At 44.5% G+C, this 72089-nt stretch overlaps 2 protein-coding genes, 1 long non-coding RNA gene and 2 pseudogenes across 4 annotated transcripts; 2 read left to right on the top strand and 3 right to left on the bottom strand.

The window, feature by feature from the left end:
• Positions 1–16108: 16108 nt before the first annotated feature.
• LOC131898598 (olfactory receptor 2AE1-like) lies at positions 16109–17041 on the bottom strand. The gene has a single exon (XM_059249786.1). The coding sequence runs from the start codon at positions 17039–17041 to the stop codon at positions 16109–16111; it is 933 nt and encodes a 310-aa protein (XP_059105769.1).
• A 10468-nt stretch (positions 17042–27509) lies between these two features.
• On the bottom strand, positions 27510–28284 carry LOC131898116 (gap junction gamma-3 protein-like; annotated as a pseudogene).
• Positions 28285–47736: 19452 nt separating this feature from the next.
• Positions 47737–55186, top strand: LOC131898350 (zinc-alpha-2-glycoprotein-like; annotated as a pseudogene).
• On the bottom strand, positions 49959–62336 carry LOC131898349 (small ubiquitin-related modifier 2-like). Of its 2 annotated transcripts, XR_009375906.1 has the most exons (4): positions 60474–62336; positions 59848–59980; positions 50637–50690; positions 49959–50395 (listed from the first exon to the last, which is right to left on the bottom strand). XR_009375906.1 is itself a non-coding variant. In XM_059249481.1 (3 exons), the coding sequence occupies exon 3, from the start codon at positions 58752–58754 to the stop codon at positions 58425–58427; it is 330 nt and encodes a 109-aa protein (XP_059105464.1). In that variant the 5' UTR covers positions 58755–58779; positions 59848–59980; positions 60474–62333; the 3' UTR covers positions 58082–58424. The 2 variants fall into 2 exon arrangements, 1 of the variants encoding a protein (XP_059105464.1); XM_059249481.1 differs by lacking the exons at positions 49959–50395; positions 50637–50690 and adding an exon at positions 58082–58779 and having other exon boundaries at positions 60474–62333.
• Positions 62337–65588: 3252 nt separating this feature from the next.
• Positions 65589–71767, top strand: LOC131898089 (uncharacterized). Its single transcript, XR_009375843.1, has 3 exons — positions 65589–65660; positions 66177–66272; positions 71519–71767. It is a non-coding gene; the product is annotated as an uncharacterized LOC131898089 (long non-coding RNA).
• Positions 71768–72089: the final 322 nt, after the last annotated feature.

Below are 72089 nucleotides of genomic sequence, written 5' to 3'. Positions count from 1 at the left end.
TATGTGTGCATAATGGTGTGAAAAGAGATCAGAAGCGTGTTGGAAGCCTTGGAACCAGAGTTACGGATGTTTGTGAGCCATGCCATAGGTGCTGGGAACTGAACCTCTACAACAATGCTCTGAACTGTTCAGCCAGCTTTCCAGCCCCCTGACTCCCGTTTCTGGCCGTGGAAGGCACAGGCATGCACTCGGTATACATGTGTACATGTGTGCAGACAAAAAAATCCATGTACATTTAAAATGCTTTCTGGAATACTGAGATAGGCACAGTATAGGTAAAGGTGCTTGCCACCAAGCTGAGGACCTGAGTTCAATTCCTGGGACTCCCATAATTTGGCCTCTGACCTTCACAGGTGACTTCTCTCTCAGCCATTTCATTTTGTTGTTTGTTAGTTTTTTTTGAAGGGGGGCTTTTTTATTTTTAGATACAAGGGTTCACGTAGCTAAAGCTGGGTTTGATTTTATTAATAAGAACTTTTAAGATTCATGCTACAAACCACTGTGCATCTCTACAGCCCAATATCTGGTCAGTTTGAAATACTTTCTCCGGATGGGCAGTAGTGATGCACACCTTTAATCCTAGCAGAGGGAGAGGCAGGCAGATAGATCTCTGAGTTTGAGGCCAGCCTGGTCTACAGAGTTTTAGGACAGTCAGGGATACATAGAGAAACCCTGTCTCAAAAAGCAAAACAAAAACAAACAAAAATAAACAAGAACAACAACAAAAACCCCACACCTCTTCCCACTGATTGTTTCAAAGCTGCCTCTTCAGCTCTTAGTACACAGAGCAGATCTCAGGTCTTCTCTACGTGTCATATTCCCTACTGGGTAATACTTCTTGATGGAACCTTCCTAGCTGGGCCTCAGAGTAGAAAACCCTGAAGGGAGTGCCTGGAGACATACAATCCTTGCAGTCAAGCACACCTGAGATGTTCATCACCAGTCACCTCCACCACAAGGCTCCCTTCCAGACCTGCACACGACTTCCCTTTACTCCTTACTGCCTTTTATTTTATTTTTGAGACAGGGTCTCTTGTAGTTTATTCTGGCCTGAAGTTCACTGTGTAGCTGTGGTTGGCCTTGAATTCCTCTGCCTCTACTTCCCAAGAGCTAGGACTACCTGTATGCACCAGCAGGCCTTGGTCTCCTGGGGTTTTGACCTGTCTACTGGGATCCAGGTCTCAGTTTCCAGGCAGGAAGATAAAGCAGCACTCTGGATGGATTTGCAGGGACAGCGGGGTCTGGACGGCACTTTGCCGCCCTCTGGAGGCAGTGTGTATTAGTCTAGGTCCAAATCTTGTGAGGAGAACACAGAGGTGAAGAATAGGCGGACTCCACCAAGGATCAGAACCTCAGATCTGGCTTCAGCCTTGAGGAGACACCACGTAAACAGCCCTACGAGGATCTCATCCCATCCACCATGAGTCCTGTCACGACTCAGGCCCTCAAAGATCAAGAGACAGGCCACTGGATTTGTGTCTGTGTGACACTGAGCATTAGTTCTTGCTCTGTTTAATCAGCGTGATAGAAGGAGAGGAGGAGGAAGAGGAGCTGGGTGTGGTGGTGTGCGCCTTTAATCCCAGCACTCGGGAGGCAGAGGCAGGCGGATCTCTGTGAGTTCGAGGTTAGCCTGGTCTACAAATCAAGTTCCAGGACAGCCAGGACTGTTACACGGAGAAACCTTGTCTCGAAAAACCAAAATAAATAATTAAGTAAGTAAGTAAGTAAATGAATGAATGAATGAATGAATGAATGAATAAACAATAAAAATAAAAGAAAGAAAGAGAGAGAAAAAGAAAGAAACCTAACAGCTGCAAAGACCACCCAGTGCACATCCCACAGCCATGGTTGAGCATTGGGATTATGGCTGTTTTCAGGAAGAGGGTGTCAGGAAGGATTGTTAAGGGGTTTAGGCTTCTGGATAGTGATTTGGGGAGGATTTTTTTTTTTTTTTTTTTTGGTTTTTCAAGACAGGGTTTCTCTGTGCAGCTTTGCGCCTTTTCCTGGAACTCACTTGGTAGCCCAGGCTGGCCTCGAACTCACAGAGATCCGCCTGGCTCTGCCTCCCAAGTGCTGGGATTAAAGGCGTGCGCCACCACCGCCCGGCGAGGATTTAAGTAGGGGTGTAAGGGTGCTTTTCTTAGGACTAGATGTTATTAGGGAGTGGGGTCAGTTTGCTGATTATATTCTCCCCGCACCCCCCTACACACAGGGTTTCTCTGTGTAGCCATGGCTGTCCTGGAACTCACTCTGTAGCCCAGGCTGGCCTCAAACTCACAGAGATTTTCCTGCCTCTGCCTCCCAAATGCTGGGATTAAAGGCATGTGGGCCACCACCCGGGCCCTGGTTACATTTTTAAAATAATAATATTTACAGTACAGAAATTAGACCCTGGGACTTGCACATGCTAGGCAAGCATGCTCACTCTAAGTGACGCACCCAGCCCCCACTGATGGATTCTAGGCAAGTGCTCAGCCACTGAGCTTGACATGTAGAGATGGCTGGCCTTGAACATGGCTTGATATGGAACTTGATATGTAGACCAGGCTGGCCTTGAACTCATAAAGATCTGCTTGCCTCTGCCACCCGAGTGATGGGATTAAAGGTGTCTGCTATCACAACCGATGTCCTTAATTTTTTGAGACAAGGTCTTGCTATGTAGCCCTTGCTGACCTTAAATTTTCTATCCTCCTGCCTCTGCCTCCTAAATACTAAGATTACAGGTATGTGCTACTGTACTCAGCTGGATATTTGGATTTTTGGCTTTTGTTTCTTATGGTACTGGGGAGTATTAGAATATAGGCCTGGGCCTTTATGCCATACCTTAGAGCCTGAGTCAGGCATGCCTCCAGCAGCTCTCTCTGGGGCAGAGTTCACAATTAGTCCATGCTGCGACTTGGCAGCTCCCGATTTACAGTACCTTGCTCCTTTGCATTTTTTGTCACGTTCACCGTGCTGAGCTAGATCACATGATGCTAACCTTTCTGCTGCCCCAAAAAGGTTATAAAAAAGATCTTTTCTTTGTTCTAGGGATTTGGTCACTCCTCAGGGGGCGTTGCTTGGAAAAGTTATTCTGAATGCTATTTTCTAAAGAGGCCCCTGTGCACCCCTACACACACACACACATACACACACACACACACACACCCCTCCTCATGACCTCCCTCCCTCTTCCTATCTTTCTCTTATTCCCAGTTTTAGTTGCGTCCCTCTCCAGGCTTCAAAGGGAAACCTCTCATTCCCTTTAAGGCCCAATCATGTTCAGAGCTCCATATATTGTATTATTTCTGTCTAATGCTCCCCCTCCCATCTGGAGGTCCAATCAGCTCTGAGGCCCATTCATTACAATAGGCCTCTTGAAAGGTCTCGTTTCAGTCTCCTTAAATACAAACTATTGCTGTTATCCTCTCATCTTTTATCATCTGGATCTAACACAGTGCCTCACATGAGGTCCTCCAAACACTCTGCCAGCCGGGCGGTGGTGGCGCACGCCTTTAATCCCAGCACTTGGGAGGCAGAGCCAGGCAGATCTCTGTGAGTTCGAGGCCAGCCTGGGCTACCAAGTGAGTCCCAGGAAAGGCGCAAAGCTACACAGAGAAACCCTGTCTCGGAAAAAAAACAAAAAACAAAAAACAAAAAACACTGCCCGTGGACAGCCCCAGTTCCGTCATTCTCCATTACTATAGACAGTATGTAAAATTAGGTGGAGTCACCTTCAAGTGAAAGCCTCGAAGTGAATTCCCAGCCAGCTCCTAGACTGGAGTGGCAGCTTTCTTTATTCTCAGAAGGACTCATATACTCAGCCTCGACTGAGTGGCGCTGTACTTTCAGAGTGGCCAAGGTGACTGGCTGTCCCAAGAGTTCAGTTATGTTTTTGTGTTGTGTATAAGAAGATGATAAGGAATTCGGTGTGAGGCCAGGTGCAGAGGCCAGAGCTTCTAACCCCAGAAGATGGGCAAGCATGGCTCTGTCAGGCCTTGCCCTTCTCCCCCACTCTATCTGTCTTGCTAAAAACCATTAGATTACATTCCTAAAGCTAGCCACCAAGGTCTATTCCCTTATTTGACCTCTTCCTCCTCCTGAAACTGACCATTGAGGTCTAGCTATCAAAGTATTGAAGTTCAGCAATCAGAAGCCCCCTTTGGCTGCCATAATTAACATGCCCAATTAAAATTAAACAACTCATCCTAACATGGGGTTTCTCATTTTACCTTTATAAACCACCCTTTGCCTATGAGCATGTCTATCTCCCTCTATCCAAGTGCAGTCCCTTTGTTGTGCCCAGATCATGACCCACCAGAGAGACCACTAAAGATGAGCATGCCGGAATGCAAAAGCAAGGTTTAATTCTGGATATCCAATACAAGCCTAGGCAGGGACTTCGTCCAATACATCCAACGCAGTGGAGGCTGGAGGAAGTGCCCGCCTGTCTGCAAGCTCAGTTTTTAAAGGAAAAAAATCACAAGGTTACATCATTTAGGGGTGCTAGTATGGGTACAATTCTGATTGGCTTGCTTCTAGGGGCTTTCTAGAAATCATGGCTTAATCTTACTTCTAAGGGAGTGGTTGCCCACCACCATTTCTCATTGGCTGCCCTCAGGTGGGGGCATTTCTGTGGTCAGTTACCCTGGAAACCAGGGAGAGGACATTCCATAGTCCGGCAGTCATTACCTCATGACTACCTTGTGACTCTGTACTTTTACTCTTCCTGGTTTCTGGAATCTGGACTGACTTGTTTCAGTAACTATTGGCCTATTCCTAGAAGGAGAAATCTTAGGCCTTAGTTTTTGGGTGAAAGCATTTTGGTGTTATTACTAAGATGGCTCATTTTGGTCTCACACTTTGTCACCACAAGGCAAAGTCCCCTTCCCCCTCTCCCTTGTCCCCTTCCCCTTCTTCCTCTTCCTCTGTCTCCTGTCTTTGTCTCTTATTCCCTCCTTTTGTCCCTCTGGGGCAAATAAATCTCCCTTGTGCTGAAAACTTGGTCTTGGGGTGTCCTGAGCAGATTCTGGTCCCTACACCTCAGATGCTAGAGATGGACATCTACAACATCTTCTGAGAAAAGAAAAGGCCATTCAGCAGAGGGTAACATGAATGGCAGCCAACAAGGCCATAGGGACAGAGAGAGCTCTATAGGCTACCATCTAATCTGAATGACAGATGTGGAGCCAGAGGACTTGATTCAAGGCCTAATGTCTGAATACCCTGTGGACTAGGTGCACCACTGTCCTTTTTCACAAGGTCCGTCTATTTCTGTAGAAGGGGGCCTTGATTAAAAGCACACATGTGGTTCACCTCTGGAATCTCTGGGATGAAAGGGTCCTACACAAAGGCATGAAAACAAGTAGAAAGGAGCTTGGGTATTTCTTTCAGGCCGCAAGAATATATTATAGAGATTCAGCTGTGTGTTAAAGCTATTCCATGACTGGCCAAGAGTCCTGTCAAGAGGCAGGTGCTACCCAGCCTTTAACATTCCAGCTGTCTTCTACTATGAAATTCCTATGTGCTAAAATATTTTCAGACCTGCTGAACTTCTAGGTAACTTCCCTGCAGGAGCCAGTACCTGGATAAGGTCAAGTAAACAAAGTCAAGCTGGCAGGAGACTCATAGCTTTGTTTCTTGTGCAAATGAAGCCCAGACCATCCCCCTGACCCAAGGCCCAGTGGCTCTCTAGAGCAACTGACTGAGAACAAAAGAGGTTTTTACATATCTAGGTGAGAGGTAGAATAACATTCCTGAGGAGGCAGAGAACCTCGTGCCCAGGGAAAGAAAGGGCAGGCATTTTCTGTAGAAATGGACAGAACCGCATGGCGAGAGAGAAGAGAGGATGACAGAGGTTCCATAAAGGGTAAGCAGATCTCGAGTAGAGTTTTCTGAGTGCCAGGAGTAGAGAGCAGCAGAGATGGAGAAAGAGGATACAGAGGACGAAGATGAGGCTGGAAGCATAGGAGTTTAGTTGTTAGCAGGACTATGAGCTAGGGAGCTGGACAGAACTGCAGTTATGGAGATGGGATTTCATCCCAGAGAAATAGAGTAGACAGATATAGAGCTTGGTATGTCTAGAGTTATTCCTCCTGCCTTGAATGCCTGGTGGAGCTATAGCTGAATTGATAGAATTTTGTCTTAGAGGAATAAAGTTAACAGACATAAGAATATAGTATACGTAGATTTTTTTTCCCTGATATCCCATGCCAGATGTAGCTAACCCCCAGGAACCCTGGGTACTCCATAGTTATTAAAGGCACACATGGGAACCTGAAGATGTGCAGATGAACTAGGGTTGAAACTCCACTGAATTCTCATACATTTCTGTCATTTTCTTTCACTTCACCAGGCAACGGCATGTAGAGTTATGCTGCTATCCCCATTTTAGAGGTGTTAAAACTGAGTTTCAGTGACTGTCAGCAGCTTTACAATTGCAATTTTAAATTTTTTTTTTAGATTTTTTTTTTTTCATTGTATGTGTGCGAATGTTTTACCTATATGTATTTATGTCCACCATGAGCATGCCTGACGACGTAGGAAATCAGAAGAGGGCATCAGATCCCCTGGAATTGGAATCACAGGTAGTTTTGAGCCACCATGTGGGTACTGGAAACTGAACCTGGGTTTTCTGTAAGAGCAACAAGTGCTCTTAACTGCTGAATAATCTCGCCAACCCCACATATCAACCTTTATGGCCACAAAAACATCTATTAAGTAAATATGGAGGGAGATTTAATTCCTTTAGTTGGGACTGGGGATATGACTCAATTGGTAGAGTGCTTGCCTATTATGCCCAAGACCCTGGATTTGATCCCAAGTACTAGATATAACCTGGCATGGTGGCACAAACCTGTAATCCCATGGGAAGTAAAAGATCAGGAGTTCAAGGTTATCCTCTGCTATATAGAAAGTGTGAAGCCCACTAGTAGAAGCCCATGAACTGTGGACTGGTGGCTGTGGAGCCTCCATGGGACTGGACTAGGCCCCCTGGATACGGAGGATGGTTGTTTGGCTTGAACTGTTGGAGGGGGCACCCAGGCAGGAGGATCGGGATCTGTCCCTGGTACATGGGCAGGCTTCTGGGAATCTGGTGCCTGTGGTGTGATGCCTTGTGCAGCCTTGGTGCAGTGGGAAGGGGCTTGGACCTGCCTAGGCTCAGTGTGCCAGGCTCTGCTGACTCCCCATGGGAGACCTTAATTTGGGGGATGTGGGGATGAGGGGTGGCTTGGGAGAGAGGGCTGGGGGGTGGGAGGAGGGAGGAAGTGGGATCTGTGGGTGATATGTGGAGTGAGTAGAAAATTTCTTAATAAAAAAAATGAAAAAAAAAGTATGAAATCAACTTGGATACAGGAGACTCAGCCAAAAAGAGGGAGGAGCTTGAGAGATGGCTCAATTAATAAAGTGGCTGCCGTGCAAGCAGCAGGACATGAGTTCGGATCCTCAGAACATACATGAAAAGTCACATGCAGTTGTGAGCCTGTAGCCCCAACCTGGTGAAGACAGGCAGATCTCTGAGGATCCCCGGCCCATCAACCTAATCTAATCAGTGAGCCTCATATTGAGTGAGAGACGCTGTTTCAAAACATACAGCTGAAAGGTATGGAGAGATGGTTCAGTAAGTAAGAGCATTTGCTGTTTTTTGTTTGGGTTTGATTTGGTTTGGTTTGGTTTGGTTTTAGACAGGATCTCATTATGTAGCCCTGGCTGGCCTCAACCTCCCTATGTAGACCAGCAGGCTGGCATCAAACTCACAGAAATCCACCTACTTCTGCCTCCCAAGTGCTAGGATGAAAGACCTAGGCCATCACACAGGGCGTGTTTGCTGTTCTTGCAGAAAATTGGAATTCAGTTTCCAGCAGTCACTACAGGCAGCCTGTAACTCCATCTCTAGGAGTCTGGAGCCTCTGGCCTCTGTGTGAAATTGCACACATAGACATAAGCATGTAAGTAAAAATAAAATAAATCTTTAAAAAGAATGAAGGTGGAGAGTGACTGGGAAAGACAATTGATGTCAACCTCAGGACTCTACACACACATGCTTGCACATGTACTCATGTGCATACAGCACATGCACACAGAGAATTGTTGTGGCAGATTAATAGCATTGCCCATTCCCTGACTATGGGAACATGCTGGAGATTCAAGATTGCGACAGCAATGTGGCGGAAGTTCCGATTTTTGCCTGTGTGTCCCCACTCAGCAAGTCCAGTAAGTGTCTTCTAGAACTAATACTCATTCTTATCATGGCAGGGGCAAACAAGAGTCAAGTCACAGCAATGTAAGGGTGTTGTGTGGAAGCTCCCTTTCTATGCCCCCAACCAAAGAGCACAGAATCCATGAAAACAGGAAGGGATTACTGTGTCCCAACTGTTGAGGACTTAATGAGCTCCCCCAAATCCAAAACACTTTTTGTACTTTTTTTTTTTTTTTTTAAAGATTTATTTATTTATTATGTATACAATGTTCTGCCTGCATGTATGCCTGCAGGCCAGAAGAGGGCACTAGATTTCATTACAGATGGTTGGGAGCCACCATGTGGTTGCTGGGAATTGAACTCAGGACCTCTGGAAGAGCAGTCAGTGTTCTTAACCTCTGAGCCATCTCTCCAGCCCCCAAAAGGATTTATTTATTTTATTTTTCTAGATTTATTTATTTATTATGTATACAGTGCTGTGTCTGCATGGCCAGAAGAGGGCATCAGATCTCATTACAGATGGTTGTGAGCCACCATGTGGTTGCTGGGAATTGAACTCAGAACCTCTGGAAGAGCAGCCAGTGCTCTTAACCTCTGAGCCATCTCTCCAGCCCCTCTGAGCCATCTCTCCAGCCCCAAAGCCAGGTGATGGTGGCACACACCTTTAAAGGCAGAGCCGGGCAATGGCTCTGCTTTTTTTTTTTTTTTTTTTTTTTTTTAAGATTTATTTATTTATTATGTATACAGTGTACTTTTAAAATGTAAATCCAGCCTAAAGAAAAGCTCAGTGAATAAGATGCTCACCACCTAAGTTTGAGGATCTGAATTGGATCTCCTTAAAGCATAAAAAGCCATGTCTGTGTGCCACCACCACTTGAGAGGCAGAGGGAGGTGGATCCCTGTGAGTTTGACTCCAGTCTGGTCTACAAAGTGAGTTCCAGGACAGCCAGGACTGTTACACAGAGAAACATTGTCTCAAAAAAAAAAAAAAAAAAAGCCATGCCTGTGACCCCAGTGATAGGAAACAAAGACAGGAAGGATCCCTTGGGGTTACTGGCCAGTCAATGTAGCCAAATCAACAAGCTCCAAATCCTGTGAGTGACCCTGTCTCAAAAAGTGTGGTGGTCATGGGAGGCCAGTCCCCGTCCTGAACCGAAGCAGAGGAGGAGTGGACTGGGGGTTGGGGGAGGTGGGAGAAGGGAATGGGATGAAAGGAGGGAGGGGAAACCATGGTCAGGATGTAAAATAAATGAGAGGCGCAAAGCTACACAGAGAAACCCTGTCTCGAAAAACCAAAAAAAAAAAAAAAAAAAAAAAAAAAAAAAAAAATTATTAATAAATAAATAAAGTGAAGTAGAGAACAATTGAGAAAGACTCGATACTGACCCTTGGTTCCAAACATGCAGTTTCACAATGCAAGAGCAAACAGACACACAACCATACACAAGAGGTAAAACCTATCTGGAACTAATCATGTTTTGCTCTGAAAAACACACTTAGTTAAGAGGCTCTTGTGACTATATATAATATGACCTTCCCCTGTCCTATCCACCTGTAAGCCTGTAGTCTCACTGGGTGGGATAGCCTGGTTATTCCTTGAGATTAAAGCCCAGGCAACATTAAGGCTAACTCACTGTGTAAGGTCTTAGCCTATTAACGAAGGAATGCTTTTGTGAACCTTGTTCTGTGCAAGGTAATAACTTTCAGCATGAAGAAACAGGTACTCTGAGAACTGAGCTGAAGATGTGAAGGTACATACTGTGTGCTGGAAGTGCATCCTAACCTCTGACGTGTACCGAAGCATTCACTGCCTGCTGAACTTGGAATGGACAGATGACTCACAGCCAGGCGTAAGCTGAGTAACAGCCAGATGTAGCCCTGGTTGCAGATAGGAACAGTTGTTAACAAAAATACACTGAGCTGAAATTAATCACCCAGGTATTAGATACATACAGCCTTATCAATATTGAATTGCTTATCTTTTTCTGTGTCCCTACCAAGACAAAGTTTGTTCTTGCATAACAGTAAAGAAATCATTAGGCTCAGAAATAAATATAATCATGCTTATTGATCTGTTCCCAGTTTTAGTACAAAAGCCTGGACTCTGGGAATCCCATGAGAAGAGGCTGAGCCACCCATCCCCCATATGATAAATAAGGAGATGGATAAATGTGAAGAACAAAGAAGGAGACTTAATCCCTGACACCATATTGGGAACGGATAAAAGGATTCATTGACTGCAAGTCTGTCTCCTAAGGCCTAACAGGAGTTTTTGGATTGTGTGTGTCTATCTATCTGTCTGTCTGTATGTGTGTGTGTGTGTAGTATATGCATATGTGCGTGCAGTTGCACCCACCCTTATGAACAAAGGTGTCTTCCTCTATTGCTTCTACATTTTTGTATATACTTTTTAATTTTATTACATTTTAAAGTCTGTTTTGGGATGTGTGGGTGTGTGTTACAGCATGCATATGAAAATCAGACTGACAATTTATTCTCTCCTTTCACTGTGCAGGTCCCACAGATGGAACTCCAGTTTTCAGACTTGGCCACAAGTAACTTTATCCACTTGAGCATATTATATTAAAATTTCATAAGTCACAATCTTTTTTTAATATTTATTTTTAATCATGTATATGAGGACAAGAGTGCACATGAATGCAGTTGCGAATCCAGGCCAGAAGAGGGAGACAGATCCCCTGTAGCTGTAGTTACAGGTTGTAGTCCACAGTCAGAAGCAGAAGCTGGGAATGAGGTCCCCTGAAAGAGAAACACACACTCTTAGCCACTGAACCATCTCTCAGTCCCAACCCTTTCTGTTTGTAGATATACTCTTTTTTTTTTAAATGTGTATGAGTGTTTTGTCTGCGTGTGTGTATACACACTACACACATGCTTGTTTCCTGTGGAGGTTAAAATGAGTGTTGAAAGCCCTCAAATTGGAATTACAGATAGTTGTGAGCCATCATGTGGGTGCTAGAAACAGAGCCTAAGCATTCTGCAAGAGCAACACGTGCTCTTAACTGCTGACCCATCTCTCTAGTACTCCCCCCCGTTTTTAGTGTGTGTGTGTGTGTGTGTGTGTGTGTGTGTGCGCGCGCACACGCACGCATGCATGTGTGTATATGTACCCACACATGTATAAAGTGCATTTTATTAAGATAAGGTGTCTCACAGAACCAACTAAGTGGATTTCATAGGGGCTCACAGACTGAAGCAGCAATCACAGAGCCTGCATGGGTCTGTGCAAGGTCCTCTGCATGTCATAGTTGTTTAGTTTGGGGGTTTTGTGGGACTCCTAACAGTGGGAGTAGGCATTGTCGCCAACTTTCCCTGCACTTGGGACCCTTTTCTTCCTACTGGGTTGCCTCATTCAGCCTTGATACGAGGGTTTGTGCCTAGTCTTATTGCGTCTTGTTATGTCCTGTTCAGTTGATATCCCTAGGAGGCCTGCTCTTTTCTGAAGGGAAACGGAGGAGCAGTAGACCGGGGGTGGGAGGTAACTGGGAGGAGTGGAGTGAGGGAACACTGCGGTTGGGTTGTATTGTATGAGAGAAGAATAAAAATAAGTTATCATTGAATGTGAAAAAAAGATAAGGTCTCTCAATTGATAATTTTTAATTTGTCTGTATGTGGTGTACGTGCATGTGTGTGTGTTCATATCTGCATGTGTGGAGATGCACATGAGGTTAGGGAGGTTCATGCATGTGTGTGCACATGCCTGTGGAGGCCCGAGGTTGGTGCTGAGTGTCTTCTTTGTCATTCTCTACTTGTTCTAGTTTGACTTCTCTTGCTGTAATTCAAAACTCGGCCCAAAACCAACACAGGGAGGAAAGGATTGCTTGGCTTATATGTCCAGATCGCATCCACCTTTGAGGAAAGTCAGGCAGGATGCCACTCGGGAAAGCAGAGGCCGGAACTGTGGAGGGATGCTCCTGGCTGGCTTGCTCACTTGTTTGCTTGTAGACCCATGCTTAGTTTTATACAGCCTGGGACCACATGTCCAGAGAATGGTGCGGCCCACAGTGAAATGAGCCCTGCATCAATTAATAATCAAGACAATCACACACACACACACACACACACACACACACACTCACACACAGGTGCCCAGGCCAATAGTCTCTGGCAACTCCTCCGTTGAGGTTTTCCCTTCACACCACTCCGGGCTGAAAACTAAGACTAACCACCATTGCCTCATATACTGAAGCAGGAGTGGTCAGTTGAACCTGGAGAGAGTCAATATGGCTAGTCTCACTAGCCAGATGGCGCTAGGCATGCCCTGTTTCTTCCTTCCAAGGGTAGAATTACAGGAGGCCTGTCACACCCACATGAGTTCTGAGAATCTCAACTCCAGTTGTCATACTCGTGCTTAGAGCTTTGACTGCAGAGCCATCTCCACAGCCCTGGTTGTTTTCTTTAATTGTGCAGGTTAATAAGGTTTGCTCTGATACACAATATGCATCCTCCTTCTACCCCCCACCCTCTTTGCTCCCATCACCCACTTTTCAGTCTCTGATAATCCCTCCTCTATTTTCATGGTGTCACTGAGATCTGCAATAACCTCACATGCTCAAATATCAAGTGTGGCTCCCAGTGGGATAGCGTTGAGACACAAAGCCTTTGGGAAGTGATTGAGCACGAGGGCTCTGACCTCATCAGTGGATCAGCCCACCGATGGATCCATCGTTTCACGGGCTACTGGGAAGTGGTGGAGACTTTATCATGTGCTACTAATTGTGCTATTACCATCCCTTGCCAGGAAGGTCTGGCTGTGGGAGTTCCTAAAAGTCCAAGTCTGGACGTGAAAACAAGAATGGAAAAGAAGTGAAACATGAAAGTGATTATGTTTGATATAGTAAAGCCAGGAAGGAGCAGAAGGGATGCCAGCCACCCTCAGTTCTGTCTCCCAGGTAACATTGGTGGGGAATAAAAGGTAGGAGGCAAGAAGCGTGCGCGGTCAAGCAGTCTCGGCGTTTAGAAATTTTCTCTGGATTGACTACACACTATTGACAGCAGTAGGAATGCTGTTGTTGCCTGGGGGCAGTTTCGTCTCTAGTCAAAAGATGATTATTCGTCACACCTGCTCTTCTTGGAAGCCAAGGTCAATGGAGGAGAACGTGACTCACAGAAAAGGACAAGTCTGAACAGCAAGATGGAGCCGGTTCCCTTAGGGTTAGTGCAATGACTAGGGAATCCTAGACCGTGCTCCGGTCATGGGGAGCAGGATAACGTAAACCTTGTGGTTGACAACATGCTCATTATTGTGGCCCTGTAAATCCTGAAAATATCTTAATAACCTTGGTGTCTTCAACCTTGAATAAGGATTATTTATTATCTGTCTGAGTGCTTGTTCAGGGATTGATTGACATGTGTACACGCAGAGTTGAGCAAGAATCCAACCCAAAACTGAGATAGAAAATGAACACTTAGATGGCAAGCTTTCATCCTCTCACCGGGACATCTCTGTTTACTAGAAGATGCTGTCTCTAAAGTTGGAGGGAGTAGATTACAGGAGCCAGGCTCTTGAAGGGCATATTTTTTTTCCTTAACTCCCTGTGTCTCTTCCTGACTGCTGTGAGGTGAGCCAATATCCACCACCTATTTCTTGAATCACCACAGACCTGAAAGCTACAAATCCAAATGGCTATGGACTGAAACCCTGAGAAAAGGAGTGAAAATGTTTCTTCCCATGAGCTTATTTTTCTCAGGTCTTTTAGCAACAGAAAACTGTCTAACACAAACTGCTGAGAAATAAGGTAGTTGCTGTCTCTAGACCTAACGCTGCGATTCACAAGCTTTTAGAATTGATTTGTGATAAATGATGAGAAAATATACAAACTCACAGAAGCTGAACAACTCACCACTGGATGAAAACTGGGCCAAGACAGAAATCAAGAAGGAAATTTAAAACTTTTTAGGATTGAACGAAAGTGAAAATATAGCATACCCAAACTTGTGAGACACAATGGAGGCAATTTAAAAAAACAAGTTCATAGCACTACATACCTACATCAAAACACTAGAGAATTCTTGCATCAATAACTTAATGATATTTTTTTCTTTTTTAATGTTCTTAAATAGAATGATATCACTTCCCCCTCCCCTTTCTCTCCCCAAGCCCCTCAGCCACCTTCCCTTGAACCCCTGTCATGCCCCCCACTCTTCAGTTGATAGCATTTTTCTTTTACTATATTTGTAACATACACAGATAAATAAATACAACCTACGGAGTCCATTATTGTTGTTTGCCTGTATATAGTTTCAAGGCTGACCACTCTGCACTGGGCAACCAATAATGGGGCTCATCATTTATCCACCATTATTGGCATCACCCCAGAGATTCAGAGATAGTTCAATACACATAAAACATTATAAACATAATCCACCATATATAAACAGACTAAAAAAATGATCATCTCATTAGATGGAGAAAAATCCAATATCACTTCATAACAAAGTCCTGGAGAGACTAGTGATACAAGGGACATATCTCAACATAATAAATACCATTTACAGCAAGCCCACAACCAACATCATCCTAAACAGAAAGAAAATCAAAATATTTCCACTAAAATCAGAAACAAGGCAAGGATGTCCACTCTCCCCATACCTATTCAATATAGTACTTGAACTCTTATCTAGAGGTATTGTAGTTTTATCTTAATATTTTGGGGTATGTCATTAGACTTTATATGTCTTATTGGGGGTTGTTTGTTTGTTTGTTTGGTTGGTTGGTTTTGTTTGGGTGGGTTAATTTTGAGGCTAAAACTCACTATTTACCTGAGAAGAACCATGAACTTCTGATCCTCATGAGTTCAGAGATCACACACATATACTACCATACTCGATTCCATGCACTCCTGGAGATCCAAGCCAGGAACTGGGGAATGCTAAACACTCTACCAACTGAGCTGCATTTCCCTATGCCTGCTTTCAAAACATTTTTTTGTGTTGGGTTTGGGTTTGGGTTTTACTTTTTCCTTAGTCCTTCAAGAGCTTCATGGTGTGTACCCCATAGTATATGTGTTAGAAAATAGATGACAAACCAGAGGAATCTGAAGTCAGAGCTTGTTCAACAGAAGTTACGAGCTTATTGTGGAAAACCTAAGAAGGGCTCACACCCATATTCAGATAATGAGAATATTTCTCTTACAAGCTACGGAAGTTTTGTTGGGTTAGAAGATTGAGAAGGGAAGGGGATGTATGTGTGGTCAAGTGTGTAAGACGAATATTAAAAGGTCTTATTAATAAAAGAAAAACAACTCAGAGCCAGATATTGGGGTGAAAGCTGAAAGATCAGAGGAACAGAATAAGCCAGCCATGTTCTTACCTCTACAAAATCCTCACCCTCAAGAGAGAGACTTCCTGTTTACTCATGCCTTATATAACTTTCTGTGCCCTGCAATCTTCCTTCATTCCTAGTGCTGGGATTAAAGGTTTGTGCCACCACACCTGGCTCTGTTCCCAGTGTGGCTTTGAACTCACAGAGATCCAGACGGATCTCTGCCTCCCGAGTGACAGGATTAAGGGTGTGTGCCACCACGGCCTGACCTATATGTCTAATTTAGTAGCTGGCTCTGTCCTGTGATCCCCAGACAAGCTTTATTGGGGTACAAAATACATCACCAGACAGGTGACCAAGTTTCCTCTTTCTCTGAAGGCATTGGTTATTGTGGTGTGGTTGAATTCAAGCACTTAGAATGTTTTGTAGAATATTCTGTGCCATTCTTAGAACAAAAAGTTCATGTTAAGGGTCAAAGATGGCAGCAGAGCTTCAGTTTGCATGATGGAAATCATACTACAATAGTAGAGTTACACATTATCCATGTTATTTATGTACTAGTGAAAAGAATCAGGAATCTGCTCAAATCAGTTTAAGGCAAATCCTATTCAAGTATATATTCTGAAAAACTACAACAGTAGTCACTAGATGAGAATATCTCTCCTCAACACTTTCTTCAGAGCCTTAGCAACATCCTTATTCCTCAGAGTATGAATAAGAGGATTCAGAGTTGGAGTAATGATGCTATAGAAAACAGAACCAACTTTGTCTTGCAATGGAGTGCGCTGGGACCTGGGTCTCATATAGGAGAACATGCAGGCACCAAACCAAAGGGAAACCACAAGGAGATGAGAGCTACATGTAGCAAAAGCATTTCTCTTACTCCCAGCTGAACGCATCTGAATGACACTGTGGAGAATGAATCCATAGGATGTAGAGACAAGGATGATGGGGAGGAGAAGATGTATAATGCTGCTGATATAGACTGTGTTCTCATACACAGTGATGTCGCCACACACCAACTTCAAAACAGCTGGAAATTCACAGAAGTGGTGGATGATTCTCGAACCACAAAAAGGGAAGCTCATCAAGATGGATGTGTGGATTAGGGAGTTCACAGATGCACTCAGCCATGACGCGACAGCCATCATCACTCCCACTCTTCTGCTCATGAGCACAGTGTACCTCAAGGGGTGGCAGATGGCAACATAGCGGTCATAGGACATGAGGGCCAGCAGGAGACACTCTGCACCACCCAGAGACAGGTACAGGAAGTGCTGGGTGGCACAGCCCACAAACGAGATGGACTTCTTGCCAGACAGGTAGTTGCTAGCCATCTCGGGAATGGTTGTAGAGACGTGCATCAGATCCATGAGGGTCAGCTGGCTGAGCAGGAAGTACATCGGTGTGTGAAGACGGGGATCGGCGCAGATGAGGAGGATGGTGAGGCTGTTGCCACTCACTGCTGTAAGGAAGACCAGCATGATGAGGAGGAAAAGACAGAAGTGGTTGAAGGAGTCATCAAAGAGCCCTTGAAGGATGAAGTCCTCCAGAGAGGTCTGGTTCCACCTCCACATGCTCCGTTCCTCAGCCCCTGAGGGAACAGGGAGAAGACGGAAGTGTCATGCAAGAAACGCAACTTCAGAAATAAGTTAGGAAAAGAATTTTACATTCATTTTAAATTTTCATCAGATATATTTGTTGTATATGCATGATGTTGTTACACGTGAACATTTTCTCTTTATTATTTTTTGTGTATGGATGTTTCTCCTGCTTATATGTCCGTGCACTTCATGCATGCAGTGGCTGTGGAGGCCAGAAGAGGGCGCTGGATCTCCTGGAACTGGAGTTACAGAGGATCCATATGTCACAATGTGGGTGTGGGTGTTGCGAACTGAACCCAGGTCCTCTGGAAGAGTAGCCAGTGCTCTTAACTGATGAATCATCTTTCCAGCCTTCAAATATGGACATTTTCATACAAGTTTATATCTGTTTCTAATTATTTCACATCTCTAATTATTCAAATAATTGAATCTTGCAAAACATGACCACTCTAAAATCCTGGAACTTATAAACTATAAACATTTTGTCTTCTCATTATGAAATACAGATATGTCTGTCTATATAGGTGTGTATGTATATGTATTTACACTGTGTATTGTTTGTTTGCTTTTCTTCTTTATTGTTTACAGTTTCACACATGTACATAATGAATTTTAGTCATTTTCACCCCCTCATTTCCATACTTTACTCTTCTCCATCTCCTACTGGAAGCCCCTTTTCTCAAGGAATATATTACACACACACACACACACACACACACACACACACACACACACACACACACATCCTGCTTTCATTTCTTCTCTTTGTATGTGACCCACATACCGAGATACTAGCCCAAGCAGGAGTTTATTTAGTGGAGTGAGGGCAGCTTATCTGTGGCTACACAGTCTTTTACTGAAGAAAATGACACTGTTAATGGTCAGTAGTCTCTCTGGTGAGGCCTCAGGGGCCAGTCCCCATCTATGATGAAATGTTGATGGGCCCAATCTTACGCAGGTCTTGTGAGTTCCTTATTACTTCTTTTATCATACACTCAAACTCCAGAATCCTAAGCAGAATGATAATCTCACACATACATCTGAGTATACTGGATCATATTGTGAAATATTGACCTTACCTGATATGGAAGCTAGGTAAGCGATTTACATGCAGCTGTTAAACTAGTATGTGCAATGAAGCAGCCTGGGGAGAAGTTTTTGGCCAGGGCATCATGAGGATCTGAGCTCAATCCCCAGCATCTACATAAGAAAAATCTCGATGTAGTAACACTGCCTGGAGAGACCGACACAGAGACCGGCAGATCTTTAGAACTGGCTGGACAACTATACTAGCCTAGTCAATAAGCCTTAGGTACCAGTGAGAGTTTTGTCTCAAAAAACAAGATACATTGTTCCCGAAGAATGGAACCCAAGGTTAATCTCTGACTTCCACCACACTCAAGCACACACACACACACACACACACACACACACACACATACACATACACACACACACACATATACTCTTGCAATCTCATGTATGTACACACATGCACACACACACACACAAACCATAGGATGGACAACCAGGAAAGGAAATCGGTCAAAAGAATATCAGTTAAAAGACAGGTTAGAACCCACAAACATGCTCTGTAATCACACGAAAGCCAATGTCAGCTCTTACTGCCTCTGAAATCTGTGGTGAGGGCATGTTGTAGGATTTGGGGAAATTCTTTTTTTTTATTAAGAAATTTTTTTATTCATTTTACATACCAATCACAGATCCCCTTCTTCCCTCCTCCTGCCCCTCCAGCCTCCCTTTGGGGAAATTCTTAATGGATCTTAAGGCACACAACCATCTCAGAAGTCCAAATATCTAAAAGAGGACTCTGAAGAACATAGAACATTCTAGAACCAGGTATTGTACCACACAAATTAAGTAAGCCAACCTATCAGCAACACATGAGTAAACTAAAAAGGGCTTTCTTCCTTCCTGCTCTTGCATGTCCCAGAAATGTCCTCTGTGACCCATCTTTAGCCGGAAACACACTAAAATGACAATTTGGGATATGTAACTCATCCAGCCAAGCTGACATCATAGAAACACCAGAGTTCATCCAGTTGTCAATGTGGAACATACACACATCTTCCATAAGGCTGAATCTCCCAATGAATGTAATATCACACAACCAAGAAACCCTGTCTCAAAAAAAAAAAAAAATCACACAGCCAAAGTCATGCTGACCCTTTGCCCAGAGGACTACACAACATTCGTTATTTCTGTGTTGGATGTGATAAATTCTTCTAATTGAGTCAGATGCCCTGTTTATAACCTAATTTTTTATTTGGATTGATGTGCATGCATAATAATCACATGAGGGGTTGAGGGGATGGCTCAGTCAGTAAAAGGCTTACAGCTAGTCCAGTCCCCAGAACCCATGTCAAAAGCCAGGAAGAGTGCCATGCACTGTAATCCCAGACCTAGGAAAGTGGAGACAGGGGCTTCCCTGGGCTCACTAGCTAGCCAGTCTAGCTAAAATCAGTGAGCCTCAGGTTCAGCGAGAGACCTTGTATCAAAATCATACAGTGGAAGACATCTGGCATTGATTTCTGGCCTGTACAAGCACTCTCACATGCTCACGCGAGCGCATGTGCGCGCACACACCCGAACACACACACACACACACACACACACACACACACACACGCACACACACACACACACACACACAGAGGAATAGGCTTTTCTTTTCTTTTTTTTTTTTTCTAGGACTCACTCTGTAGACCAGGCTGTCCTCAAACTCACAGAGATCCACCTGCCTCTGCCTCCCAAGTGCTGGGATTAAAGGCGTGGGTCACCACTGCCCAGTGTGAACACACAGGATTATCCACAGAATGAATCATTGCTTTTTAAGAAGAGCTGAGATGTCCTATGGACATCAGGCCCCCTTTTTCTCAGGCATTCCTATCAATTCTCAATGAATCTATCAATGAAGTAACAAAGATAAATATTTCACATGAATTCGGCAAAATGGAATTCTTCTCATCAAGGCCAAGCTGACTGAAGCCAACAGTGATGGCCAAGTCTGACAGCAACCAAGATCGCCATCAAGTCTCCAGTATGGCACCATTCCTTAGGTAAACACATGGCTAAGTGGTAGCAGATTGGTTACTCAAAGGGACAGCACTTCGTTCTTACCACAGTAGATGCTTTCTTTGGACTAACTTTCCATGTCTGCTCCTCTGCTGCCAAAGCGATCATCTATAGACACGTGATTATTCATGGCTTTGGTACTCCCTGCAGCATTACTCCTGACAAAAGAGCTCATTTCACAAAAGACCAGGTGTCGAAATCAGCTGATGCTCATGGAATTTATCAGTCTTGGGAGATAGGAGGTACGTGTAAGATGTGCTGATGTAGATACACACTTCTGAGCATAGAGGCCAACAATCAACCTCAATGATCTTTGGGAGCCATACACCTTGTGTTTTGAGACAGGGTCTCTTACTGGGGCCCGAGGCTAGCCAATTAGGCTAAGCTAGAATTTTGCCTGTTTCCAACTCCTAGTGATGAATTGCAAGCACATGCCACCATGGTGTCAGGATGTGATGTGGGACCAAACTCGGGCCCTCAGTCTTGTGCAGAAAGCTCTTTATTAACTGAGCCATCACCTCAGCCCTTCATTACTCTTACTTACTATAGGACCTTCTGCATCCTGGTACAACTAACCTAGTAGGCTGGTGATGCCTGTGAAGACTCAACTGTCACGACTGCTAATGCAATGCCTTGTCTTGCAGGCACTGTCATCTGGGATGAGGTAATACTCTAAGCCAACAGCCGATTCATACTTCTGTTTCTCCTACAGCCCAGAATCTCAGAACAGGACTCCAAGGACTTAATGGATACAAATAGGAATGAGTCCTCTCATTATAAAATCTCTAACTAGGAGCCAGAGATATGACTCAGTTGGTAAAGGCACCTGCTGCCAAGCCTAATGACATAAGTTCAGTGCCTATGACCCACATGATAAAAGAGAAGACTACTAACTTGAAAGAGTTGTCTTCTGACCTCCATATGCTCATGGTGGCATAGGAGTAAACACACACATGCGCACACACACACATGCACACACACACACACACACACCACCACCATCACCACCACACTCACCTACACACATGCACAAATAAATAAATAAATAAATAAATAAATAGATAGATAGATAGATAAGTAAATAAATTGTAATTAAAAAAGCAACAGGACTAGAGAGATAACTCAGTGTTTACGAGCATTTGTTGCTCTTGCGGAGCACCTGGATTCAGTTCTTAGCACCCACATAGTGGCTCACAACCATCTACAACTTCAGTGCCAGGGGATCCAACGTCCTCTTCTGACTTTCTCAGGTACAAGGCACATGTGTAGTACACATACACACGTGCAGGTAAAACACTCATACAAATAAAATAAGAATAAATCTTTTTTGAAAAATTTAAGAGCTCAGACTACTCTTGCAGAAGACCAAAGTTTGGTTCCCAGCACCCACACTGTGGCTCAGAATCACCTCTAACTAACAGCAGGGGATATGACACCTTCTTGTGGACTCGCCAGACCCTGGCACAGATATACATACATACATACATACATACATACATACATACATACACACACACACTTAAAAATAAAATCTTTTAGCCAGGAGTAGTGGTGGCTCAATCCTTTAATCCCAGTACTCAGGAGGCAGAGACAGGTGGATCTCTGTGAGTTCCAGGCTAACCTGGTCTACATAGTGAGTTCCAGGCTAGCAAGGGCTCCATAGTAAAAACGTGTCTCAAAAAATGTTTTTAATCTTCCTTAAAATCAGTTATCTTCCTGTCCCTGCACTTTAGAAGTCTTAGTTCCAATGAGGAGAACTTTTCTGTAAGGGCACACAGTAGTGTTCCACTTAGTGAGACTTGACAGTCATCCTGCTTTATAGATGATTGCTCTAGGGGAGGTTTCTGTGGGGGAGATTGCTAGAGCAGTGGTTCTCAACCTTCCTAATGCTGCAACCCATTAATGCAGTTCCTCATGTGGTGACCCCTTCTCCCAACCATAACATTTTCATTGTTACTTCATAACTGTAATTTTACTACTGTTATGGATTATAATATAAATATCTGTGTTTTCCAATAATTTTAGGTGACCCCTGTGAAAGGGTCATTCAACCCTCAAAGGGGTCATGACCCTCAGGTTGAGAATCAGTGCTCTAGTGGCTTGGAATGGTTTCTACAGACTTAGCAAGAGAAATGAAGTTGCTGTGCAGTCAGAATGAGGAAGAACTTGTCTGAAATCTGGAGGTTTGTGACCTATGACACAAGTTAGTAGAAAACTGGGGACTGGGGACTGGGGAGGTTTCTCTGTGATTAGAGCACTTAGGAGTATGATGACCAGAGTTCAGATCCTCAGAACCCATGTATATATCAGGTGGTGATAGCAGCCCACCTGCAATTTCAACCCTGAAAAGTGGAGACGGGAGATCCCCAGAGCAGGGTAACCAACAAGACTATCCGTATTGCCAAGCTTTGGATTTGATTGAGATGCCTTGCCTCCGTGAGTAATGTGCAAGAGCAATTGAGAATGATTCCCAGCATCAGCCATGGGCCTCCACAAGCACATGCATCTACATACACGTGTGCACACCCACACACATATCCACACATGTGCAAACACATGAAAATGGAAAAAATAGGAAACTTAACCCCAGTTCACACAGGAATGTGAATGGCCCAGATACTTCAGAAATCTGGATTTGAATCACCTTATTAGACAAGAAAACATGATCAATTGTGGACAAAATGAATATGGAATGGGTAGAGGGACCACTCATACATGTACACACACACACACACACACACACACACACACACACACACACACACATGCATAAATAAAAACAAAAATAACTCTACAAAAAAAGGGGTGGCTGGAGAGATGGCTTGGCAGTTAAGAGCACTTGCTACTGTTTCAGAGGACCAGAACTCAGTTCCCACCACCTGTATACAGCAGGTCACAACCACAAGTAACTCCACCTCCAGGCAACCCAACACCCAATCTTCTGGCCTCCTCAGGCTCTTTAAAACATGGGAACACACACACATACACACACTCACACAAAAAAAAATTAAAAAATAAGTACCGTTCATAATCATGTGTATACCTGTAAGAATAAAAACTGTAATACTGTAAGCATGTCTTCATAATTCCCCTATGAATATTATATATTAATATTGTAAATTGTTTTATGGTTACTTCATTCCCATTGTCATCATTTTTTTTTTTTGAGACAGGGTCTCACCATGTAGCTCTGGCTAGCCAGAAACTCACTACATAGACCAGGCTAGAGCTCATAGAGATCTACCTGCCTCTGCATCTGGAGATTAAAGGCATGTACTACCATACTCAGCTTGTCACTTTGTTATCAAACAGAAAGGATCTGAACAATAGTTAAGATAGTATCTTATATTAAAGAAACTGGATATAACGGGGGAAATAAGATAAGAACAGAATTTCTGATCCCAAACTGCCTTCTAAATATTTATGCTTATGTCCTACTCCCCACCTTAATCAGAGAAGTTTTTTGCAATGAATAGCAGTGAATGAACACTCCTGGCTGCTCAGGGGACTGAGAATGGGTGCTCACACCTAAAAACGACATTTATTCCTCCCCTTCCAAGACTCAGGAAACATCGTGTAAGAAAGGACAGGGGTGGGGGTGAGAGCCAGAAGACAAGGGAAAGTGATGCAAATGTTCTCTTCTGAGCGTGGTACAACCATTGCAATCAAGATCCTGCAGCAGCTGAGTGTGATGGCACATCCCTGTAATCCCTCTCTTCCAAAGCAGAGGAAGGCAGAGTTCTATGAGTTCCAGGCCAGCCTGGTCTATGTAGTGAGTTCCAGGAAAGCTGGGGCTCTATAGTGAGACCCTGTCTCAAACACACACACACACACACACACACACACACACACACACACACGAGAGAGAGAGAGAGAGAGAGAGAGAGAGAGAGAGAGAGAGAGAGAGAGAGGGAGGGAGGGAAGGAAGGAAGGAAGGAGAAGAAGGAGAAGGAAGAGGAAGAGGAGGAGGAGAAGAAATGAAATCCACCTTCCCAACATTTACCCTGATTGGTCCAACACAGTCATGATATTGACACACAAGCTTTTGAATCAGTTCATACAGACAGTCCTCCATCTCTTCCTTCACCTATAAATCTCCATAGGAGAGGTGTTTCATCATCTGCCTCTTGTCTCTCCTCCTACCTTAGGAACCTTTCTGAATAATTTTCTATCCCTATTTGTAATCCACCTTCTCTCTTTCTTCTCTGGAAGCCTTCTTCGTATCCTGACCAAATGTCACCTTTGACTTAAAGCATAAGCTGACAGCTAGCTACTTCTGACAAAGCTTTCCAGGATGCTTCAAGCCCCAGCGTTATCTTACCTGGAATTTCTTCAGCGGGTCCTGGTGGATAGAAGAAGCACAGAAGAGAAGTGAAAAGGGAAGGCGTGTCCCCACAGGCATGCACATTGCCTATTGATCATGCCAAGTTCATCAGACTTCCTTTTCCAACCCTGGAAAATTTCCATTTACTGTAGAAACTAAAAGTATAAAACTCTTATATGGAAACACAGGTGTACATTCGTAGCTTTGGGTCAAACAATGGCCTCTTAAATGTAGCACCAAAATCACAAAAAATGAGTAATTTGACTTCATCAAAATGGAAAGCTTTTGTGCATCAAAGAATACTGCCAAGTCCCTGCTGGCTAGTTTTCCTCGTAACCAACAGTCTTACTCATGTATGAATCCTGTGAGTTACAACAACCAGCCTCACAAGACATACCCAAGGGTGCAACAGTGGTGTAGGTGTTATGGGAGTAACAAAGTGCTTTCTGATTGGATTGAAGATCCACTCCACCGGAGGAAACTCATGCGTGGTACTATAAATCCAGCCAAGAAACCATTCTGGGGAAGAAAAGCCTGTTACTATTAGTTTGCTACATTGAGATAGTATCAAACTGTCTTCTAAATAATTCCCTATACCTATAGATTAGGTCAACTCTCATTGCCCACCAGAGAAATTTCTCTGTGATACTCAGACTCACATTTTGTCAAAATGCAGAGAACAAGTGTCTGTGGAGTACTCAGCCACAAATGAGACATCTGTATCACACCCTTGGCCCCAAAGCTCAGGTGACATCAGAGAAGAGGGGAAGTAAGGTTTAAAGAGCCAGAGCTCTGGGGGGTCTGCTTCGAAACCACGTCTTCTTAACACAGCAGAGATGCTGCACTCAGGAGCTCCCAGAAGCAATTGTTGTCTACACAGGCTCACAGCACTCATCATTCCAGCATGCATGGCTGGTGGACTATCCACAGCTGAGGAAATGTTAGCAGTTGATAGATGATGGTGGAGGAAGAGTCCATGTTCTTCAGGGATGTGGCATCAGGTAGGCTGACCATATTCTGTTAGGTGGCTTGACACCCATGCACATTTGAGTAGCACTGATTTTGTACTCAGTGAATTATAGAGAAAAAAGAGGACATGAAATCAGGATGGGGACATGATGGGGGATCCAGGAAGAGTTAGATAGGGATGTGAGGGTAGACATGATCAAAATACACCGAATACATGTATGAAAGTATCAAAGAATAAATAATTTTAAAAGAATACTACTCAGAAAAAAATGAAAGACAACCATGGAATGGAAGAGAATATTTTGAAATGACTCATCTGATAATTATCTAATAATCATGTTATATAAAAAGTTCTTACAATGCAAAACAAAAAAAAAACTGATTTTAATTGGCAAAGAAGAATTTGGTCTTTTCTACAAAGATATACAAGTGACCAATAAGCATGTTGCATGATTCCATCTCTATAAAATCCCAGACTAGGATAACCCATTAAAACAGAAAATGGTTGCTTACATTTAGTGGAAAGACAAGAGAGATAAGGAGTTAAAAGTAATAGCTAATTGATGCAAGAGTTTTTGTTTTGTTTTCTGAGATTTTATTATTTTATTTATTATCATGTGTGTGTGTGTGTGTGTGTGTGTGTGTGTGTGTGTGTGTGTGCTGTGGCACATATGTGGAGGTCAGAGGACATCTTGTGGGAGTTGGTTTTCTCCCTTCTCCATGTGGGTTCTGGAGATGGATTTCAGATCATGAGGCTTGGTGGCAAGCACCTTTACCCACTGTACCGTCTCACCAGCCATCTCACTGGATGCGTGGAAGAAGATCCAGTTGCTAGGTTTTCTGCAAGCAAGCCAGGTAACTTTAGAACTCTGTAAAGGAGAAATGAAGCAGAAGCTGAGGACTCTGCCCAATGGCAGTACATGCACTAGTATGCTCATGGTGGTCTACTGGGAGTCACACAACTGATAGGGACAGGTGTTGGGAGATGTTTGCGGGGTAGTAATCAAAGCACATCTGACTCAGCCAGGAGTGATGGCTTGTGACTTTAATCCCAGCACTTGAGAGGCAGAGGCAGGTAGATCTCTGTGAGTTCAAAGCCAGCCTGGTCTACATAGCAAGTTCCAGGCCAGCCAGGGCTACCTATTTCATATACATAAATGAACACCTTCTCCACCACGAGGGACTGTACCCCAAACTGTTAACCAAAGTAAACACTTCCTCCCTTTAAAAAAATACATTTGGGGGCTGGAGAGATGGCTCAGTGGTTAAGAATGTGTACTATTCTTGCAAAGAACCCTAGTTTGCTTCCAAGCACCCACATCAGGAGGATCACAACTGCTTGTAACTCCAGCTCCAAGGAATCTACCACTCTCTTCTGGCCTCCACAGGCACCTCCATTCATGTGTACAAACCCACACTGACATACACACACACACACACACACATACACACACACACACACACACACACACACACACACGCAATTTAAAATTAAAAGTAAATCTTTTTTTAGAGTGCATCTGCTTTGAGAGTGGTTATCTAGTTTGTAACATGGGGAGCTGTGTAGCTGGAGAATTTCTCTCCAGCTCCCACCACCAAGTCCCGCCAGTCCCAGAGCCCACTTATAAAATAAACACATAAACTCTTACATTATTTAAACTGCTTGGCCATTAGCTCAGGCCTGTCACTGTCTAGCTCTTACTCTTATATTTAGCCCATTTCTATTAATCTTTACTTTGCCACATGGCTCGTGGCTTACCGGGACCTTCCCACGCGGCTTGTCATGGTGGCGGCTGGCAGTGTCTCTCCCACTCAGCCTTCCACTTCCCAGAATTCTTCTCCTTGTCCCGCCTATACTTCCTGCCTAGCCAATGGCCAATCAGTGATTTATTTACTGACCAATCAGCAACATACTTGACATACAGACCATCCCACAGCAGAGCTGTACGCCCCAGAGGATAAGGGACCTACCCTGGGTGAAGGTCGCCAACACAGAGACATCAGAGGCAGGGACAGATGACTGTCAGTATCAGTAGGGTCCTCACCTGCTTCTCAAAATGGCTCTTTTGTCTCCACCACCAACAAGTCATCAGCTGGGTCCTTGCATCTTACGGAGCTCTTTGAGGTTCGCAAGTTCTTTAAAAAGGAAAGTTTGTGCTTGTACATCCTCCAAAACCTCCCTAAACCCAAAAGCATAAGCTCCAAGGAAGTGAACAAGAGACAGGCCCCACTGATTCCAAACATGGTATTGAGGAGAATGGTCTTCTCCGAGGGGTGGGACTGGAAACAGGTTGTGCTGCCGATGCAAGGATCCTCACGACATATAAAAGTGCTGGGCATCTTGAAGCCATACAGGTGGTACTGAACTCCCAAGGCTGCTCCCTCAAGGACCAGCCTCGCCCCAAGCTGTGCCACATAGGCCCAGAGAAGCTTGAGGCTTCCAGCCCGAGACACCCTTGCTATGGTCCCCCTTGCAAATCCGTGTCTCTTGTTCCTTATTTTCTTTTTCTGGTTCCTCCCAGTATCCAATCACATGATACAGAGTGAAACCCATGTAAACGACACTGGGTACAGCCATCAGGATGACTTGGAAGGCCCAGAAGCGCAATGGAGAAAGGGGGCGGAAGATGTCATAGCAAGTGGTCTTGCAGCCTGGCTGCCCTAAATGACACATGAATTCATTCTCTTCATCACCGAAGACCCCAGGTCCACTGGAAACCAGAAGCAGGAGGCGGAATCCCATGAGCACCAGAAGTAGGAAGCGCCCCACGGGGGTGGAATGCTGGCTCTCCTTAGCCAACAGCTGCCTCAGGAACTTGCCACACATTCTGCCACTGAGCAGAGAACAATTATCAGTGAAGGTGTCCCACTCACTGCCCTTTAGAGGAGGCTTCAGCCTGTTTTGTTCACCTACTAACCCAAGGATCTGCAAAGCAAGATCTGCTCCTCTCAAAGTTGATCAAACACCATATAGTCTGTTTTGCATGCCTATAAGACAATACCTGAGGTAAGTGCTTTTATAAACATAAAAAAGGTTAGTTAGCTCACAGTTGTGGAGGTTTGAACTCCAAATAGCATAGCACAGATTGGTGAAGGTCACTCACTGAAAGAATGTGTCGTGTCTTGGATGGCAATGAGGAGGAGGGCATGTTGGAGCAAAAAGTTTCAATGTAAGGAGTGGGGAAGATGGACAGAATCCCATGATCCCTTTCAAGAGTACATTTTCATGGATTGGGGGTGGAGGGCTCAATCAGTAAAGTGTCGCACAAGCATGAAAAACTGAGCTCAATCCTCAGAACCCATGTAAAAATTTGGAGTGTAGTGGTGTGCACTTGAAACCTCACTGCTGGGGAGGCAGAGACAGGAGGATCCTAGCCAATTGGAGAGCCTCCAACCAGCAAGAGATCCTATCTCAAACACAAGGTGGATGACTTCCAGAGAATGACACGTCACTGAGCTCCAGTACACACACACACACACACACACACACACACACACACACACACACACACGCACACACACACTGAGGGCCGTGGGAGTATACAGCAGGTGACAACTGATGTTTGACAAGTCAACCCACCAGACGTATACCTCCCTGATGGGGAGCCCCACCTGGCAAAGCCGTGGGGTCACTGACTGTGGAAACTGGTTGTTTTCTGTCTGTAACTTTCTCAGGTGCCACCATCAGACCTCCCTGTAAGAACAGCTGTGGGGTGCTTACGACAGCCCTTTGGTGGTGTGTTTTACATCTCCAGGCACCCATTTAGCTGTGGATTTCTGTTTAAGCTGTATATACATTTTGCAAAGACCTTAGAACAAGTCCAATACAGACTAGCTGCCCCTACAGAATATACACAAAGACTAATTCCTAGTGTTGTCTATTGCTAAATCAAGGCCAGGATGTTTACATCAAGACACAGTCCTTGCAGTAGCTCCCTTTCTGTAGGTACCCTGACCACTCAAGATTCAGTCAATTGTTTATTAGCTGTGTAGAGCTGTGTGAGAGCTTGTGGCTGCATCCCTGCTGAGCTACTCCTGGCCTGGCTCCAGAGAGTAGCACCTAGCCCTAATCCATCTTTCCTTTAACTGATACCTTTCGTTTGTCCTATGTGAACCTTGTTTCAGAGTCTCCCAAGGATACAAAGGCCTCTGCAAAACTTGGTTCAGGAAACCAGGCAAATTGCGGTACCCGGTAAATCGTGGAATTTGCACTTGGCATTGTATTGTTGGGAGCTCCTTTCAGGTTGTTTTGAGCACATGGAAATCAATTGGCTAAACTGTAAATATCAAGAATAATGAAAATGCCCTGGGTGAAGGGAAAGGGGTCAGTCCCTAGAGCCTTGAGTCCAGAGAGGCTGGATCCCCCTGCAGCCTCAACGGCTAAATTCATTCTTAAGATGCCTCTGAGCCTTCTTTCCACTGAACTCACACACCCGTGCTGTGACACTTCTTGACAAGAGCTGCTGCAGAATGTGAGTGAAGTGTTTGTACGTGTGTGTGTGTGTGTGTGTGTGTGTGTGTGTGTGTGTGCTGGGTGAGAGATGAAGAAGAATAACCATGAGAGAAGTGTGAGGAAATGAATGAGTGAAAGAATGAATGAGTAAGTGTGATAGACAGACTAAAACTTGTTCCTAATTACCCTCAGATAAAAGTTTCCTACCCCTCCCTACTCTGAGGCATTCCTTTCATTACCCTGAGCGGATCGTGGGGGCTGGTCTCTCATGGTCCACTACACACACACACACACACACACACACACACACACACACACACACACCACTCACAGGCCAACCTGATCTAAACAATCCCTCATTGAAACTCCCTTCCTAGTTTGTGTCAGGTTGACAGACTTATCACCACAGATGGCTGGAAGGTAGCTCAGTGATTAAGAGTATTGTTGCTCTTGCAGAAGACCCTGGATCAGTTCCCAGCACCCATAATGGTGGCTCTCAACCATCTGTAACTACAGTTCCAGCAGATCCAGTGTCTTCTTCTGGCCTCCATGGTTACATGCATGGGGTACACATACATACATGCATGCAAAACACTCACACACATAAAATAAATCATTTTTTAATTTAAAACAACCACAACATGTTGGATTAGGGAGCTAGAAAGCAATGTGATGAACAGAGTTAATGTCAAGATTTACTCTAATCTAATGTTCTTTATACCTTACCATCTTGGGAACAAGAATTTGCCATAATTAAATGCTATAGGGTTTGGGGCAAAGCCAAAATGAGGATAAAAATTCAAATTCCTAACCTCTGTTCTTTAAATGTTTATCTCCCCATGATGAGGGGTAACCATTTTTGAGGATAAATTTCAGAAGTTTCTCAGTTCTCTGTCCATAATACCAAGTTTGCCATCTTTATCTCTGCCCTAATGGGAACCTTCTTCAGTGCCCAGAAGCTGCTTCCAACCATTGCCATTCCCAACCATCTTCCCTTTCTCATTCCCTAATGATCATGATGGTCATGTGCTATGATCTAACTGTTGCCACCCTCCCCAAGTCAGATGCTGAAACCTAGTGAGGAGTCAATGGTAGAGCACCACCTAGAATCCCCCAGTGAGGAGCTGGGGTGTGGCTCGATGGTAGAGCACCTGCCTAGAATCCCCCAGTGAGGAGCTGGGGTGTGGCTCGATGGTAGAGCCCCTGCCTAGAATCCCCCAGTGAGGGGCTGGGGTGTGGGTCAGTGATAGAGCACCTGCCTAGAATCCCCCAGTGAGGGGCTGGGGTGTGGGTCAGTGATAGAGCACCACCTAGAATCCCCCAGTGAGGGGCTGGGGTGTGGGTCAGTGATAGAGCACCACCTAGAATCCCCCAGTGAGGGGCTGGGGTGTGGGTCAGTGATAGAGCACCACCTAGAATCCCCCAGTGAGGGGCTGGGGTATTGCTCAGTGGTAGAGCACCAGCCAGAATCATCCAGTGGGATACTGGAGGTACACGCCCAGCATGCAAAAAGCCCTAGATGCAACCTCAGAACCTAAAAAAGAAAAGAAAAGAAAAAGAAGCAAGGCCTTTAAGTCATGAATGGGGTTATAAAGGAGATTTGAGGGAGCCCTTCAGCCCCTTCCGTCAATTGATGACACAGAGACATCACCATCCATGAGGAAAAGGCCTACACACCAGACACTTTATCTGCTAGTGCCTGCCTCTTGGACTTCCAGCCTTCAGAACTTGGAAAAAATACAATTCTGTGGATTACAAATTACTCCTTTGAAGATATTTTATAGCAGTTTTATTATACTAAGATGTTATGCAGACCCCCTAGAAAGCTCCACAGATGGTACTTTATCTTTTTTCCCTTGTTTAAGAATTTTATAGATGAGTACTGTATTTACATCACTTCCTCCAACTCCTTCCTACTTTACCCATGTCCCTCAACTCCTTCTCAAAGTAATGGTCTCTATTTTGTTAATTGCTATTGCCACACACACACACACACACACACACACACACACACACACACACACAAAACCTGTTGAGTCCCTGTATTATTACTTTTATGTATGTATGTCTAGAGATGGCCATTTGGGATTAGATAGCCTATAAAGCACTTGCCCCTGGAGAAAACTAATTCTCCTTCTTTTAAAAGCCATTAATTGCCTGTAACTCTATCCAGGAATGGGGCCTCATGGGATTTCCCCCTTCCACAGTGGCATGTAACCTGGTGTTGTCACATTTCAGGTCTAGTTCAGGCAACCATATTGTTGGCCTTTCATGGGTGCATTAGATGTCCTGGTCCTCTGACTCTTCTAATCTTTCTGCCCCTGTCTTGTGAAGTGTTCCCTGAGCCTTAGGTGTAGGGTTGTATTGTGGATGTATCAACTGAACCCGGGCACCCTACAGTCAGTGACTCTCTGCATTTTGACCGGTTGTAGCTTTCTATACAGTCTCCATGTGCCGCAAACAGGAGTTTCTTTGGTGAAAGGCGAGAGATACGCTTAGTTGTAGGTATGGAGATAAATATTTCGTTTTCTTTCTTTCTTTCTTTCTTTTTTTTGTTTAGTTTTTCGAGACAGGGTTTCTCGGTGTAGCTTTGCGCCTTTCCTGGAACTCACTCTGTAGCCCAGGTTGGCCTCAAACTCACAGAAATCCGCCTGCCTCCTGACTGCTGGGATTAAAGGCGTGCGCCACCACCGCCAGGCTCAAGGTAAGTATTTAGAACGAAGTTAGGGTAAAGAGAACCCACTGCTGTGACTTCCCTAAACCAGTGTGATCACTAGCCACAACTGTCTCTATTGTGCGCACGCGCACTCGTGCACTCGCACATGGAGGTGGGGCATACATACCGTAGCACGCCTGTGGAGGTCAGAGGGCACGTTTGCGGAGTCGGTTCTTTCCTTCCACCTTCCCGTGGCTTCAGGGGATCAAACTCAGGTTGCCACGCTTGTGCAACAGTGTCTTTACCAGTGAGCTACCTCAACACCCTTCCTTTTTCTATCTTTTTGTTTGTTTGTTTGTTTTTTGTTTTTGTTTTTCGAGACAGGGTTTCTCTGTGTAGTTTTGCGCCTTTCCTGGAACTCGCTTTGGAGACCAGGCTGGCCTCAAACTCACAGAGATCCGCCTGGCTCTGCCTCCCAAGTGCTGGGACTAAAGGTGTGCGCCACCACCGCCCGGCCCTTTTTCTATCTTAATTTTCCTTCTCCTATCTTCAAGAAAGATGCTCCTACCCCTTGGAATACCACCATCCTTTCCAGAGCTAGCACTTCAGGCCTCTCCTTTCCCACTGCTGCGAGGATTTGATCCCCCCAGATGACCTTCCCTGGAATTCAAAACCCACTCCCTAGTTTTGAAATGGCACAGTAGGTAAAGAGCCCCTCACGAAGCATTTGGGTCTCAGTGTGGGTCGCCAGCACCGACATAAAAGCCAGGCATGGCAGCACTCTTCTGTAACCAACCCTAGGGCTGCTGGGGGGCAGAGCAGGAGGGGGAAGCGAGCAGAAACAAGCAAATTCCTGAAGTTCATTGGCCAGCCAGCCTAACCAATCAGTGAGCTCCAAGTTCAGCAAGCGCTTCTGTCTCAAAAAGTGAAATGGAGACCAATCAATGAAGAGACAAAAGTTAGTATCTGACATCCATACTCATGGGCACACACCCACGGGAAGAGTTAAAACACCAGACACACACAAAATGAAGGAAGGAATGAACTAGGGAGGGAGGGAGGGAGGGAGGGAGGGAGGGAAGGAGGGAGGGAGAGAGAGAGGAGGGTAGAAGGAGGCCAGGAGGCCTTTGGCACGAAAAAGGGAATCAGTAGGAATGCAAGGGGGCAAGAGACCGTAATGGACGGTGAATATAAGAAAAATACATGATAAATGTGTATGAAAATGTCATGATGAAATTAATTATTATGCATTATTAATGTAAGCTAATAAAACATAAGGTAAGCTAATAAATCCACCTTGAAGACAATAGGACAGATTCCGGGTAAAATCAAATTGAGATATTATATAAATTCAATACCTTGAAAAATAAAATTTAAAGGATGGAATTAATAAAGTAACAAAAAGGAATCAAATCTAAAACAAATGTGGGGTGTTTTTTTTCTTTTGAAAATCAAGACAATAATAATTAAATGTCCACTACAGTTTGAATATACTGAATCCAAATATCTAAAATCTGAAATTCTACAAAATCTGAAACTTTCTGACTTTCATGTATGTGGTGTGTGTGTGTGTGTGTGTGTGTGTGTGAGAGAGAGAGAGAGAGAGAGAGGATCTCCTCAAACTCAAGGAGAAAGGTCTTACAGGATGAGTAAGGAAAGGGGAACAGAGAGTAGATCTCACATATGGAAGCGTAATGAGGGGACAAAGGGACTAACCTAGCAGAGAGGGCAAGCATGGGGGAGGGGGAATGAGGGGAGAAATAGCAATGAATCAAAGTATGCATGAAAATACCATAATGAAGCACATTGCTTTGTATGCTAATTTTCAAAACACAAATAGGACCGAGGGTGTAGCCGGTTTGGTAGAATGCTTGCCTTGCATGCACAAGCCCCTGGGTTTTATCCACAGCACTGCATAAACCAGGTGCTGTGGTGCACACCTATAATTCCAGCACTGGGGAGATGAAGGCAGGAGGATCAGAAAAGTTCAAGATCACCCTCAGTTATATAGTGAGATTAGGGCTAGTCTAGGCTGCATGAGACTGTGCCTCAATAAATAAATAAAGTGTAAGTGAAGCAACAATCACAGACTCAAAATTGAGAAAGGAAAGGAAATCCCGGAATTCGAGCAGATTTTCAAGTACCTAAAGAGATTATTTTAAAATCCCATTTTAGATGAGAATTTTTCAAAGCATCTCACCTAATTTTGGTGATGGAGGGATGGGGTGAGGTTGTCAGGATTCCACCAGTGACTGAATCCATCCCAGAAAGTTAAGGAGCCACAGAGGAAAAGAACCCGTGAGAAGGGAGGAACCTGGCGGTGCAAGCCTTAACTCACTGCTCCCGCTTTACTCCACCCGGCCTGGAATGCATTCTAGATGCTTCTCTTCGAAGTGTGGCCCTGCAAAACCAGCATGAGCAGAGATGCAGAATCTTGGGCAATATCCCTGCCTTCCAGATCGTAGGTGAATTCAGAGCTATCACTAAGCAATCATGACTGCATCCGCTCACAGACACCTCTCTAGAGCCCAGAATAATCTCAGCCAGAAAAGCTATACTCTGCCGGTGAACTTACCAGTGCTTGGCCGGCAGCTCCAAGCAGAAGCAGCAACCAGAGAGGAAAGAAGCCAAAAGGAATCCTCACACTGGAGCCCTCAGGGTCCAGGCTCTTGGGATGGCCCTGCCTCCTGCAGCCTCCCACTCCTTCGCATTCTCTTGTTCGTTCCCGGCAGGCTCCCCGCTCCAGCGTAAAAGAATTTCAATTTAAGGACCAGGCCCTAGAGGCATGAGCCCTGGAGAATGACTCTGGTGTTCATGGTACAGGATGTATTCTCTAAGTGAACGGGGATGGGGATCTTTGAGGTCATCTGAAACAAGAGTGAAGGTTTATTATGTGCATTATATTGGTTAATTGTCTTGGGATGTTTGAGCTCACTGAGAAGCTGGCTCCGGAAGTGGAGCTGTCCTCTCCAGTCTCAGACCCAAGTGTGTTTGTCTCCCTGTCCTCCAAAGCCCTTTGTCTAGAGATGGGCTGCCTCCCAGACTCTGTGACAGGGAGGGAAGGGAACAACAGACGGCCAAAGAATAAAAGCATTATATCCTTGAGAACAGCTAGATGGAAAACGAACTGCTGGGAAATACTGCAGAAGTTACCACCGTGTATCCCATAATACAAAACTACCTAGAATCGGAGGAGAGCTGAACGTTCAGACACGGGGAGCTCAGCCATTGGAGAGAAAGCAAAATGAAGAACTCCAAATGACTGCCTCGACTTCCCCAGTCAGTTTCTGCTGGATCTTGTGAGCACCCAATCTGATGATGCTACTTCTGTCTATTATTTATTCTTTATTTTTTCTTTTTCTTTTATTTTTTTCTTTTTGAGATTTTATTTTAATTGCAACATTTCTCCCTTCTCTTCTCCCTCCAAACCCTCCCACATGCCCCTCCCCATCTCCTTCAAATTCATGGCCTTTTTTCTTCATCAACTGCTATTGCATACACGTCTGTTTTTGTGTATACATATATATTGCTAAATATAACCTGTTGAGTCCACATAATTATGGACTAGTATTATGATTTTTAGGGCTGACCACAGTTTGGCACTGAACAATGGGAATGCTCTTTCCTGGGAATGACCACCTCTCTCAGCTTCACCCAGCTGCCTGTAGTTCTTTGTGTAGGGCTGTTCTTTTACTTAGAATCTTTGCCAGAGGGACACCTTGCTCTTCCCAGGAATCTCTCTGTGGGAAACCCCAGCTGACTGCCACCCCCCAGTCATTTCCTGCTGGGTGTTTGTAAGCCCCAATTTGATGGTGTTCATCTCTGTCACCCTATCACTTTCCATTTATTCTTTTACATTGTCTTTCTATGGGCTTAATAAACTCACTCACTCAAAACCCGAAAGTGTGTCCAAAGCACCCGAAGAGTAAGTTTACCCATATAAGAGTGTTCAAAAGTCTATGCATGGGGAGGTCGTAGGCCCTAGAAGGAAACCTACTGGTGACGTTTTGCTAACCAGACATGCTGTCAGTCTGTTTAGTAATTGTTTATGTCTATGACATGGGTCTGCACCAGGTCCTCCGCATATATATTACAGCTTTCAGCTTTGTATTCTATGGGACTTCTGTGTGAGCTAATGGGTCTCTAATTCTTGTGCCTGCTCTCGGGGTGCTTTCCCTTCTGTTGGGTTGCCTTGTCCAGCTTCAGTGGGATGAGTTTTGCTTCATCTTATTGTATTTTATTTTGTCATTTTGGTTGTTATCTCTTAGAAGCCTGTTCTTTTTTAATGAGACAGAAAGGGAGTGAATCAAAGGAGGGAGGTGGGGAGGAGCACAGGGAGGGAAACTATAATCAGGATGCATGGTATGAGAAAAGAATCTATTTTCTTTTTTGCTTGGCTGTTTGTTTTGTTTTGTTTTGTTTTGTTTTGTTTCTTTGTTTTTTTCAAGACAAGTTTTCTCTGTGTAGCCTGGCTGTCCTGGATCTCACTCTGTAGCCCAGGCTTGCTTCAAACTCACAGAGATCTGCCTGCCTCTGTCTCCCAAGTGCTGGGATTAAAGGCGTGCATCACTACTGCCTGGCAAGCATCTATTTTCAATAAAAGGAAAAAAATAGTTGCTTGTGTTTATACCCACAGAGTAGTGTTACCCTAGGTCAGAGAATTTTCTTTTTGCTGTGAAAGATGATTACATAGAGTCTCGTGACTATTCAAAGTGCCCAGAGAAGTGAGTTTTGAGTGCTCAGCCCTAAGTAGGCATCTATATTGTCTCCTCCAAACCCCAGGGAACTCCTCAGAAGAGGGGAAGAAAGATTGTAGGAGTCAGAGGATAGAGAGGAACACTAAGAAATGCTGTCTGCCAGACATGACATGGCAATCATGAACTCAGGGTTACCTGCTCAAGGCTTACACACACACACACACACACACACACACACACACACGAGAGAGAGAGAGAGAGAGAGAGAGAGAGAGAGAGAGAGAGAGAGAGAGGTGAAAAGTACCAAAGGGACTAACTAGGAAGAGGAAGGCAGAAGAAGGAGATGGGGAGGGCCAGATAATACAGAATAAATACAATCATAACTCAATGTGTGCAAGTATGAGATGGTCAAAAAAATTAGAAAGGGAGGCTGGAGACAAGGCTCAGGGTTGGTTAAGAGCACTGGCTGCGAGCCGGGCGGTGGTGGCGCACGCCTTTAATCCCAGCACTCGGGAGGCAGAGCCAGGCGGATCTCTGTGAGTTTGAGGCCAGCCTGGGCTACAGAGTGAGCTCCAGGACAGGCACCAAAACTACACAGAGAAACCCTGTCTCGAAGAAGAAAGAGAGAAAAAAGAGCACTGACTGCTCTTGCTGCAGACCCAGGTTCAGTTCCCTACACCCATATGGCAGCTCACAACCATCCATATAACTCCAGTTCCAGGGGATCCAATGCCCTTTCAGACTGTCCCACACACTAGACATGCATGTGGTGCACATACATACATGCAGGCAAAACACTCACCCACATAAAATAAATAAATCTTAAAAAAAATTAAAGAGTGGTGTGTGTGTGTGTGTGTGTGTGTGTGTGTGTGTGTGTGTGTACGCACATACCTTCCTCAGGTAGTTCTCATCCCAGAATTCATGTGACTTGTCAATGTCCTCTTGGCTAGAAGAAATATTGCAACTCTTAAAGCACCATGGGAATCCACTCAGTGCCCTCTCAGCAGCTCAGAAAGCCCCAGTGAGAGCTTTCTGCTCCACACCCATTCCTTCCTGCATCACTGCAGCCAGGGTCCCTGCAGAGATGCAGCTGAGAAAGGGGAAGAGCAACACTGGGCATGCAGAGAGGCTTAATCCTGAACTTCTTTTGTGGGGAAGAGAATAAACACATCTGGTTTTATGCCATTAAAATGTCTGCTTGGTTATTAGTAGTCTAAGGCAATTCTTAACCAACCTACCTCTACAAACTACAAATATTGGGGAGGTATGGACTCGAATGTTCATGGGTGCATAGATGCATGTGTGTGCTTGCATGTAGAGGTTAGAGGTCAACTTCAGCTGTCATTCCTCAGGAGTTATCCACCTTGTTTTTTGAGACAGGCTCTCTTTCTGGCCTGTAATTCACCACGTAGGCTAGCCTGGCTGGCCTACAAGCCCTAAGAATCTGCATATCTCTGTCTCCCCAATTCTGGAATCACAAATACACCCCACCATGTCCAGGGTATTTTTTTTTAATACTTATTTATTTTAGTCGGGCAGTGGTGGTACATTTTTTTTTTTTTTTTTTTTTTTTTTTTTTTTGGTTTTTTCGAGACAGGGTTTCTCTGTGTAGCTTTGCGCCTCTCCTGGAACTTACTTGGTAGCCCAGGCTGGCCTCGAACTCACAGAGATCCGCCTGGCTCTGCCTCCCGAGTGCCGGGATTAAAGGCGTGAGCCACCACCACCCGGCAGCACACGTCTTTAATCTCAGCACTCAGGAGGCAGAGGCAAATGGATCTCTCTGAGTTCAAGGCCAGCCTGGTCTACAGATCAAGTTCTAGGACAGCTGGGCTACCCAAAGAAACCCTGTCTTGAAATACCAAAAAAAAAATAAAAAATAAAAAATAATTCTATTTTTTAATTGAAAGAAATTCATAAAATATATCTTGATCACACATTTTTCCTCCCCCCAACTCCTCTCAGAGACTCCCTACCCACCCAACTCCATGCCCTTTCTCTCTCTTTATTTTTTTTATATACATTGGTGTTTGACCTGCATGTCTTTGTGAGAGAGTCGAATCCACTGGATCTTGAGTTATAGACACTTGTGAGATGCCATGTGGGTGCTGGGAATTGAACCTAGATCCTGTCTGGAAGAGCAACCAGTGCTCTTAACCGCTGAACCATCTCTCCAGCCTCTCTTTTCCCTCTCTTTAAAAAACAAACAAAAACAAAAAATAAAAACACACACAACACACATACAATAATAGTAATAATAATAATAATAATAATAATAATAATAATAATAATAATCACGTAAACCAAAATTCACAAGCAAAAGACCAAGGGGACAAAAAAAAATACCCAAACAAAACAATATGAGACAAAGTCTACAAAAATACCATTGAGTTCATTTTATGCTGGCCGTCTACTTCTGCGTATGGGGCCTGCTCTGAACTGGGGTTAACATGCTCAGTGAAACACCATTGAAGAAAACTAATTTTTCCTTTGCCAGTGAGTATCAGTTGCAGATAGTTAAGGGTTGGGAGCCCTTGTTCACTTTCCCCTCTCAGGGCTGGGACCCCAGCTGGCTTGAACCTGTGCAGGCTCCACACCCAGGTTGGGGGTGTTGCTTGCTTGTTTGTTTGTTTGTTTGTTTGTTTGATGTGAGTTCTGGAGCTCAAATCCTAGTACTCACGCTTGCAAGGCAAGCCTTCTACTGATTGAGCCCCCTTCCCAGGCCCTTTTTGTTTTGTTTGCTTGTTTGTCTTTGTACAGTTCTAGCCAAAAAAACTGATCCTCCTGCCTCCACCTCCCAAGTACTGGGATTACAGCCCTGTGCCACCACACCTGGCTCAAAAATATTTTTAAATCATAAATATTTTCCTAAATCTAGTGAGACTATATTGTAACATACATGCAAAATAAATAAGTAGATAGTCAATTTTTAATGCAAATTGGTCTGGTCCTTTGATGAACACTTGAGAACTATCTACCAATCATTAGCTTTAATTATGCTCCTCTTGCTAAGCCAGCCATTGAGAGACAGATGCCCTGAGAAGTAACGTGATTGCACTACATTCTCTCCATGGTACATGCATACATGTGCGTATATGTGAATGAGCAGCAGGTGTGTGAGCTTGGCATTGGCATTTCATGTCATTTTTTTATCTTCTGTCACTCACTCTTTTCTTTGAATGTCCACAGACTGAGAAGTGTAAATTGTAGTCTGATTTTGTGACTGTGTTCCTATTCATTTCTCCATCTCCTGTGGGGGTTTTTTTTCTATAATGAGATAATGTTAGTGAATTTGGTGTAGACATAAATCTTGATGACTGTAAATTGCACAACATTATGGAAGTAGAGAACTGACCACTGAAGGTTGTTCTCTGACCTCCACACGCATGCCATGGCACCTGTGTACCCACATACATACACACACAAAGATGAACGGATGAATGAATGAATAGAAGAAAGCTCAAGTCAAATGTGTTCTTTCTCATGATCCCAGAATTTGGGGAGTAGAGGTAGGAGAAGATCAAAAACAGAAGGAGGAGGAGAAGGGGAAGGGAGAGGAGGGGAAAATAGGGAAGGAGGGAAGGGAAAAGAAAGTACAAGGAAGGGAGAGAGGGAGAAAGGAAGGAGGGGGTCAGAGGAGCAGGCTGGCTAAGGTGTACTTACCAGCTACCTTCCTAAACAGTCACAAATATGACCTCATTTGACCCTCATTCCAAGCCTAGGAAGTGGACTTTAATACCACCCTTGGGTTATAGGAAACTAAGATATGAAGGGGTTAAAACTGACCTGGAGAGGTCACTGAAACAGTGACTGGAAGAGGCCAAATGGAAAGAAATGAAGAGTCAAGAATCCTATTTTCCCCATTTGCTAAACCACTTCTTAGGAAGGATCCACTGAGTCAAGTACACCTCACCTCTGCTCATGGTAAGCAAGCACTTGGAAACTAAGAGGGGTGACCCCGCCATTTGGGGTTACACAGATAGTCCAGCCAGAGAGTTAAAAATGTCTGCACTGGGGGTGGGAAGTGGGGAGATGACCAGGACCCAGGCAATAAGAACATTTCTCAAGGGTGCAGGAATTTCCCCCTGATTCCTCAATGGCTCTATTTATAAATGCCCACAGCCCAGGTCAGTGTGGGTCTCAGGAGAGGAGGCTGCAGTTGGCCCCGAAGGCTGGAGGGAGAGATGTTCCGCCTATTTATTTCTAAGCTGCTGTCGAGACCTTAAAACACCAAGACAAACTTCTCTTTCATAATAACTTTCTTAGGCTCGGTGCCAGGAAGCTCTCACTGCACTGCTTTATGCCACCAACAATGTCCCTGCTGTCCTCTCTCTTCCCACCAGATGAGACCAGCCTCCACCCACAGCCAGATGTTAGTGATGTGTGCCAAGACCTGGAGTAGCTGGGTACTCAGGGAGCAGGCATCACCCAAGGGTAAGCAGTAGAAAGAAGCAGCCTAGAATGGTGATTCTCAACCCATGGGTCACAACCCCTTTAAGGTACACCATCCCTTTCACAGGAGTTGCCTAAGACTATAAAAAAAACACAGATATTTACATTCCAGTTCATAGTAGTAGAAAACAAGATTACAGTTATGAAGTGGCAACAAAAATAATTGTATAGTTGCGGGGGGCGGGGGGGCATTGTAAGGAACTGTATTAAAGGGTCACAGCATTAGGAATGTTGAGAACTACTGGCCTAGAACCTCTATACACACACACACACACACACACACACACACACACAATAGAAGGAGGGATCTTTCCTCTCTCCGTCCCTTTCTTTTTCACACCAGGTCTTAGGAAGAGTGAGAGATACATGGAGGAAGAGGTGTTCAGGGCCGGTCAGCAAAAGCTAAGTGGCAGAACATGCAGAACTAGATACAACTTAACAAGCCTAGCCCTAGAAAACATTCTGGCTAGGCCTGGTCCTATCATCACACAGAAATCTGGAAATTATTAGATTAAACAAAATAGCCCAAATTCACAAAGACAAACATGGTGTGTTCTCTCCAATATTTGGATCTTTGTATGTGTGTATTTATGTGGATGCTAGTGTTGGTATAGTTCATGAAACTAGAAAGGAAACCACAAGAGTGGAAAAAGAAGTTTTGAGAAGAGAAGAGTGAGGTGAAATAACGCACGTGACCTGAAAGGGCAAAGGGAACCACTGGGCATGGGAGGGGTCAAGGAGTGGAGAGACAGAGTGGAGAGGGAGAAGGATCGACGGAAGCAAATTATGTGATAAAATGTCATAATGAACCATATTGCTTTATATGCTTATATCAAAAAATTAAGAAGCTAGGGAAATGCCTCCGTTGGTAAAGTGCTTGCCATGCAAGTTTGAGGACCTGAGTTCAGATCCCCCACCCCTCCACAAAAAGCTAAGCATGGCAGTGAACACCTATAGTCCCAGCACCAAGGAGGAAAACACAGGAGGATTCCTGGGGTTCACTCACCAGTCAGACTAGCCACGAAGTGGGGTCAGTGAGAGAGACCTTGTCTCAAAAAATAAGATGGAAAGGGACTGTTATCAACCTCTGACCTACAAATACACACACACACACACACACACAAACACACACACACACACACACACGCACACACACACGCACACACACACTCTAAGTAAGCAGGGCTGAGGCTGAGGAGATGGCTCAGAGGTTAAGAGTGTTTATTGTGTGAGCATGAGGACTTGAGTCTGAATCCCCAGCACCCACAGGAAAAACTAAGAGTGATTATGCATTTTTGTCGCCTCAACACTGTCTGTAGCTTCAACACCCACTGGGTGGGTGGAGAGAAAAAGATCTGGGCCTGCTGACCTGGCTTCAGGTTCAGTGAGAAACCCTGTCTCAGGGAAATGTGGCAGGGAGTGATAAGGCAGGGCACCCAACAGCCTCCTCTGACCTCTGCACACATACACAGGCATGAGCACCTGCACATGTGTGCACCTACACAACACACACACACACACACACACACACACACACACTCCTGCCTCTACTTCCCCAACATGCACAACCATACCCAGTTCTGTACAGTACAGATGTGGGAGACGGTACCCAGGGCCAAGCACTCTACCAACTGAGCCATATCCCCAGCTCCAGTAATTTTACAAATGTTTAAGGGGAAAAGCCATAATTTTTAAAGCCTGCCGGATTTCAAACTCTGCTGCAACTGGAGCCGGGGAGAACTGGGCTAGAAAGCAGTGAAGGGATGTCAGGTTCCTTCCCCGCCTCAGTTCCAACCAAATCCCTTGGAGGCTAAAAGGTGGGTTTAAGGGTGGATGCCGCAGGAATAGTAAAGTTTGTCTAATAAAGCCGCACCAGAGATCCAAGAGGAATCCAGGGTTCAGGCTCTGCTCTTCCCACACTGAGCAGAGCCCAGTGTGGAAGCCTTGGAACCCCAGGACCAAACACCTCTATGACACGTTTTTGGACAGACAACTGGGGATCCAGCAAAGCCTGGTGGTGTAGGCCTTTAACCCAGCTGCTGGTGCAGGGGGTCAGGGGGAGTGCAAGCTGGAGACTAGCCTGAGCTACATAAGCCTCAAAATAAAAAGGAGATGAGGAGGAAAAGGAAAAGAAGGTACAAGAGGAAGGTGGTGGGGAAGAGGGGGGGGGAAGTCAAAGAAGGAGAAGGGGAGAAGAGGGGAGAGAGGGGAAAAGGGGAACCGAGGTGATAAAGAGGAGGAAGGGAGGGGAGGAGAAAGAGGTTAGGGATGTAACTCAGTGACAGAGGGCGCCTGCCTTGATTGTTCCATCTGAACGGCCGGGCTTGGAAAAGTTCTGCAATCATCTAAGGTTATTCTCCAAAATGTAAAGTCAGGAAGAATAAATCCAGACAAAAGTACGTCCCTGCACCACCCGCACGTCCGCATAGAGGCCTTTGCCTGCTGGCGGGTGCATCCTGAGAGCATCAGTTGAGGTAAATTACACCGCAGTGTTCTTGCTCTCGGGCCCTGAGAGTTGTCCAGGTCCCGGCCAGGATATGGCGCCACCTAGCGACCACTTGGAGCAGTTACAGTGGAATTTAATTTTGTGCTCCTTCCCTAGCGGTTATAGCAAGCCCACAGCCAAGGCCACATTGTCTTTAATTATTTCTGAAATTTCTCCCTTCGCTTAAATGTGCGGGGTTGGGGGGTTGGGTGGAGGAGGGGAGGCGCTGACCAACCCTAATCCCACCGTTCCATCACAGGTGAGTTGGTTGGCTCAAGTCAAAGCTTTTTCCACCCTCAAGAACCCCAATGCCTGCAGAAGGTGAGCAATGGGGGCACAGGATCGTCCCCTAGTGTGGGTGCTTCTCAGGGTCCGGAATTACGAACCAGTAAATTAACCTGCTACTGTTTGCAGAACACCTCAGAGACAGGAGACAGGGTGAGAAAGAAAGACCTACAGACTGAGACATCTGCTGCAACACGTGCGTCTTTCTTGGCCAAAGTTCCCTTAGGCCCCTAAAGTTCTAACAATGTCTCTCTGAGGCCAGATGAACACTGGAAAGATTTATGTTGTAGTCTAGAAATATCGGTCTTGGTGAGATCATGTGCTTGCAGACAGCAGTAAGGACACCGGCTCTTTTTGCAAAGGGAGTCAGCATCTTGTCCCCTGGGAAAACTCCACTGCAAACGGTTCTCTGAGAAATGACCTGGATGAAGAATAGACAGGGTCTTGCATTCATGTGTGGGTGTGAATGTGTGGGTGTGAATGTGTGGGTGTGAATGTGTGGGTGTGGTGTTATGAGTGTATACGCTCGTGTGTGCAGGTGTGATCACCCATGCAGGCATTTGTGGAAGCCTGAGGTCAACTTCAGACTGTCTTCCTCAGTCACTGCTCCACCTTATAGCCTGTTTTGTTGGGAGCAACAGGGTCTTACTGTGCAGCCCTGGCTGGCCTATCACTTGCTATGTAGGGTAGGCTGGCCTCAAACTCAGAGATCTGCCTGCCTCTACCTCCCAGTGCCAGCTTAAAGGTATGTGCCACCACGCCTGGCTCCTTGCTTGTTTTTAAGCCAAGGCCTGTCATTGAACCAGGAGCTGGCCAGCTAACCTGGCTGCTTACAAAGCCTCCAACAGCCCCTACCCACCCATTCCCATGGTGGTCCTGACTCTGACCCCTAGTGCTGGATCACAGGTGTGCACAGCCACACCCAACTTTATATGGGTGCTGGGAATCTGAACTCAGGTTCCCAAGTACTACCCACTGAGCCATCCCTCCAGCCCCAGGTGCTGCATTCTTGACACAGCCAGCAAAAACATTCAGGGAGCATATGACTACGGCAAACTGCCTCCTCCTCACATGTCCACTCTTGAGCTGGATGGATCCTTTATCTACATGGGTGGAGGAGGGGATGGCAAGTCGATTGCTCCCATTGATTGAAGCAGGGTTGCATCAGAATGCTACCAAAGCTTTGATGACTCTTTTCAGTGGTCCACAGTTAAGTTCTGCAGGGGACACACTCGCCAACACCAACCTCCAACTCTGTTCCCATGTATGAGGTGTGGTAGAAGGCTTCTGAGCTGAGATTTACAGAGGAGATCTCAGTGTGATCTCCAAGGAACAGGATGAAGCTTGCTCCTTGCTGACCCTGGAGAGCTGTGGGTGGCCCATTAGGTGACTAAGTCTAAGCAGTGTGGTTTGTTCTGCTTCTGAAGCGCCTTAGCCAAGGTTGGAGAGTAGGAAGGATGGGTTCTCTCCCAGCTTAGCTGCAGAGCGGGTGGGCATGTGGGCCCGGAAAGATGCATAAAAGCATAGACTGTCATCTGGGGAGACAGCTGCCACTAAAGTGCTTGCTATGTAGATATTAGGACCCAAATTCAAGCAAGCAGCACATATGTGTAATCCCAGGACTGGGGAGGCTGAGACAGGGAGATACCTGGGCTTGCTGGCTAGCCAGTCAAGACAAACCTGTGAGGTTCAGGTTCAGTGAGAGATCCTGTCTCAATATAAAGTGGGGAGTAACTGAGGCAGACACAAGACATCAGCTCTGGCCCCCACACAAATGCATATGCGCATGCACAACACACACACACACACACACACACACACACACACACACACACACACACACACACACAGAGCATGCAGTCCCCAGCAGCCCAGACGTGGTAACCCAGACATCGTCCTGAAATAAACAGCCATGCAGGCAAGCTGGTGAAAGCAAACAGTAAAGGAACAACACTTGCCACATCCATAAAGGTCAATAGCCAAAAAAAAAAAAAAAAAAAAAAGCAAGTTTCACGGTGCGTGTGGTATCCATTGGTGGGGAGGAAATAGTGTTCGCTTGTCTTCAGCCCCAGCCCTGGATTCTAAGGCACGCAGCACCAAAGTTTGCTTTATTGGTCATGGATAAGGAAAAAGAAAATTTCTCAAAAGGAAAAAATAAATAAATAAATGGTGGAGGCCACTGCTGGCAAAGACTACCCTGAAAAAAAAAACAAAAAACAAAAAACAGACCACCCTGAAAAGAGCTGCAGGTGTGAGGCTTTTAAAGGGATTTGTCTTAGACAGGAGGGTGGCAAGGTAGTTAGGAATTCCGGGATAGTTAGGAATTCCCTCCCTCTCTTCCTCCCTCCCCTGTGGCAGCGTTCCCGCTGGCTGCACCGGGCCTGGCTCCAGAGAGCAGCACCTAGCCCTAATCCGTCTTTTGTTTAGCAGACACCTTTTGTTTCCCTCTCTGTGAATCTTGTCTCTGTGTAAACAAGGGTACAAAGGATATTTGGTGGCTTTCTCGCCTTCATAGCAAAGCTAATGGGAGACTATATTGTTCAACCATGTGACTTACAAAAATTAGTGGTCTTTAAAGTCAACGAAGGGGCTGGGATGTAGTTCAGTTGGCAGAGTGTTTGCCTAGCATGCGCAAAGGTTCCATCCCCAGCACCACATAAAGCAAGTGTAGTGTCTCATGCCTGTAATCCCAGGGCTTGGGATGTAGAAGCATTAGAATCATTGTCAACCACGAAGGAAGTTGAAGGTCAGCTCAGGATACGTGAGATCCTGTCTAGATCAGTCAGTCAATGAAGTCTACTTGAAGCAAGGGAACCTGGAGGGTGTGTTTAGGTTTTCCCTTGAATTCAGGAGATGTAATCTTCCAGAGTACATCTTGCCCACACTTTGGACATATTCAGAACTTTTGTAGAAGGAAGAATTCATTCTTACAACATGGTCTTAGCAACACCCAAATCCTCCTGCTGACACCAGGGTAGGGGATGTCACCGTATACTGTAAGAATGGCACACCTTCAAGCTATCTGCCACCTGCTGTACACTCCTCCACCCCACTGCCGTTCTTTCATCTGAGGGACACAGAAGGTCTCTGTCCTTAGGCTGGCTTTCTCAGCTCTCAGCAGCCCCTGTGTGTGAAGCCTGTGACCACACCTCTGCCCAGCCGGTTTGTGTGTCTGTCTTCAACGCTGTCTGAGGAGGAATTCCTCTAAGCTCTCTCATTGGCTGTGGAATCACCTCCCCTGGGCAGGATGCCAGGCCTCACGGAAAGAGCCATGTTCGCTGTGTAGACTTTCCTCCCGGGCACTATAGTAGCAATGGTGCCTGTCCTGCTGTCCCTGCCTCTCCTTCTGGGTCCTGCAGTCCTTCAGGAGACTGGTGAGTGGGCAAAACAGAGGAAGACTGGGGGAGAAATAAGGGGAAGGCAGAGAACAGAATGCTGGGCCATAAGAAGGATCCCTCGTGCACCTGGGATTCCCATATGAGCAGTGGTAAACCAGTTTTAAACCAGTTTGCAAAGTTACCAGTTAACCTAGATCACCCTTGTAGAAGCATTCTGGAAGTCACTGGACTTGTGTTAAATAAGACCTTAAGGAACATGAATCTGAGGGCTAGCGGTGTAGCTCAGTCCATAGGGTGCCTGCTGTGTATGCATGAAGCCTGGGGTTCACTATCCCAGCACCACACAAGCCATGTGTCTCATTCCTGTCATCCCACCACATGGGAGCTGGAAGCAGGAGGATCAGGGCTGGGGGGGTGGTTCGGTATGATCTTGAGGACTCAAGTTCAGATCCCTAGGACCCACGGAAATCCAGATGTGGTCACATCTGTCTACAATCTCAGCTTTCCTATGGCAAGACAGGAGGCAGGGCAGAAGAATCCCCCAGAAGCCCATAGGCCAGCTAACATGGCTTGCGCAGCAACAAACAAGGTGGAAGGCAGGATTGACATCCAAGTGTGTCCTCTGACCCACCTGCACTCTGTGACATACCCATGAGCACACCCACCCACATAGACACACAAAAGACTTTTTTTTTCACATGGGAAAAGTATACCCAGAGAGGCAAAGTGACCTGCCAAGAGTCAGACAGTGGAACTGAATACGGACCTCATGAATTTCCTCTACTTTCTCTCTTCCCCCTCTTCTAAGATCCCAGGGGAAAAATACAGAGGCAGGCTAGAAGCGAGGAAACCAGGACCTTCCTCCGCAGTGAGATGAGGCAGCGGGGAACCAGTGAGATCCACAGTCAGTTCCAGGACAGGGAATGAGGCTGTTTGCTGCACACAAAATTTTGGATGAAGATTTCAAACTGCACCAGTTTAAAAACTTAGTGCATTCCCAGAATGTTACATAGTTATTTATGTTTGTTTTATAATAAGGCACTGTCTTTAGAATGTTAAGTATGTTCTAAAGGGGCTGTAAAGAGGGCTCAGCGCTTATAAGCACTTGTTGCTCTTGCAGAGGACCTGTGGTTTAGTTCCCAGAATCCACTTGGTAGTTTATAACTGCCTGTAACGCTAGCCCCAAGAGATCTGACACTCTTTTCTGGCCTCTTTGCATATTGCACACATGTACAGTATATATAATTTTTTAAATAAAGATTTTTTAATGTTAAGTATATTCTATACCAAAAATATGAATTAGTAAGGGGCCTCTAGAGAACAGAACTAATGGGATAGATATACAGGTAGATAGATGGATGGGTGGATGGATGGATGGATGGATGGATGGATGCATGGATGCATGGATGGATGGATGCATGGATGGATGGATGCATGGATGGATGCATGGATGCATAGATGGATGCATGGATGGATGCAAAGATATAAACAAGGATAGGTAGATAGATGATGGCTGAATGAATAGATAGACGGGAAGATATAGACAGGTAATGGGTAGATGGATGAATATATGACAGACAGATAGGTAGATAGATAGATAGATAGATAGATAGATAGATAGATAGATAGATAGATAGATAGATAGATAGTAGATAGATGATAGGTAGATAGACTGACAGGTAGAGGCAGATCCCTAGAGTTCATTTATGGCCCAACCTGCCTGAACTGATGAACTCCAGGTCCAGTGAGAGACCCCATCTCAAAAAAATAAGATGTCAGACCAGAGACATGGCTCAGAAGTAGTAGTACTTACCACCAAGCCAGATAACTAAATTTGATCCCTAGGACCCACATGATAGAGAGAACCAACTCCTACAAGCTGTCCTCTGACTGCTACACACACAGTGACATGTGCATGCTTATGCATGCACAAGTCACAGACACACACACACACACACACACACACACACACACACACAAATAGACACAATTTTTAAAAAAGATGGAAAGCTATAAAGGAAGACATCCCAACTTGACCTCTGACCTCTACATCATGCACATGTGCTCACACCCACAAGAAAACATACATATCACACACACACACACACACACACACACACACACATACACAAATAATTTTACATGCAAACTAGAGGATACAGTGTAGAGACAACACAGAACAGTTTCTGGCATGGCATCCCCAGGAGAAACAGCGCCCCTTCACATGAGTGAACCTCCACAGTGTGAGGCGGTAGTAAAAGCAGAGGAAGAAGCTCCATGGCCGGGTCCTCCCCAGTGGGTCTCCTGGGCATGAACCCCACCCCTCAGAATCTTCCCCTCTTCCGCAGGGCCTTATTCTCTGATCTTCCTCTACACCGGCTTGTCCAGGCCCAGCAAAGACATCCCCAGGTTTCAAGCCACCGCGTTTCTCAATGACCAGGCCTTCTTCCACTATGACAGCAACAGCAGGAAGGCGGAGCCCGTGGGGCCTTGGAGCCAGGTAGAAGGAATGGAGGACTGGGAACAGGAGAGCCAGCTTCAGAGGGCCAGGGAGGAGATCTTCCTCGTGACCCTGAAAGACATCATGGACTATTACAAGGACAGTGCAGGTCAGTGAGATTACAGACCAATGAGGTAGAGTGCTTTACCTGAGCACCCCATGAATATGACTGGAAAAGATTCCCCAGGCTGGAACTAGTCACACACACACACACACACACACACACACACACACACACACACACAGGAGGAGCAGTAAGCACAGATAGCCATGCACAGGTTCACCCACAACACCTCCCATCCTCCGTACTCACATTGACCTCCTCCTTCCCCATGGCTTCTTTTATTTTCACTCCAGACCTCAGCCCCTAAAAGAAGTGGTATCAGAGTCACTTCTTACCCAGGGACACTGACCTTTCAACTCCATGTTCCTGCCCACTTGAGAAAGTATCAGATTCAACACTATCCAGGTGGAGAACAATAGAGGAACATCCCAGCACTCTGTGGGCTCTGAGTGTGCATGCACACTTACATGCACTTACACCAAACACACACACACACACACACACACACACACACACACACCACAATTATCTAATTATTAAGAAAGAAGGTAACAGTAACTTACATTTACTGAGTACTTGCTCTGTGCTAGCCTCAGGTCTGATCACATTTAATGCTCAAAATAACATCTTCAAAGATTATTATTACTGTTGTCATTTCAAAGATTTTTTTAAGTGTTTCACTTAAGCTTAATTATATTTCATAGTTCACTTAACAAGGTAGGTGGGTGGACCAGGGGAAGATCTGGAATTTAAACCCAGACAGCTTAAGAGCTTTTTTTGAGCCTGTGCCAACAGCACCACTCAGGACTGGATAAACATCCGCTGTTGTAATCGGACTGACCTGTGCTAGGCAGGTCACTTTGTGTTCATGGGCAAGGGGATTAAGGCTTTAGAGGTTTGGAGTAAACACCAGGAATGGTGGCTTATCAGTAATCTCAGCATCCGGAAAGCAAAGACAGGGGGATTGCCATGAGTTTGTGGCAGCCCGGGCTACGTAATGAGATCCAAGCCAGCCTGGGTTACAAAGTGAGACCCTGTCCCAAAAATAAACAAACAATAAATAAGATACTAACCACTGAAAAGAGGGAAGTGATCCAATTATGTAAAGAGTAATGATTTAAATGCAAAATAGAAAGTGGCATGTAGAAATTCCTATAATCTATAAGAAACCACAAATAATTCCTATTTAACGTGGAAATGCAGTTCAGTGTGACTATGTTTAATTCTGAAGAATTCACCATCCACTAGAACACATAAGTTTGTTAGATGAGACGATGAAAAAGACTTGAAATCTGAGTGCTTGCCTAGCACACCAGAGGTCCTGGGTTCAATCCCCAGCACCACATAAAACTGGGTATGGTGTCACACACCTGTAAACCCAGCACTAGTGAAATGAAGACAAGAGGGTCAGGAGTTCAAAGTCACCCAGAGTATCTGACACTGTTAGAAAGAAATAGACTTGGAATCTGTCCATAATCATGAAATTCTCCAAGTATAAAGAATGCATTTCCTCTCAGAGAGGCCTGAAACACCCAGCCAAATACAGTTTCTTCCTCTGCTGTGTGCCTGGCTAGTAACCTGTAAATGGACATTTCTCTCCCACCTGCCAATTCCCAAATAACCACTCATAGGGTTACACTAATTACAGAATGCTTGGCCATTAGCTCAGGCTTATTATTAACTAGCTCTTTTTACATTTGAATTAACCCATTTCTATTCATTTATGTATTGCCATATGGTCTGTGGCATTACTGGTCCTCTGGCATCTTGTTTCTTGGGTGGTTCACTGGCATCTCTCTTGCTCCATCCTTCTCCATCCCCTCCTTAGTTTGGTTTTTCTGCCTAACCTTAGCCTGCCTGGCTACTGGCCAAACAGATTCTTTATTAACCAATGAGAGTAATACATATTCACAGCGTACAGAAGGATCATCCCACAGCAGTAACCTGTTTGCCAAGATAAAGAATTGAGTGTTTAGATTCCCAAGCATGTAGGAATGAAAGTTGCTCAGCTGGAGTTGGCACCCATCTGACTGAATCCCTGTGGGGTCGGGGAGGCTTCAGGGTCTCACACCTTCCAGGGAATGTTCGGTTGTGCGCTATTGAATAACAGAAGCAATGGAGCATTCTGGAGGTATGCCTACGATGGACAGAATTTCATCGAATTCAACAAAGAAATCCCAGCCTGGATCCCCTTAGTCCCAGCAGCTGAGAACACCAAGCTGAAGTGGGAGGCAGAAAAAGTCTACACACAGTGAGCCAAGGCATACCTAGAGGAGGAGTGCCCCACAATGCTGAAGAGGTACCTGAACTACAGCAGATCTCATCTGGACCAAAAAGGTATGCACTGCTTTTATGATCTGCTCCAAGTACTAAACTGAAAACCAAGGTGATCTCAGGCTCAGGGGACCATGGCAGGTTGTCCCATCAACCCCTATTAGTCCCTTAATCCCCTAGCTTTCATCTACTAGGATTTGTTTCTTCTGAAGACATGATGTGAGAGTCAAAAGGTATGTTCATCAAAAAAGTGGGAAGAGTTAGGGGTTACAGCTCAGTTTTAGAACACCTGCCTAGACTTCCCCAGTGAGGGGCTGGGGTGTGGCTCAGTGGTAGAGCACTTTCCTAAAGTCCCCCAGTGAGGGGCTGGGGTGTGGCTCAGTGGTAGAGCACTTTCCTAAAATCCCCCAGTGAGGGGCTGGGGTGTGGCTCAGTGGTAGAGCACCTGTCTAGAATCCCCCAGTGAGGGGCTGGGGTGTGGCTCAGTGGTAGACCATCTGCCTAGAATCCCCCAGTGAGAGGCTGGGGTGTTGCTCAGTGGTAGAGTCCTGCTTAGAATCCCCTAGTGAAGGGCTCGGGGTGTGGCTCAGTGATACAGCACCTGCCTAGAATCCCCAGTGAGGGACTGGGGTGTGGCTCAGTGGTAGAGCACCTGCCTAGCATGTACAAGAGTCTGGATTCAGTCTTACACACACACACACACACACACACACACACACACACACACACACACACAGAGTGAGTCAGGAACAAAACTGGCTTAATGGCAAGATTCCCTAAATAATCCTTGCTTTGCAACACATGCTGTAATCACAGCACGCAGAAGGTTAAGGCTAGAGAGTATTGCCATGAGTTCAGGGCCAACCTACATGGCAAGTACCAGGACAGCTATACCCTGTCTCTGAAAGGGGTGGGAGGGATGAAGAAATAAAGAACTGGGATCCAGCTTCAGCTGGCACTCAAATTCCACATTTCAGATTCCAAACTCCATAGTAGTTCCTCGATACAGTGATGCCTCTCGTCTTGTTTGTAGTGAGGAGGTAGGTTTGTAAAACATCTGGCTATGAAGGAAGAACAAACAGGAGCAGAATCAAGTGCTACACACTGAAACATCACTGGAGAAAAGGGAAAATGACTATTTAGAATATGAAACAGCTTAATGGACAGAGATGTGGACAGAAGGGAGGAGCTGGGCTGAGATGGAGGTGGGGCTATAAAGCACACTCAAGACACGCAGAATCTGGGCATGGTAGTACATGCCAGTAATCCTAGCACTTGAGGCAGGAATAACACAAGTTCAAGACCAGCCTGGGCTACGCACGTAGTGAGGTCCTGTCTCTATGTTTTGTTCTCTCTGTGTGTGTATGATGTGTGTATTATGTATGTATGTATGCATACATGTATGTATGAAGGTGTATGTGTGTGGTGGTACATGTGTAGAGATTGGAGGAGATCCTCAGCTGTTGGTCCCCACCTTCTACCTTGTTTGAGACACCAGGCTAGCCTGCCCACCAGCTTCCAGGTATTTTCCTGTCTCTGTTACCCATCACCATACATGAGCTCTGGGGACAGAGACATGCATGACTGCATCCAAATTTTACATGTGTTCTGGAGATCCAAGCCCAGACCATCATGTTTGTGTAGCCAGTCCTTTTCCCACTGAGCCATCTCCCCTATCCCATCTCAATCTGTTGCCAGCTGAAGTCAATACACCACAACATGAGGCAGGGAGTGAGAAAGTAGCTGTGGACATATTACATAACCCATCAGGGAAGGCTTGGGGGAAGCCTCAGACAGTCCTGAGCTTCAGAAAGGTCTCTTGGTGGAGTCAGATTGGATGGTCATCCAGGGAGTTAGGAATGAAAGCGTGGAAGGGAAAAGTCCACCTTAAACTCACAATGTCCACACTTGATCCCTCCACAGATCCTCCCACTGTGACAATCACCAGCCGTGCGGCCCCAGGAAGAAACAGGACATTCAAATGCCTGGCCTATGACTTCTACCCACAAGGAATTAGTCTGCACTGGAACCGGGCCGGCAAGATGCTGGCATCCAAATCAGGAGGTGTTTTTCCCAATGGAAATGGCACCTACCTGTCCTGGGTGGAGGTGGAAGTCCCTCCTCAGGACAAAGACCCCTACTTCTGCCACATAGAGCACAGTGGACTGTCCCAGTCACTCTCGGTGCAGTGGGATGATACAAAGAAAGCAAAAACCGAAAGCAACCCAGCAACTCAGCCTCAGTAAGTTACTCTCTCTGCGTGACATGAGAGAGTTGAGCTTCAGAAGTCAATGTCACCCACAAGGTCTTCCATGGGCAGCTGTGTGACAGCTAACTAGAATCCAAGGAACAGGTGTGGGGACAGAAGACTTGAACACCAAGCACTGAGTACACACTCAATGTCAAATCACCTGGCCTTGTAAAACTCCTGATTAATCTGTAAGCCCTCACAACCCCTCATGCCTAGTACTGCATAGAAAGGCATTTTAACCTTGGAGATGCTATAAAAGTGTGAGTTGATTTTACCATGTGTCCTGTATAGTTTTTTTTTTTTTTTTTAAACTCTTTGGGGACCCACCACCCAGCTCCCAAATAAATACATGGAGACTTATTCTTACTTATGAATGCCTGGTCTTAGCTTGGCTTGTTTCTAGCCAGCTTTTCTAACTTAATGTGTTTCTCTTCTTCTACATTTTGCCTCTGGGCTTTTTACTTTTCTTTATTCTATACTGAATCATGAATATAATTAATCTTATCAATAAAAACCTGAGACGAGAGCAGGAGAGAAGCCACAGTCGCTTCCTTCCTCTTCTGTTCCTCCAGTCCAAAAGGGCCATTATCCTGTCTCTGCCCCACCTTTTCACTTCCTGTTCCTCTCTGTGCAGACCTCCAGACCTCTATGGTTAACTAGTAGCTAGCTCCAGCCTCTGACTGTCCAAGCAAGCTTTATTTGTCAGAACACAAAGTATCACATAACAGTATGTCTTTCTTCCCTTCTTACTCCATGGCTGGTTGTGTGGCAGGGTACCTGGCATCCTTCTCTCCTTCTCCTTTTCTTGCCCCTCCCTATTCTCCTTCTTCTTTTCTAACCGAGATTTCTCCTTCTATTTATTCTCTATGCCTAGCAGCCCCACATATCCCTCTCCCGCCTAGACATATCCCTCTGTTGGCCATTCAGTGCTTTATTAGACCAATCAGGTGTTTTAGTCAGAGTAACACAGCTTTACAAAGTTAAACAAATGCAACATAAAAGAATGCAACATCTCTTGGCATCATTAAACAAATATTCCATAAACAAATGTAACACATCTTAAGCTAATATTCCACAATAGTCCTGCCCCCACACATTTGATTCATGGGAATGTTCTCATATTCACTCAAAGATGTCTTGGCTTCATTTCTGTTGTTGTGAAAGGATAACCTGACAAAAACTATTTTAAGAGAGAAAAGGGCTGTCTGGCTTATCCTTCCAGGCCTCTGTTGTATGATGCTATTCCTGGGGAGACGTGAGCAAACATTTACTAACCCCAGTTAGGGAACCAACTACAGATCGAAGAAACGTCCCACCTGGTGAACCAATTAGTTGGGATTATTTACATGAATATGAGTAAGGGATTACTTACAGGAGCAGAAATAACTCAAAAGACAGTTTCATTACCAAAGTCCACTGAAGCACGGGTGATAGCTCATGAAAACTGGAAACCTTGAGCCCACTACACAACCTGCAGGCAGCTCAATAGTTTGGAGATTGTCCTTTGCAGTTAGCTCAGCTAGTCTGAGCCTCTCCCAGGCAACAAGGCTGGTCTATGCTTCTTCCAGGAAACTCATCTTGTCTGTGACTGTCTCGTGGTAGTCTTTTTTTTTTTTTTTATTATGTATACAGAAGAGGGCACCAGATCTCATTACAGATGGTTGGGAGCCACCATGTGGTTGCTGGGAATTGAACTCAGGACCTCTGGAAGAGCAGTCACTGCTCTTAACCTCTGAGCCATCTCTCCAGCCCCTCGTGGTAGTCTTTATTGCTCATATAGGCTTGAAGAGTGAGTGGCCTAGTAAATCTAATTAGTTTCAGGGACTTCCTGAAGCTAGTGAATCCCCTGAAGAATGAAATATTTCACATTCCTTTAGCCCATCCTGTTCCTTTACTTCCCTTTTAACATTCTATGTCTTAACAAGCTTTCCTCCAAGATGGAAGTATGTAATCTTGAAAGAAATTAAACAGCACTTGTAGTCCATCACTGTGGAGAAGCCAATGCAGGAACTTGAAGTAACTAGTCACATCCACAGTCAAGAGCAGAGAGAAAAATGAATTCATGCATGCCTACAACTGCTCAGTACTGTCTCTACATACAGTCCAGGATCTCCTGCCTAGGGAATGGTGCCACCCACAGTGGGTAGAGAACTTCTCACCTTAATTAACATAATCAAGATAATCTGAACAGACATACTCATAGGCCAATCCAATATGGGCAGTCCCTCATTGAGACTTTTTCTGGGTGACTCTAGGTTGTGTCGAATTGGCAATTAAAATTAATCATAAGGGCTGTCAAGGTGGCTCAGCAGGTAAAGGTATTTGGTGCCAAGCCTTATGACCTGAGTTCAATCTCTAGGATCTACATGGCAGAAGGAGAAAACCAACTCCTGGAGCTGGATAAATAGCTCAATGGTTAAGAACACTGACTGCTCTTCTGGAGGACCTGGGTTTAATTCCCAACACCCATATAGCAGCTCATAACTGTCTGTAACTCCAGGTCCAGGGGACTCAACACCCTCACACAGACATACAAGCAGGCAAAATACCAATGCACATAAAATAAAAATAAATTATTTAAAAAAAAAGAAAACCAACTCCTGTAACCTGCACATACATATTCTTTCTCTCTCCCTCCTTCCCTCCCTCCCTCTATGCTCTCTCTTGTGCTACCTCTCAATTTTAATCTCTTTAAATTTTTAAAAGAACTTTTTTAGATTTATTCATTTTTAATTTTATTTTATTTTGCGTACATACTTATACTGCCTGCATCTTTGTCTGAGCACCATGTGCATCCCTGGTGCCCACAGAGGTCAAGAGAAGGAATTGGATCTCATGAAACTAGAGTTATAGATGGTTGTGAATCACTCTGTCGGTGCTGGGAACTGAACTCAGGACCTCTCCGAGGGCAACAAGTGCTCTTTTTTTTTTTTTTTTAAACAAGAAGTTTATTAAAACAACAAGACCCTTGACTTGAAGGGAAAACTAGGATCATTTGTTCAAGAGTAATTTACCCCTACTTAAAGAGAGATTGCCCTACATCTAACAAAAAAGTTATAAAATTGTCCTTGGTTTTACAATGATAAATGAAAAACATTAAAATTCTCCAATCAAACAAGGTATGCAAGGATTTTGTTGTTGGGTTCTTTTGTTAAAACACTGAGAGCAAAATAACTTACTGGAATATAAAGGTAAGAGCTGGATGAGCATGCCACTGATGGAGAGAGGGGGATATTTTCACAGAACCAGTACTTTCCCCCAGACCATCTCCATCTGATGTCAATCAAAACAGAACATTGGCCATTTAGTTTAAAAAAGAAAAAAGCTCAAATGCTTGTGCACGTACACCAGTTACTTTATGTACAATAAAGAAATGGGGACAGGGAAATGAAAGAATAGAGAAAACTATACTGCAGTAGTCAGGATGTGGTGGAACCAAATTGCAGCTTTCTAATTGGGAATGTATTCTTGGTCTATAACAAAATTCTGGAGTAAAGTACCAGGTTCACTTTTTAGTAGACATCTCCTGTCTGCTGCTGGAACACATCAATCGTATCTTCATCCTCCACGTCCAACTGTGCAGGTGTATCTGTTTCATTGATTGGCTGCCCATCAAACCAGAATCTGATCTGCCTCATTGACAAACCCTGTCGTTCACAATAGGCTTTCATTAGTTTACTAAGTGGTGTATGCCTCTTAATCTTAAACTTAGTATGTTCGTTGTTCTCAGTCTTGACTCCTTCCTTGGGTTTCTCGTCCGCCATGGCGAGCGCTGGAGTCTCCTCATCTGCCGCGTCACAAAAGAGGCACCGGTCGGCACTGCAGCAAGTGCTCTTAACCATATCTCCAGTCCCCTAAAGAGATTTACTAAGGAAAAAAAAAAAAAAAACACCACTACAACTATGTTTTAAAAACCTTTGAGCATCTTTTACCTTGGGGTATCACATGACCTGGATCCTGGGCATCATTCAGGCAACCACTGCTGGTAGCCACAGATATAGCCATAGCCCTGATAACTGTGGCAGTCAAAAAATCTGCACACTCGAGGCAAGCAGATCTCTATGAGTTTGGGGACAGATTGGTCTACACAGTGAGTTCCAGGCCAGCCAAGGCTACATAGTAAGACCCTCCCTCAAAAAAGAAAAGAAAAGGAATCTACACAAATAGACTTAGAGGCTGGACCCCCTTGCAGCCAAGAAAGGCTAGATTCATTCTTAAGGTGCCTCTCAGTCTTCTTTTCACGGATCCGGGTGAAGCCACACACCGGTGCCACCGACACACCGCGACAACATTTTATTATTTAAAATTATTTTAAATTTAAATATAATTTATCATATTCTCCCCATCCCCCAAGTCCTTCCAGATCCTTTACCCCTCCTTACCCACCCAACTTCAAGTTCTTTCACAAAAAACAAACAAAACCCTATAAAACAAAGCCCCCCAAACGAAGAAAATAAAATAAAACACCACCCCAAAGCAAAACAGAAACAAAAAAACAAAACCCACCAAACTGTGACCAAACAAAAGCATACAAAAAATTGTGGAGTACATTATATGTTGGTCAACTACTCCTGAACTCCTGAACATGAGACCTGGCCTGGAGTGGTTGGTGTACCCATTGTCACTCTATTGAAGAAAACTGATTTCCCTCTCTTAGCAGGTATAAATGACACTTCAGTTGTTAACCTTTCACTCTAGTGGCCAGGTTTTATTCATTCATTCATCATTTATCCATTGATTTAAACATTTTTAAAAATAGAACATAATAAAATATAATGAGATAAAACAAAAACTATCACATCGAAGTTGGACAGGACAAACCAACAGAAGAAAAAGAGCCCAAGAGAAGGCACAAGAATCAGAGACCATGCATTAGCACCCTGAGGAATCCATAAAAATACTATAAACTAGGAGCACAGAGGACCTGGTGCAGACCTGTGCAGGCTCTGTGCATGCTGCTTCCGTCTCTGTGAGTTCATATGAGCTTTGTTGATGTTGATTTAAAAGGTCTTATTTTCTTGGTGTCCTCCATCCCTTCTGGCTCTTCTTCCACAGGATTACCTGAGCTCTGATGGGAGGGATTTAATGGAGACATTCTGTTTTAGGTTGTATGTTCCAAGGTCTCTTACCCTTTGCATAATGTCTGGCTATGGGTTTCTATATTTGTAACCATCTGCTGCAGAAGGAGTATTCTCTGATGATGGCTGAACAAGGCACTGATCTATAAGTATAGTAGAATACCATTACGAGCCATTTTATCATCATGTAATTTTTTTTCTTTTTTAGGCCAGTAGTTATTTGGTTTTACCCTAGGTCACTGGACTATCTATCTTTGGTCACCCAAGCAGTGATGGGTAAGGGTTCCATCTTGTGGAACCAGCATTGGCTGGTTACTCCCACAAGCTTTGAGCCACCATTGACCTAGCATATCTTGCGGGTAGTACACCATTGCAGATAAAGGGTTTGTTGGCTGGCTTCCTGATGGTGTTTCTCTTATGATAGTGTGTGCAGAGTGCCTTTCTGTACCAAAGATCCTGGAACATAGGGATCAAAGGTCCTACCTTTCTTAACACCTTTGGAGTCAGTGTTCACCACATGAACTGCAAGGACCAACATCCACATCAGGTCCTGAGCAAGCTGATTATTTGCTTTCCTAAGGATTCAGTGAGAATCAATATCCACGTTGTTGTATCATTGTCGCTAACTTCCCAGAACCTCTTACCTACAGAAGTGTATACTGTGCCGTATATTTGTTATTTTTTTTGCAGGGAAATTTTGGTCTCATAGAAACATTGAGCAAATGTACAGAAAAATGACCTCAAGTTCCTTCTCCCCTAAAGCACTTTTTCTTAGTAGAAACGTGCATCAGTTGGCACTTTTGTTGTAACGGATGAGTTGTTAATGATACATTAAATGATACCAAGGCTGTTTTGAATATAAATTAAACAGTTCTACTTTGAACTATTTGTGTGGTTCAAACCTCCAAATGTAGAGAATGGAAGGCAGTGAAAAGCAGTCCACCCTTTGCCGTGGAGGTCATCCTCATGTGCTGTTCACGTGTAACTAGCACACAACACACAAGTGTTCTTTCTTACTGAAATGGTGTCACTCTATGGCCGATTATTGTCTTGCTTTCAAACAAAACCGCTTCACCTTAGGATTGTGCTCAACAGTTTCTCTGCCTTCTCCACCATGTTGTATCCTTTTTTCCAGGACTCCAATCTTGAACTTCCTCACTGAGAAGAAGGGAGGACAGTGAAGGCAGGGTCGGTTTTTCTGTCGCATTGTATGTGAGGTTGCATCTGGCCACCCTTGTCTTCCACATGATTCTGCTCCTTTCCAGGCAGCCTTGTGCTTTGGGCTTTTAATAACTAAAACTAATGAAATGCTGGAATTACGGGCAATTTAAATATTATTCATCATCAAAAGTAAGAATCATTTGTCCTGTCCTGTGTTTACAGTTTTGTTTTGTTTTTTATTTTATTAGTGTGATAAGGGTCTGAGGACCCAAGAAAATGACCCCTCAATCTGCAGTATTTGAGCCAGGCTATAAGTCTGGCTGAGAATTTATTCAAATGCAAATGGTTTCCATGCCTTACTCTGAGTGGTCAGAGCTTGGCCTCATATTACTTACTACATAGCTGGTTATTTCAAAGTGATCCATTTTATATGCAGAATGCACTTGTGAATACTGAGTGTAACATTGCATGCATATTTGTATTTCAGTGTGTGTGTGTGTGTGTGTGTGTGTGTGTGTGTGTGTGTCTGTTAGCATTTGAAGATACTGTCTCAAATATAGCGGTTGTGAAAAATTGTTTTCAGAATACAGAAAATGAAACTGTGCCCCTTATCTTCTGCCATACATAGCCTCTGCACCAAATGGGTCATGGATGTCAAAATGAGACCTGATACTCTGAAAATGCCAAAGGACACGGTAGAGAAAATACTCCCACTTCTAAGCACGGGTAAGGGTTTTCTGAATAGGACTCTCATCTAATTGGAAATGAGACCAAAAATTAACACAAAGGATCTCATGAAATTAAGACTTTTCGTTAAAGGAGAAGAAAGTACCATTTAAATGGTAGCCCACAGAATATGAGAAAATCACTGGTGCAGCAGTGACATGGAGTTAGTGTTTAATTCATTTCCTTCTGATCTGCACTATAGGAAGGAATTAGTACAGTACACAGTACTAGTAACTGCTTTGTAAGTATTTCTGTTTCTACAATTAGATCTCTTCAGCTGTCAGTCTTGGTCAGAGGTTCTTCTTTCTGTAGTAGGCAGCAGTAAGTGCACACAGCCTTGAAACTTCAAAATGCTGAAGTGACCATGAACGCTTAAGTCCTAAACGGGGCACAAAGGTCAGCCACTCGCCATGGACTTAGGGAGCATTATGGAAATGGATCCTGAATATCGTGACTGAGGATGAGGGGACCTGCTGTGAAATGCTGTCTTTTGGACATGACATAGCCATAGCTCACTCACAAGAGCTATGATCATCTGCAGCTTCAGGTAAACATCTTCAGGACTAATCTTGAACGTATCCGTCTAGCCTGAACATACCTATCTAGCCTGAACCAGATATCTGGAAGTGGGAGCCTGCTGGTGGAAGAAAAAGCCCACTATGGCTTTGTCTCTGGATGGAAAAGTCAAAAGGAAGCTAGAAATTGACCATTGGTATTATTTATTAGTTCCCCCTTTCTTTACCTGTCTGCCTCCCAGGGAACACCATGTAATTTCTACTCCCACAAATTAATGAGTTTATTGAAGTTAATTGACAGGAGTATAGGTAAGGGATTACTTACAGGAATATGAATAACTCAAATGCAGTAGCATCACAAAGGCTCATATTAAAATGGGTGACTCATGAAAACTAGAAGCCTGAATATCTCTATATGACTCATCTCTTCAGTTGTCCTACTCAACACCTGTATAACCTTGGGAGGGGAAGGGCCTTATTAATCTTGTAAGTTTCAGCTTTCCCAGCCATGGTTTAATGCCTGAGTCTTATGAACGTCCTCCATCTTTCCATAGAACTTTCTGAGCCTTAAAGAAATAGTTTTAGCCAGGGAAGAGCACACAATTTGGATATCCAGTATCATACATGCTAGCAATACAGAATGATCAGTTTATAGTTAGCAATCTACAACTGCATGTGTATACACATGCATGCAACAACAATTAATAAAAAGAGATGTCATAAATTAGAAAAAGAGCAAGGAAGACTGTAGGGAGAGTCTGAAAGGATGAAAGGGAAGAGAAAATAATGTAATTCTAATCTCAAAACCAACAGAAAAAATTCCTATCAAAAAAGGGAAAATTGTTACACAACACTCCACCCCTGCTTTCAAATGTTAGTTGTTTCCACGAGATTACATTCTACCATGGAGCTCTGCAAAGGCACTGAAGTGGCACACCAGTTCTGATGTCCCTGGTGAAGCAAACTTTTTATTTCTCACCTCTTCTGTAAGCACAGCTCCATCATGCTCAGTGAAGTGGCCCTAAAGCTCTGCATCTCTGTCCTTCCTTCATCAGCTTCCAGTACATGATACTTTTGAGACCTCTGCTTGTGATAACCAAGCATCCCAATGCTTCCTTTGAGCCAGTCCATTAGGAAGTGATTTCTCTGGATTTTCTTAGATTATGTAGCCTTTATTTGGGAGATCTGAGTAAGTACATGACTCACTTTCCCACTTCTCTAGCACTCAGATTGATCCCATCTGTTCTCATAGCCTACAATCTCATGAGCCAAGCTGTGGCAGGATGTTTCCTTGATCGTTTGAAAGTCTTTCCAATTCAAGCAGCTGAGAGATAGAGGACTCCCTGACTAAGACAGTATCCTTTCCTTTTGCAGGCCATTTTAGGGCTTTCAAATGCAAGTTCAAACCTGGATTTTCCTTTTCTCTATATAAAATGTTTAACCTAAGTGGTACCTTCTGCCTTCTATCACCTTTATTCCAAACAGAGAATTATATTATAATTGTGTGCCAGTGTACAGATTTTAGGACTAAGGAATTTTAACAAACACTGCATGTTCATATATGGTCTTGATTCTTTATCTTCCGCAAACATTCTGTTTTATGATTAAATCTATTTTCTGCCTTTCTCCACATATTTCCATTTCCATTTAGTAAACTTTACAAATTTTACCTCACAACAAACATTTATTTAGTCAGAAAAGGTTTTGGAAAGATCATGACAGAGAACTAATAAAACAGAATGCACCAACCCACTGTAATTATTAAATCTAAATTACATTTGTCACACAAAGAAACAAAGATGATGAGGTTTTTTTCGATTGTTTATTTTTTGCATCTCTTATGTTTCAAGAAGAGTCAGGGACAAATTGTTGATGGCAACCTGTGTTTCTCACACTTCAACTTTTTCCAAGTATTTAAATGACTTAAAAAAATACGCCTGTGGAATTTTTTTTTTTTTTTTGGTTTTTCGAGACAGGGTTTCTCTGTGTAGCTTTGCGCCTTCCCTGGAACTCACTTGGTAGTCCAGGCTGGCCTCGAACTCACAGAGATCCGCCTGGCTCTACCTCCCGAGTGCTGGGATTAAAGGCGTGCGCCACCACCACCCGGCCACCTGTGGAATTTTTTAAATGTGTTGCTCTGAATAACATCTGATAACTTTTCTTCCTAAACTTTTGATTAATATGCTAGTATGTATTTTCCTGTGTAAATTGAAATAAATTGATTTGACAACATGTCAGAACACATCAGAAAACACTTAATTTTAAACCTCCTCTGGTATTTATCTTAATTTGCTGCTACAAATCTGTCTGCCATAAGGGTTCTGACTGAAGTCCCATGTTTTCTAACAGTTCCAATTTCCAAAAGTTCATATTAGTAGTATTTGTGTGGTTCAAACTTCCAAATGTACACACTATCATAAGAGAAACACCATCAGGAAGCCAGCCAACAAACCCTTTATCTGCAATGGTGTACTACCCGCAAGATACGCTAGGTCAATGGTGGCTCAAAGCTTGTGGGAGTAACCAACCAATGCCTGATTTGACTTAAGGCCAACAGAAGCCTTACCTTTTTTTTTTTTTTGGTTTTTCGAGACAAGGTTTCTCTGTGTAGCTTTGCGCCTTTTCCTGGAACTCACTTGGTAGCCCAGGCTGGCCTCGAACTCACAGAGATCCGCCTGGCTCTGCCTCCCGAGTGCTGGGATTAAAGGCGTGCGCCACCACCGCCCGGCAGAAGCCTTACCTTTTTATTTTAATTCCGTGGTGAAGTGTTTCTTATCACATTACATACAACAGAAAAACTGAAAGCCCACCCTGCACCGATTAGGAACAGAACCTTCATCCAGTGACTGAAGGAAGCAGATGCAGGGCAGTGGAATGCTCTCCTCACCTTGATTTTCCGGTCCTGGAGGGTGCCGCACCCACCCCATCTTGAAGAGGACCATGCAAAACAAATCGTCACATAAGTTCAACCAAAAGAGCTTGTGACAAGGAAGAGCCCCTTCAGGATCAAGAACCAGGGACCGTCGCCCTGGCACGTGCCAGCACCGGGCTCTAAGCTGAGCACTGAGCTCAGCAGCTGGCACTGAGCCGCTGAGGCGGGGACAGCGTGATGGCCGTTCCCTCCCCCTCCTTGAGTGATGCAGACCAGCGGGGCAGAGCGACATCACAGTTACCACCAAGGTCATAGTGACCCCAGGACACCGCTGCCATGCAGGAGTCCTGCCTGCTCCTCCTCTGAGGCCCCCGGGGATCAAAGGTCCTGCTAAGGGTATGCCTCACCCAGCCTCCAAGGCTACTTGGAGAGGCACTTCCTCTTCCTCCTCAGCCTCCAGGAGGAAGTTAGTTTCCTGTGTGAGGGTCTCTGGCCCTGGCCTGCAGCACCAGGAGCCTCAGAACACTGCCCTGGGTGGAGTGAGAGGTTTGACCACAGATGTTCCTTGATCAGTTTGTTTACTATTGAGAGCCGCTGGTAGTGAAAGTCCATGAGAGTATACAGCAGTGACAACTAGAGTTCAGAAGGTCAATTTATCAGAACCAAGAGTTCTGTTAGAGGAAACCATCACACAAGGCGTTATGGAATTACCGCCTTTTGAATGAACTGGCTGTCTCTTGTTGTAAACTTCTTGTGCAGTAACAGCTGTGATTCTCCCCATTTACCGTGCATCTCCATGTTACGTGTACATGTACTCTTACGATTGCATCTCAATCTTGGGCACAGATAAGTGAAGCTACTATCCCTCATTTAAGACTCTTCTCTTTACAAAACATGTGGAGACCATCACAGAAACCACAACTGGACACAATGCGGAAATAAACCAGTGGGTCAAGGGGAGACCAGTACCAACGGATACATCTACATCACAGCTGTGTCTCTGAACAGGTACCAATATAGAAGCGAGGTTGTGAAAGCTAAAATACCAGGAAGTTTGCTCTGCAACAGTTTCTCCTAAAAATGACTCTATAAACAAGACCAGGACAACGGCAGTATCAACGGACATGTTGATGTAGAACACCCCTAGACAAAGGACTACAGGCACCTAATGACTGCTGAGAGGAGAATTAGTTTCTCCCAGGGTTGAACCCCTTATTCATTGTCTAATGCAGAGTGGTCAGCCCTGAAACTGTATACTCACAAATAGCAAATATATATTCTACAAGTTGTGTCTTAGAGTTTCTATTGCTGATGAAGAAACACCATGACATGATGACTCTTATAAAGGAAAACATTTAATTGGGTGGCTTACAGTTTCAGAGTTAATCATCATGGGGAGATTGGTGGCATGTAGGCAGACATGGTGTTGGAGAGGTAGCTGATAGTTCAGCATCTTGTGCAGGCAACAGGAAGTGGTCTGTCTCACTTGCATGGATTGAGCATATATGAGACCTCAAAGCCCAACTCCACAGTGACACACTTCCTCCAACAAGGCCATACCTATTCCACCAAAGCCACACCTCCTAGTAGTGCCACTCCCTAGGAGCTAATGGGGACCAGTTACATTCGAACTACTGAGTTCCACTCCCTGCCCCCCAAAAGCTTGTAAAAATATCATAATACAAAATGCATTTAGTCCAACTTCAAAAGTTCCCATAGTCTATCACAGTATCAACAATGTTTCCAAGTCCAAGATTCACCCTTCTGAGGTTCATGCAATCTCCTAACAGTAATCCCCTACAAAATCAACATCAAAGAATAGATTACTTACTTAAAATACATAATGACATAAAATATACATTAGCATTCCAAAATGTAGGGAAGGGAGTAGAGTGAGGAAACACCGGACAAAAGCAAGACCAAAAACCAGCTGAGCAAACTCCACATTCTCCATCTCTATGTCTGATGGCAAAATGCTCTTCAGATCTCTTAACTGCTTTTAGCTTTGTTGACTGCAACATACTTCTTTCTCGTGGACTGGTTCCACTCCCTGTTTGCAGCTTTCCTCAGCAGGTATCCCATGGTTGGGTGTGGCATCTGTGTTCCACAGCTGAACTGCTGTGAACAGTGCAGCAGTGTGGGCGCACTGAAGGTGGGTGTGGACGTATGCATTGTGACAATGTGACTTAGATTCATTTTGTATAGACCCTGGAGTGGCTTCGCTGGACAGTATGACAGCTTTAGTGTTTTGTTATTGTTAACCTCCTGTGATGGTTGACCTTCCTCTCAGACTGGATACATTTGGAATCACCTGAGAGCCACACCTCTGGGTGTGTATGTGTGAGGCTGTCTCCAGAGAGGGTAAACTGAGCAGGGGAGACCCACCCTGAGTCTGGGCAGCACCATCTCATGAGCTAGGGTTCCAGACTGCTTCAAAAGCAAAGTGAAGTGGATGCTGAGCAACAGGATTCATCTGCTTTCTGACCAAAGAGACAATGTGATCAGCCACTTCAGACACCTGCACCACTCCTTCCCCACCAGGATGGACTAAACCATTCAACAGGAGCCCAAATAAATATACCATCCTGGCTCAAATTCCTTTCTCAGATATTTTGTCAAAGAATTTGGGAAGTCACCAACAGCCCCCTTATTGATTTCCATGGCAGCTGCACCAGTTCCCATTCTGACCAGCAGAGTATAAGAGCTCTCTTCCACCTCCTCCCTGGAAGCTTTTGTTTCCTTAATATGACAGTTCTGACTATGTTGAGATAGTATCACCACACAATTTTAATTTGTATTTTCGAGTGGATTGTGGTATTCACCCTTTTTTCAAATGTTTATGGAGTTTTTGTAAATTATAGTTGTATTTCTTCAATTTACTTGTCCATTTATTAATTGGAAGATTTTTTTTTTTGATATTCAAGTTTTGAAATTCATTACAGAGCCTAGATATTAATCTGCGGACTGATCTTCTCCCATTTGCCAGGCTGTCTTTTTATGCTGGGGATTGCTTCCTTGCTATTGGAGTACGGTTTTCAATTTTTGGAGGCCTATTTGTTGAGTTCTTGGAATATATTGTGTACTGGATTTCTTCTCAGAATGTTCTTGCATATGCCCATATATTGAGCTGTTTTCTGTAGCTTTTTCTCTAGTGGTTTCAGGTCTCACCTTAGGATCTTTGTCCAATTTGAACTGCACTTTTGGTTGGAGGAGAGATGAGAATCTAATTTCATCCTCTATGTGTGAATATCCAGAACTACTTACTCAAAAAATATCATTTTCCCCAATGTATGTTTTTGGCATCTTTGTCAAAATTATGTTGGGACCTGGAAGGATGGCTCAATGGTTAGGAGAACTTTCTGCACTGACATAGGATACAGGTTTGCTTCCCAGTATCCAATCTGTCAACTCACAACCACCAGTAAGTAGCTCCAGCTCCAGGGGATCCAAAGTCCTCTTCTGTCCTCCAAGGGTACTCCCATTCACTGCCATACACCTGGACACAGACATATAAATAAAAAACAAAAATCTTGTTAAAGACCAGGGTGGTTCTAGCTGTGTGGCTTCATTTCTGTGTCCTCTGTCTATTCTACTGGTCTACTCTTCTGTTTTCTGACAGTACCATGCTGTTCCTGCCACTTAGAACCAAGTCTTGAGATCAAATATTCTGATAACCTGCAGTGTTTTTTCCTGCTTTGGATTATTTTTTAGGGTCTTTTTACCATCATATGAATTGTAGTTTTTTTCTCTCTTTTTTTGTGAGCAATATCAATGGAATTTTCACAAGAATTACCAAGATCAATAGATAGATTTGACAGTATAGACAGTTTCATCTTTTAATCATGTCAATCCAAAAGTATGAGAAATTTTCTGTTTTCTAAAACTTTAATTTTTTTTTTACTTTTTTGTAACTATCATGTGCCTTCATAGGTAGTTATTACTATTTTTTTTTTTTTTTTTTTTTTTTGGTTTTTTGAGACAGGGTTTCTCTGTGTAGCTTTGCGCCTTTCCTGGAACTCACTTGGTAGCCCAGGCTGGCCTCGAACTCACAGAGATCCACCTGCCTCTGCCTCCCGAGTGCTGGGATTAAAGGCGTGCGCCACCACCGCCTGGCTTAGTTATTATTTTTTAAAAAAAACTTTTAAAAGTGGGTGGGGTCCCCACCTCCTGATTTCAACAGTATCCACAGAGTTTGATTTCCAAATAGAATCAGAAAGAATTCAAATTTCAGGCAATTGAAGTAAGTTGTGAAAACCTAGGAGAAAGAAATCCAGACATGGTGGCCCTTAAGGCCAGCACTCAGGAGGTAGAGACAGGCAGATCTCTGAAATGAGGCCATGCTGGTCTGCAGAGAAGCCCTGTCTCAAAAGCAAACAATCAAAAAGTTAGGAGAGAGGCTGAGAGATGGCTCAGCAGTTCAGAGCACTGCCTGCCCTCCTGGAGGACCTGGATTCCACTCCCAGCACCTACATGATGGCTCATAACTACCTATAACTGTAGTCCTGGGCATCCAGTGCCTTCTGTCCTCCCTGGGCACCAATCATGCATGTGGTGCACAGACTTACCTGTAGACAAAACACCCATACACTTAAAATAATAATATCAGGGGATGAAGCTCACTGTTTCCCTGTTTAAGTGAGTTCTGTGTGTGGCTCTGGTGGGAACACTCACTGATACCTCACTGTCTTCATAGCTTCTATTGGTTTACCTCTCTCCTGAGATGAAAGGGGCTCTTGGTTCTGTAAGGCCTGTTGAGTATCCACTGAGAGAGAATCTATGGTGCCAAGAACCAGTTTCAACGAAAGCTGCCTTGGGTCTGGATGTTTCTCTTTGTGACCTTTGCTTTGGAATGGCAGATGTTGAATGCTGCTTTACTAGAGTGCCAGAGGAATTTTCATCTGCTTTCAATTCAGCTCTGTACATATTCCACTTGCACTTCTCTTGCGAAAAAGAAAATCTGCAAACCTCTGGCCAAAAGCATCTTAAGGGGGGAAAGTATTTATTCATCTTAGGACTGAAGATTACAGTCCAACACTGAGTGTAGTCAAAGCAGGATCTGAAGTCGCATCTGCTTGCTGGTACACATAGCATTACTTCCATTAAAGGATCACATTTCACAAGCAAAAATTAGAGCAAGGCTCATATAGAAAGCTGCTTACTCTCGACTTGCCGGCTGGCTTATACCCAGCTAGCTTTCTTATACAGTTGATTTCCACATGCCTAGGAATGGCTTATACCCAGCTAGCTTTCTTATACAGTTGATTTCCACATGCCTAGGAATGGTACCTCCCACAGTGGGCTGAGCCCTCCTACATCAACCTACAACCAAAGAGTCCCTCACAGACATATCCAGAGGCCCATCTGACCTAGGCCAATCCTACATTGGAGGGTCTCCCCTCAGATGACTCTAGCTGTGACAAGTTGACACTTTATGCTACCCAGGTCAATACACTGTATTGTATTGTGAGACACCATTTTAGAGAACTGTTTGCTGTCAGGAATGGTGTTTCTTTCTCTATAAACTGTGGGAACTGTCACTGATCTCTTAAACAGAGCCTGTAAATGTCCAGAAAAGGGATCAGAAATGGGTTGAAAATTTGCTGGGCTTCCAATCCTCCATTTCCTGGGTCCCCAAACCTAATATTATTTGCAGGTAGCCAGCTAGGTCAGGGTCACCTCCCCCACCGGGTGTTTACACTTCTGTAACCTTGGGTGGGGTGAAGGGAATGAGTCTTCTTCTGGCTTAAGTTGCACTTTTACCTAAGAGGTCTCACAAGACAGAGGAGTAAAACCTCACATACATCTCAGCAACCCACTTGACGTTTTGATTATCACTGCCAATTGATCTTTGGAGCCTGGTCTTGGGTCCCGTCATCTCTTCATTAACCCTTTTTTGCACTCAGACCTTCAGTTCTCATTGGCTGTGTGGAGCCCATGGCCTCTGTCTAGTCTTTTAACCCGAGTGTCCATAGCCTTATGCAGGGGCAAGTCACTAATGGTAGAAGCAGCTCTCATGATGGAGAACATTCCACCAGAAGAATAAATGGTTTTTTCTAGGTATGGTGGTGCACACCTGTAATCCTACCATGTAAAGCAGTGGTTCTCCACCTTCCTGATGCTGTGACCCTTTAGTTCAGTTCCTCATGCTGTGGTAAACCTGGCCATAATAGTATTTTCGTTGGTACTTCATAACTCTAATTTTGTTATTGTTGTGGATCTTAATGTAAATATATGTGTTTTCTGATGGTCTTAAGTGAGCCTTGTGAAAGGACCATCCAACCTGGAGATCTGGAGATGAAGACCAGCTAAGACTTCAAGGTGAACTCCAAGTGAGCCGGTACTACACAGTGAGACCCTGTGTGAACACTGCACCCCAGGACCATTCTCTCAGTTTCTGGACTCTTGCTTCAGCTCCATTGATCCTTTTGGCTGTCTTCTTGACAGCTGATCCCACTTAGCTGGTAATAGCTGCTTGAGGTGGGATTGAAATTGGCCATGATCTAGTTGTTTTGTTTTCTCTCTGTGTGTATGTGTGTGTGTGTGGGGGGGGGGTATGTTTGTATCCATACACGTGTTTTGGTGTGTGTGTGCGTACACACACATGTAAGTATGTGTATGTGTGGTCTATGTGTGTGTATGTGTCCATTCACAGGTGTGGAGTGAGTGTGTATAGCCTTGTGTATGTGTGGTATATCCATGTGTATGTGTGAACATGTGTGTTTGTGTTCATGTGGTGTCCATGTGGGTGGAAGCAGGAGTTTGACACCACGAGTCTTCCTTATTCCCTCTACTCCTAGTTTTCATTGAACCACATTTTCTCACTGA

Source organism: Peromyscus eremicus, chromosome 23 (assembly GCF_949786415.1).
Source record: "Peromyscus eremicus chromosome 23, PerEre_H2_v1, whole genome shotgun sequence".
NCBI lineage: Eukaryota > Metazoa > Chordata > Mammalia > Rodentia > Cricetidae > Peromyscus > Peromyscus eremicus.
Note: the sequence above shows the minus strand (reverse complement) of the source record. Positions and strands in the feature narration are given on the sequence as shown.

What these genes read in the sequence shown, in the direction of transcription:
- LOC131898598 (XM_059249786.1), bottom strand. Translation starts at nt 17,041, where the DNA reads ATGTGGAGGTGGAACCAGACCTCTCTGGAGGACTTCATCCTTCAAGGG.
- LOC131898349 (XM_059249481.1), bottom strand. Translation starts at nt 58,754, where the DNA reads ATGGTTAAGAGCACTTGCTGCAGTGCCGACCGGTGCCTCTTTTGTGAC.